General features: G+C 48.3%; 1 protein-coding gene across 1 annotated transcript; it reads right to left on the reverse strand.

Annotated features, from left to right (window-relative positions):
- Window positions 1-11,230: 11,230 nt before the first annotated feature.
- On the reverse strand, window positions 11,231-49,215 carry Hdc (histidine decarboxylase). Its single transcript, XM_077706930.1, has 13 exons — window positions 49,049-49,215; window positions 45,637-45,750; window positions 44,165-44,422; window positions 34,884-35,027; window positions 26,910-26,976; window positions 22,731-22,893; window positions 21,628-21,698; window positions 21,544-21,563; window positions 19,293-19,391; window positions 18,887-18,988; window positions 15,278-15,509; window positions 13,997-14,242; window positions 11,231-11,957 (listed from the first exon to the last, which is right to left on the reverse strand). The coding sequence occupies exons 1-13, from the start codon at window positions 49,211-49,213 to the stop codon at window positions 11,758-11,760; spliced, it is 1,881 nt and encodes a 626-aa protein (XP_077563056.1). The 5' UTR covers window positions 49,214-49,215; the 3' UTR covers window positions 11,231-11,757.
- Between the last annotated feature and the right edge of the window lie 15,344 nt (window positions 49,216-64,559).

A 64,559-nucleotide genomic window follows, 5' to 3' on the forward strand; every position in this document is an offset into this window, starting at 1 on the left:
GGTGGAATTGACTTGTGATAGAGTGCACGACTCCTTGATATTTGCAGCGAAGTCGTCTATGGCTAGGATCCAGCAGATTACCTCCGACAGCAGAGCGATGTAGACAAGAATCGCGCGCGAGCGTGGCGGCATCTTGTGGCGCCGACTGAAATCCCTGCGATCGTAAAATTGTGCGCCACACCTTCAGCGTATGGGAAAAAAATCCATAAAAATACAAGAAAGTCCTACGGCCTTGATATTTTGATACAAGAAGGCTTATAGTGCACATAAAAACGTATTCTTAGAAATACATTTCTGTTTAGAGGGGAAGCCGACTTTAAAGGGATCGGTGTAATCTTGATCTTTGTACGCTGGCTTTTCCATTGTGTGTTGCGCAGTGAAACATGGCCACCTACACATGGAGTTTGATTACAGAAAACGGCGCTGACTCTTATGTTATCAAAATATCCCGAAACAACTTCTAGTACAATTAGCCACTAAGACGACTTTAACGTTACACTGAGTTTTGCTTACTTGCCATAATTATTTCGCACCCAGTCTAAAATCACAACAGGAATACCGCATAGTCCATACTATGGTCAGATGAGATCCGCTTTTTCAGCTATCTCACTCTGGAATAGTCTTTCGGCAGTACTAAAATCTTCATCATCATTCTTTTTTTTCAAACACATGCTAAAAACGTTTTTGTTGAATCGATGAATGTATTGTTTATATTATCTGTATTGCTATGTTACTGTTCATTTCATCGCCTAAGTTTTCTGAGTTCAGCTAGATTGTAGGTGTAGTGCTAGTGTCTTGTTTATGTATTTTTTTTGCTGCCAATCTTTACCTTGTTTGACTTAGTATTGTGCTAGTAATGTGCAATACGAATTTTTTCTCTCAATTTTGTTTAACCGAGTTCTTTCCTTTTTCTTATTGAACTTTAGCGCTGCCTAAGCTGTGTTCATCCTTTTAGTTACTGTTTGTTCGGGTTTGCTGCTTTCTGTGTATTCTTTATTTTGTAAAAATTAATCAAGGGTCCCGTTGCAGTTTGTTGACTATGGGACCCTTGTCTATATACTAACTTGAATGTATTTTACGCCGTTAGAAATAATAAAGAATTCAAATTCAATTCAATTAAAAAAAGCTAACAAGAATTCCTGACGTACGACAAAAAACTTTGTTGTCACAACAGAAGTCCTGTTGTAACGACAAAGCCATATCTTGTTACGACACACATGTCTGTCGTAAAGACAATGTCAATTTTCCCAACGACGAACATTCCTGTAGTCACGACAGAACTGTCATTTACGCTACTCTTCACAATCAGTAACATTCAAACCATGCGCAAACTACTGATGCAACATCAGGATCATGACAAGACAGGAATTAGGCATGACGGAACATCAAAATCAGGACAGGAATACGACACACGACAGAACGTAAGAATCACAACACAACAAGAATACGACAAGACGACAGTACGACACGCGGAAATACGACAATCTACAGAAATTTTTCTTGTCGCAATTTTCGACTGGGATGATTTTGTAAACGCTAAAGAATTACTGTCTGCTGTCAATACATGGTCATGTACAGAGTGAGTATGGCTACAGAAAACGGCTGTAAGTGTTTTACCGGAACTATCCGGAAACAAATTATATGACAATTAGCCACTAAGATGACTCTAACATAACGCACCACAGCTTCGCTGGTCATCCTTTCTCATAGAATGGAAGGACACTGATTTTTTGTCTGAATTCGGACAAATCATTGTTATTTATTATTGTTACTTTGTTTGCGCTACATTTCATTACGAATATGAGGTTAACATGTTGTTGCCCAGTTCTGTATTTCCGGGTTTGGTTGAAAGCCCACACTGCACTTGCAGGCCTATTCCGGGAGGGTGAGGTGGGGTTTGCTTTTCCCGCCTTATCACGTACAACGCCTCTTGTCCTCCCCCTTTCTAGGTGGCGTTCATGCGTCCGTCTACAGGGACTCCGAAGTCGGCACAGATAATGGAAATGAAAAAAACCCTGGAGACTTATAGGACAGAGAAACTAGAAATTAGAAAGGAAGGTTTCTATGGCAATACGAGAGGCAGTGCATTGCTCTTCGAAGCACGAGCGGGGTTCCTTAGAACCCGGGCATACACGGGTATCTACAGGCAGCAGGATGAAACATGTGTATGCTGTAGTAATGATCGGGAAACTATAGACCATTATGTCAGGGGCTAGATAGAGATACGACCGCTGCGGGGAAGCGGGGAAACGAAGTTGGCGGGGGCTTTGGGATTCGGGGTGAGGGGGAGCCTCAACTTCAGGGCCATAGAGAGAGAGAGAGAGAGATAAACTTTATTTTGAAACCTGTGTCCAAAGGACTGCTAAGCTTCTTGGTTAGGTTACAGGGACTATAGTCCTGGCTACCTATAGTCCTGGCGTGTTTTTAACGTGGTTCAGAAGCGTGGTCCAATAGAGCCTCAATCCAGCCACCTCTTCGTCACCTCTATGGCCATGGGTCAGGGCCATAGAGGTGACGAAGAGGCGGCTGGAATGGTGGTGGAGGAAAATTAGGGAAGGGATGGGTACGCAGGCGGAGTAATCATACTGATGAGAATTTAGAACAGCAGGGGGAGAAAAAAGGGGGGGGGGGCGATGAGAATTCAAAACAGGGGTGAGGGGGAGATGGGGGGAGGCAAATCTATTAGGTTAGCTAGGAGTAGGGCAAGTAAGTGGCATAAAACAGGCAAGTCGGTTGCTGACAACCGACGCCCCGATTCAAAAGGAGAGCCTTTAATCATCATCATCATTATCGTCGTCGTCGTCATCGTCGTCGTCGTCGTCGTCGTCGTCGTCGTATTTGATTCGTTACGCTTACGGTTGCACGTACCTTTTGTGCCGGTTTCCGTAGCCATCCCTGATTAGGCGCGCCCTGTGATGGGTTTCTTCCCATTCTGACGTGATCAGACACCTACACGGGGTGTGAGCGCTGCTGCAACGAAGATTGAAGATTAGCACGCCCCCTTCTCGCTTATCCCGTGCTAGTAGTAGGGAGACCTGAAACGCCTAGCGGTATGATGAATCGCTAAGATGAGCAGTTCCATCACTGTCCACGGAAACGTCACACACGTTTCGCAGCTGCACTGCGCGGTGTCGGTCAGTATACATAAAAGTAACCTGCTCGCAGACTAACACTTGGGTGGCAACGAGTACTGAAAGTATTCGACGTTCACCGTGAGCTCACTCCCAATTGTCTTAAGTGTTTTTTACCCATGTGAGGGGCTAAACAAAAAATGAGATTGGGTAATTAGCAAGTGAAGAAAGAAGTGTACGTGACAGAAAATGCAGCCGGTTTTTACAAGCTTCTGCTGGTATCTTTTTATGCTGTCCTTCCCTTTACGTTGCTCGCAGAGGTGTGTTACGGTGCCTGCACGCAATAAATTGTGTAGTGGTCAGACAGCACAGTGTCTATTTTGCCTCATTACGCGCCCTGTCTTCTGTGCTGCCTGCTCAGCTTGAAGCATGCACAAATCACACCATCTGCTCCCTATCCGGAGGCTCGCTTCCTGCATTGCTTGGACGCCCAGTCCCAGTGGAAGGGCCGGCCAGAGCTCCCACGATGAGGTGCAATCCTAACACAAACTTGAGGAGAATTTACTGACGAGCTTTTAGGTGCCGCTCCGATATTAAAAGTTTGCAGCAGGAAATCTGTGTAACATATAGCGAATTGGACGAGTTGGTGTAAATTCACCTCGCAATGCAGCGCAAACACGTGCACACGTACTGAAGAAAGGAAAGACACAGAAGCGCTTTCTATCAATTGGTGTTATCAGACTCCCCACGTTATACACCGTGCGCCGTCAACAAGGAGCACAAAACCATGAAGAAGGAGCACGAAGTGTCATGACTATGTTCCATTCAGGAACCTAATCTCTCTCTCTCTCTCTAACAAGTTGATCTAAGCCTGGGTCACACGTTCACTCCCCCTCTTACTGATATTGTATGCCCCCACAATTTCGCGAATCGTACGGTCAATGTGTCCGTAAAATCTTATATACGGCCGTATTCTGAGTCTGTACTCCACTTCATGTGTGATGCCGCACTGGCCTTTCAATGCAAGGATAGCTTTCAAGGACTTCTTCAACTGGCGGTTGGAGTGGAGGAGGGTTTCAGAATACTGGGGTTTGGCTCGGAGAAAACGGGATAGCACCGGGAATGCCCACTTTGCTTTAGCGGGGATCTATGTTGCCTTAGCCTCGTGTTTACACACCGGCCCATCAGGCCTATACGAGACACCACATGACAATAAAATTTAGTATACTATGTTGGAACTTTATTCTGTGCAGCACAAAGAACTGAGCGCAGATGTTAGTGAAGACGACGACGAGGAAGCATGGTGGCGACTGGACGTGCTCTCTGTGTGATCTAATGCAAATATAGTTCTTTTCCATTACTGAAAGCGTTGTAGTCGCGACACAGTGCACGGTGCCGAAATCCCGCGGAATCAACTAAGGATGGTATGTACCTCAAAGGGCTTGCAACAAATGCCTGAAAAGAAGTGACACCCACTTCGTCAAGACGAAACTACGATCGGAGCCTAGCGAAGATCAACTATACCGAAAACTAAGAGCTCAACGCGAATTTGTTACGAGACTGATCTCTGCAGCGAAGCTGCCACTGTTGTGCCAGAGCGCCCAGCCCAAATTCGCTGCACCGGGCGACGCGCCGACAGCGGGGCCAATTCGCGCCTCGGCCAAACCGCCCGCGGAAGCCGTGCCCGAACCTGCAGGCGCCGCAAAGTCGCCTCTCCTTTTAGATGCGACTGCATCTCATTCACTCGCCTTGTCCCTCCATACGGCGTCGTTGTCCGTCCGTTGTCCCACTCTCCTCGCCGCGCGAGCTGCGCTCTCCGCCGCTCACCCCCTCTCCTTTCTGATAGCGAACACTCTCTCGCGAGGGGCATTGGATTGGATTGGATTGGATTGGATTTGCATTGTATTGGATTAAAGTGGATTGTGTTGGATTGTGTTGCGTCATAGCCGCGCCACGTTGCGTCATAGCCGCGGCAGGGGGTTCACGGCACATTTCACACGATGGGAGAATCAACCTAACGGAAACAACAACGGAACCCCCTATGCGTCGCATCTACACAGGGGTTCCCGCGAGGGGAGGTGGGAGTAATTTTTCCTTCTCAACGGCTGGGCCGAAGCATGCCTTTGACGAACGGCCCGCAACAGACACGCGCAGCTACATGCCTGGAGGCGGCGGCTCGGGCTGACGCAATCGCTTCACCTCCATTCGTCAGATTCCAACTTGGGCCAGCGAGAGTCCTGATTGGAGCGATTCAAATCGCTCGCGGCTGCAGCGGACTCCCGGGGGTACAAAACCCCCCCGGAAACACAGCGAGGGCGGCACTTTTCGGATGCCCCGAGTTGAGACGTGCTGTGACCTTTGTGCGAGCGATGTAACGCTCTTGTTACCCTTGTAAATATTGTATATAAATGTTGCTTCAACTTTTCGCGGGCTCGAAAACTTCATTGCTCTGCTCTGCGCGCGTCGATAGCGGACGGAGCATGGCAACATCGCTACACCCGTGACTGCGCTCGGATGGCCAGTCGCAACAGTGGTGATTGCGAGGACGGAGACAACGAACGAGGAGATTTTCAGCTTTACCGTTCTCCTTGACTACCACTCCAGTGAACTACAAAAGATCGACCACGACATCGAGCCTTTTCTAACTGGTATTGATGCAGAACAACAATTTATGGGCCCTTTTGAGTTCCGTGACATCATTGCAACATTGCAATCCATCTTACGGCAAGCGACGCAGTTCCCACGAAGTGATCTCTACACGATATGTCTCAGGCATGAACGAGTCCCATCTTGTCTTGACATCCCTACCGACCGACCAAACAAACATAACATGGCACGGTGGTGGTTCCCTGGACAACACGCATCTTTAAGCCTCAAGCAGCTGTGTGACTGCATCCACCGGTATCGAGGACTGTACCCACGACACGGAGATACATAAAAACACGCAGACTGCTACCGCTCAACCTGTACTGAGAGCACACGGCGTGCCTGCAGAGGATGCCTATCCTGACGTCGTGCTTGACATCGCTGCACCAATTTACAGTGAAATAGCCGTACCGAAACCGCAAGGCAACATGGAGGACTCCCACAACCGAGATTCTTCCAACTCCGACCTGGACATCATTTCTCTAAATAGAGAGTCTCGCCGGGAGAACTCCAAAGAGAAATTAATTCCCTGGCTTCCTCTCGAAATCAAGTGCTGCATGTGAGACTGCACAGAAGAACACGACCGGCCCAGTAACAATTGGTAAATGAGTGAAAACTAATCCAGAGGGGACAACGTCTTCGATAACGACATGTCCTGTAAGCACAATGTACCTGACATGAATGTGGTTGAATCGGTTGAAGCCTTAATAGAACGTGGGCGAAGGAAATAGGCGAGTACAAGAGGAGACACGAAAACAACAATCACGCCACTGCCGGATTTTTTGTTTAAGCTGTATCATCACCTGTACACAAATGTGGAACAATTAATTGGCACCACAAATGACGTGCTCGGAAGACATTAAGATCATCGCCACGAGCATGGCAACATCGACTTTTAAAAGGAAAAGCAGGGGCCACGAGAACTGCATGAATATTTCCCCCGCTCTTTGCAACACTTGGAAGTACTGGTGCAAGGACCCTCAGCGAGACAACCATTTGTCCACGACGATTAGAAAACAGCGTGTCCGGAAGCCCCGTCGCTGCTGGAAGTATAAGATCAAAGACAGATGCAACGACGATTCCTTGCGCGACCATTGCTATTTTTCGCAGCGGGGGGAGGTTGTGGGAACTGTATTCTGGGGATGACGAAGAATTGAGTGCAGATAAGTGTAGAAGAGGACGATGAATAATAATGGCGGCGATCGCACGCGTTCTGTATGCAATATAATGTAAATACAGTTCTTTTCCTTTACCGAAGGTATTGTAGTCGCGACGTACTACGTTGGTGGCCCACTGAAAGAACCCTTTCCTGCCGGCAGCAAACTTAACAGAGCGTTTTTGCATAGCCGCACAAATGTTGCTGATTTTTACAGGCGCTGAAAATGCCTCATTCAGTGCGTGTGCGTTTGCGCTGTTTTACGAAAGAAAAACTGAACACATTGAAAAAACGCCACTGTCGCGGACGCAGGGCCGCGTGTTTGGTACTCCATACTCCGTTCACCGTTCTATGGGGCAGCCGTCACGAAAACCCTGCGGCGGTGAACTGAGCTGCAGAAGGCAGTTTGCCGGAGGAAATTTAGACAGATGCGGTGGGGCGGTTGAGGGGAGGCACGTTAAATCGCGAGAATAACGGCGCAAAACCACGCACGGAGCTGCAGCCCTGCAGGTGCCTGAGTTGTGGAGTTACAAGTGGAGTTAGTAGAGTTAGTGAAGTAGTGGAGTTACTGAGTAGTGCTTGAGTAGTGGAGCTACAAATGGAGTTAGTAGAGTTAGTGGAGTAGGGGAGTTACTGAGTAGAGCCTGAGCAGTGGAGCTACAAATGGAGTTCGTGAAGTTATTAGAGTAGTGGAGTTACTGAATAGTGCCTGAGTAGTGGAGTTACAAGAAGGATGCTGTGGCTGCGAATTTCAAGATAATGTTCTTGACTAGCTTGCGCTAAGTAGACAATGAAACCACGGTCGAGAAAATTCTACTTTAAAATTTTGTCTGTCTGTCTGCCTGTCTGTCTGCCTGCAACGCTTGATAAATCACAGTTACACCGTATATCGGCATATCGAAACGCTACTAATAAAATGCGCTAGGGCCTTTATATTTCCATACACGTCCCAATATATGGCCCCCAGAAATGACTTCCTAGCCATGCACTTGTGTATAGCGGTGAAGCCTGTTTCAAAAGCGCTGGATGTGTAGGAGGGAACACATGGGGTCTTATGGAGGTATATAAGTAGCCCTAGGGCCTCCCCACTCGGGTATCAGACTGCTTATATTTCCAAAGAAATACGACTTTTTAACATTCTGTATAGTAGTGAAGCCGAGTTTCAAAGGCCTCCCTTTATAGGGCTTATAGGGATACATCGCGTCTAATCATGTCCTTGATATCAAATCGCTTATATTGCCCCTCAAAAATCTCTCCTCAGAAATACATTTGTGTGAAGTAGTGGAGGCAACATTAAAAGTAGGGCGTTTCATAGGGACACGGGGGTTCATACGGAGGTATTCATTGTAGGCCCTGGGCTGTTCATACTTTTTATCAGACAGTTTATATTCACCCTAAGAATGTCTCCCAAGGAAGGTAGTGCGTATAGTGGTGAAGCCCATTTTACAGGGTCTAGGTTTAAGAGCAGACCGGCTTGCGTATTTTAACCGACCATTCCCTTTGGTACTCTTCGCATTTTTTTTTCGGTGATCTGAGCAACAGTGTGCGGTGGGTTTTGCTGTGTTCATCTGGCTCGAAGTGGTATTGAGAAAGTGGCGCTCGCAAAATGTTGAGGGAAGCTTGCACTCACGCGCAAGACTTGAATGGCTATGCTGGAGCTGTTCTAGGTGAGAATTTCCGGACATGCAGTTAACTTTCAGTATCATTGTTTATTTGCATAGTTGCGATGCTAGTAATCGTCGTCATATGCATCGAAGAGGTCGTCGTCATCCTCATCCGCAGTTATCCTCAGCATCGACTCGAGGCAACTAGTGGCCGGATCTGCAAGTCGCCTCGAGAAGGAGTGGCACAGTCGTAGCTATGTCTATAATTATCCATAATGGCTTTAGCGCTGGAGTTTTTTTTTTTACTTTTTGCTAGGACCACTGCGAAAGTCTGGGAATAGGCCGTCGCCGCGAGGTACGCGCTCACTAGCGCTTGCCGTTATCTCGCTCTTCGGGGTTTTTGCCATTTTTTAAACGCCACTGCGCGTGCCGGGGACGCTCGGCGGTCACCGGCTCGGCATTTTCATGGTATTTTGCCTGCAATGGCAAACTGACGGCATGTAAGACAACTCCGCTGTTAAAAAAGGCAAAGAGCCCTTTCACTCTGTAAAGACGGAAGTTAACGAAGCTGAAGGGGTTTTTCTGCGGAGAATTGAAATTTCCACCACAGCTCGCACAAACGCTTTTGTTCACGTCGGCGCTACAAGCGGGCAAGTCGCTCTTCTTCCTTGAAGAATTACCAGCTGGTCGACGGGGTAGAACTTGAGGCAGCAATGTCGGCGTCTGCACGCTCTACGACAGCGGTTTTTTGTTGGTTTTGCGCCCGTTCGTGTTTCCACGCGGGTCGACGCTCCATCAATTCCCACTCTTCATCCGACCGAACAACGGGCATCCGTTTCACAGGGAGTTGGAAATTTACCTGTTAAGACATACATCACACGTTTTGACACATGTGCTAAGGCTTTTTATATTATAAACAGATGTAAATACACCGCTGGAAATTGTTGGTATACGTCCGCGGAGACGATGTGCTGGATCCTAGCAATATCATCACAGCGCTGAGCTGTATCCTTGCTGCTGTCATTAGTGTGACTGCAGAAAACGTCGAAAACAGCCAAGGTTTGAGTTGAGCCTGGTGATGGCGCGCGTTGGCCTCCTTCGGTGTTATAGTAAGTGCCAAGTTCTACGGGATGGGCTTGGAATAGTAACGGAGCATGCCGTGGGAAATATGAGGAAGGGTACGCAAGAAGGGCTGGAGGACAGAGCCAGGAGGATGAGGAGGAAGTAAGGAAGACAGACAAGATGTGGAGCGTGACGATGACGAGGCGTTGACGCTGAGGAAGAAGGTAGAGTTCGTGGTGACCGGCTTCTCGAATATAGGGATACGAGGAACGAGGTGTCAAATGGTGAAGATCGGATGGCTTTAGCGTCGATTCCGAGGAGCCCGCTCAATGGAAAATGAGGTTGAGATCCCCCGCCTGTTTTCAGATATTGGGGAGCAGATTGGGAAAAGAAAGGGGACAGGTCCACTGGTGCAGAGAAGTCGTGAATGACATCGCGTGACTCCTGGAGGTGTTCTGAAGTTAGTATTGGCTGCCCTATGGTTGACACTGGTTGTTCGCATGCTTGAGACTGTTGGCGTCCTGCTGTAGACGAGCGCCACAGAAGCGAAAACCATGGTGTTCGCTCGCCTAAAGAGCAGGTTACCATGACAGCTACCAGAACACATTTTAGAAGTTCTGTTTCTATTCAGTTGCCGAGAAGACTGGAGAGAAACCAGAAAAAGGTGGCGAGGTTTCGTAAGACTCACATTTTATTCGAACGTTAAACAGTAGCGGAAGGCAAGTACACACACGGATGGTTGTTTTCTGGTCTACACGACGATGGCGCTTCGTCAGGAAATAACTAAGGAAATAAAAGAGAGTCTAGAAAACAAGGAGAACGGCAGTCTTGTTCATGGCGAATTTCATGGAAGCCAGCATACTCAAACTATGCTGGAGGGATATGCTTCACTGCTGAAACGATACAGCTTGTTAACATAGTGTCAGTTTGGGCTTTTAACAAAAACAGTCGTGGATAACGTTAACTGGCCTTATATATTCGCCGTGGCAGTTCATAGTTAGGCCGCGCATGTATGCGGGGAAATAGGGCAAGGAATTGGATATCCCGGCTACATTCGGCAGTATATTACGTCACGTTTTGCTGATTTTCGGTTCCCGTATTACGTGTTGCTTGTTGGCGCACATACAGAGTTCACATGTTGGATATCCTCTGTCAATACGGAAAACCAAATGGTTCATTCACTGCCGGTAAAATGCTTAATTTTAAATATTTCTCTCGCGGTCACTGTTTTTGTAAGTGACAATCGTGTGTTCATTTAATTGTCAGTTTTCTTGCGTAAAGTGAATACTGCTAACACCTGCTTCTTTACTACCCGGCTATGAACTCACAGTGGCTCGCCGGGTGTTCGCCTGTAATCAAATTACAACAAAAACAGCCTTCGTGGTGGTACGTGTTTAAACCGCAGTTTAGATTTATTTGCGAACCTTGTCCAAAAAAACAACCCTACATTCTGTTCTTTTACATGTGCATTGCTTTAAAAGCGTTGTAACAGCCATTGCACTTTTCGAAGGGTAAAATAACACACATGAGATCACGAATTTGGTAGGCAGACAAGCAAAGAGGGGATGCGGAAACTTATGTAAGGGGAGCGACATGAGTAAGTGACAGGCGACGAAACTACAGATAGGTTGACAGACAGTAACTTTATTAAACTCGAGAGGGGGGGGGGGGGGGGGGGGGGCTGAATCAGCCACCTCGGTGTCCAGGCAGCCGCTGAAAGCCCTCGTGATGTGGGCCGCCAGTTCCCGTCGTTCTTGGGATACTCGCCGCAGCAACCAGTTACTCTCTGGTGTAATTGTGTGGTTGTGTATGGCTGCGCGGCAGTCCCGCAGTAGGTGGTTTGGGTACATGGGGTATACGGCTGTGGGGACAGAGTGGGACCTAGCTGTGCCAACTGTAGGCAGACGTGAGAATATGTACGGGGGCAGTTTACAAGGCGGAACACGAATGGTCGCACTCAATCTACGTCTGTGGAGCGTCAGCTCTGTGTGAACTACAGGGCGCTTAGAAATGCGACGACGAGTAGGAGTGAGGAGCTAACCACGGTGACATCCACGACTGAAATTATATGCAGCTACAATTTCGGAAGGCGTTGAAAGACAAGGGTTTTGAAAACACGCTGTCAGATGAAAGGGGTAGCTTCCCAGCAGTAGGTGACAACGTATGTCATGGGTGGTGTACAAGTGTTGGGGACAAGCTGAGTCGTTTCCGGAGGGCCTCACTGGCTGCGGCGGGAGTCGGTTCTGGCGAGCGGCTTGTTGCAGCTCATGCAGGCGGAAGTGCACGGGGCCGACGCCACTCCTCCCTGGATGGGTGGCGGCAACGCTTTTTGCGCTTGCGGGCAGGGCTCCTCGTCTCCTTCGGCGATGGAGTCTTGGCTCTCCTCGTCTTCGCTGCCGCCACCGGCTGCGTCCACGCCTGCAACATGCAGAAGTATTCGGCAGCCTGTCAGCATCACAGCCCTGTCAGTTGAACGTCATTGAACTTAATTGCATCGGAAGCGCGATGTCGCTTTCTGCCGCTTTGCCACAAAATTTCAATCTTTGCCCACTAACAAACGTTATTGGGATAAAAAAAATAACAGTTAACGTTTGTTAGTGGGCAAGTCACAGTTATAAATATTGTGTTGTGCAATAGTCGAATACGGCAAATAACAAATGCGCAGGAGAAGGGCTGTCATGTCTTCGCTCCGTGATTGTGGGCTTTATGAGCGGCCAAGATTTCTTTTTCCAAGATATATATATATATATATATATATATATATATATATATATATATATATATATATATATATATATATAGAGAGAGAGAGAGAGAGAGAGAGAGAGAGAGAGAGAGAGAGAGAAGAGAGACCTGTGCACTCGTACGCGCACTCTGCGTCGTTATCAATCCGTTCAAAAGAGTCGTTAACCCTGCAATTCTTTGTTTCCTCCGCCTCGTTACGTACCCTGTGATTATTTGGGAGTGGTCCGTTCGCCCGGAAAAGAGGAATTGTTTTTTTTTTCTCCTTGCACACAAGTTTATGCTTCTTCTCCCACAAAGCACCAGCCAATCAACCACGAAGGCCGGCGCGCGAGAACCAAAAGGAGCCCGGCCAGCGCCGGGGCTGCGCCCCGGCGACAGATGTCGTTTCGCTCCCGGGTTTGCAATGACTTTAGGCATTCAGCCGGTTTTTTTTTCTTTTTATATGTATTTTGTTAGCTTTTTCACCTGGCTTGGACATTTCGGTGTCCGCCCGATACAAAGGGTTTCTGGCCACAACGATCATCATCATCATCATCATCGTCGATCGTGGCACGCGACAACGGGTGCTGCTTGGGGCGCGCGCGCGATATGGCGACGCTCCCCTCGGTTTGTCCGTCAGTTGCTGCGACCTCCCTCCCCCTCGCTGCCCGAGTCGCGCACAGCTGAGGAAGAAGCTATGCCCACGGCAAGCGCCGCCCACCTCGCAGTCGCGCCAGTCTAAGTCCGAGTGCCGCGCTCCAGGATCTACTTATGGCTTCATCTACCGGTAACACGTTTGGTCTACTTGTCAAATCTCCACATTACATGCCCGGCTCAAATCCACTCTTTAGTGCGGAAACACTATTGGGCCACATCTTCCAGTCTGTCAGTAAAATCGTGGAGCCTGTATCGTGGAGACCAATTCACTAAGCCTCTTAAATGAAGCCTAAAGTATGATCCAGATTATTATTCGCTTGCGTGAAGTTTGATGCGCGTCAAAGGGGGGAAGGGGGGGGATGACGCGGGCATATGACGGCTCGCAGTTAGGCCTAACGTCACGCTCCGTGGCCTAACGTCGTCAATAAGACAACAGCTCCACTCACAATGCATATGACGTCTCCTGAAGGTTACTCGCGAAGTCTAAACATAGGACGTTAGGTCTAACGTCCCTCTTTGAGGCCTAACATCGTCCACCGGTACCCGCTGAAAAAAGTACTTAATGTACGTGAAGCTTCCGGTATCAGTTCCCCTCGTAAGGCCTAAAAGCATAACCATAGGCTTGAGCGGGCGCATACACGCCATTAGCTGCTGTAACTTGAGCAAAGGAGTGCATGCCCACAGAATAACACACAGCCGCAGTGTCTATTGGGCAACGCTTTATAAGCTTGCTTCAGGCTGGAGTATGCGCAGAGAAACCAATCTCTTTAGCGTTGTACAACGCATTTTGAGCTTGGTGCACGCAAAAACATGCACCAATAAATCCCTTCGAAACAAGTGAATCAGTCAGCGATTTTGAGAGGAAGCACCAGAAGGCTGGTCAGCAAGAGTTCTGTGCCCGTGCTCCGAATCCTGTGTGCGTACTCTGAAGCATTGCAGAGGGTTACACACCCACAGAGTAGCACATACCCGCTGCGGGGTATTAACGCTTTATGAGCAGCAGTGTGGGCTGATTTCGCGCGATGCTTCGTGGTTGGCGCATCCAATTGCAGCGTTAGACGCACAGGTTGTCTTACCCCTGGAGGAAGCGATGAGCTGGTTGACGAGGTCCATGCGCGAGTCGAGGCTGAGCTGCTTCTGGGAGAGCATGAAGCGGCGCACGCGCCTGCGCAGCTCGGGGCTCTCCTTGGCGGACAGCGAGAAGCGGCTCGAGTAGCGGCTCACCAGCTGCCGCAGAACGTCGTCGCCCTCGAACAGCGCCACGTAGCTGCCGTTCACCACCTTGGGCGTCATCGGGCTGTTCGACAGCAGCAGGCTCGACCCTGCGGCGGTGCACCGCGCTCAGTTACGGTGGCCGTCGCGGGTGCTTGCGAGGCGATGACTACAGGACCCAAGAAAGAGTACGGTGTTCTCACTGGTGTGTCGCCTAGTGTTCCCGTTGCATGTTATGCGTATATAGTTTAGCCGAGAGGCAACTTGCTCAACCTCCGTGAATCTTGTTCAACGTGATGGTATCGTGTCTAGCTCGAACGGTCTGTTTCAGGAGGTGGAGTGTGAATTAAAGAAAGGATCTCACACCTTTGTCCAAACAGATAGAAAGGACTCGCCAGTTACGTGAGAAGCCATTGTAGATAGGATGCTACACGTTGTGGCAGCTTTGAAATGGCGCCAGTAGTGGTTTGGCCGCGTAAAGAAACTGTGGCAAATCTTTCCCTAACGTCGTCTTGATGTAAAAACCCATGCTCAAGCGTGTATACTGGAGGAAAGGGAAGGGTCGACTATTTCGTCCCTAAAAACAACCAAGTGACAAATGCTTAGCCTACGATTGTGTTTTTGGTCCGGTCATTTGAAAAACTCCTGCTACGTATTTTTTTGCCTGAAAATTTGCTGTAATGCAGAAACAGAAATGTCTGCTGCATTTCGTGGCACACACGTAGCGTTTTGTTTGTGTAGATTTCGGTCCGATATGTAATGCTTGCTGCACAGACAGCTGGTTCAACAGAGTGAACTTTTGCACTTAGACTGCATTGCTGAAGTGTGCAGGTACCACCAGTTTCCTGAGGTTGAGGGACTCAATACTAAGTTCAACATGTTCCCACAACGTTTACACAACGCCGATCCTCGCTTCAGACATCGCGGTCGGAATTGTGTAAACCCTTATTTACAATGTCCCTTAGTGCGACGAAGTGTTTGCTTTAACTTCAGCGACTCCGCATCACGCTCTCGGGCACGAAACCGCTAATTTGTAATCTGTCAACGGTGGCACCTAATGAAGTTCCTTTATGTCTCTTCAATTAAAAGGGAAATGCTGAACAGTGTGAGCATCGTGTGGATGCTCCGCCCAGACGGCTTCTCACCGAACTCGGGATCCTGCTTCTTGAGGTCGGCCAGCGTGATGCGGTGTGGTGCCAGCTCATCGGCCGTGTTGCAGATGATGTCCCAGTCGTGTCGGATGTCGTCCTCGTTAGTGTGCGTCGACGTCACCACGTAGCGGATCACATACTTGCCCTTGAAAGCTGCCGGCACGCAGTGCACCTTGCCGCTCGTGTTAATCCGCTTCAACAGCTTCTCCGTAGCCGCATTGGGACCCTGCGCTCACGCAGTTGAAAACAGAGTTGCCGAAACTGTAATATTTCGCCAACGAGAGCTTTCTGGATATTATCTAGGTGGGACGTTCAGTGTTGCTCTTCCTGTTATTTTCTGGTCGATCTTCTGTTCTATCATGCGATTTAGCTGCTCAAGTGTCGGGAGTGCACGGACCTGTGGGCCCTGCACTCCCGACATTTGAGCAGCTAAATCTGATGATAGAACAGAAGATAGTGGGAGTGCCGACAATCACCATCATTAACCCCCCTACCAAATCCAACCCCGGAGCAGTGGGAGGACCAGCTGACCAGTTCAGGCCCTCAAGACCAGCAACGACTTGTGGACAGGCCCCGCTGGGCAGCCAAGGACCAAGGCTTTCTGGACTACGGAGGCCTCCCACAACGGAACTGATTCAGTTGAATAAATGTTTATCCCTCCTCCTCGTCAACGAGAGGAGTGGAGTCCCACATTTTGAAGACAGTCGCTAGTATCGCCAGAATGCCTACAGTTTCGCGGCAGCCGCTGTTGAGGCTGCAATCATCACCTCATTCCTGCGACCACATTGCGATGAAGTAGGCCTATGGACGAACTGTAGACGTGACGTCACGCAGATGTGGAGGCCCCAGCGTCAGCAGCGATGGATGGTCGGAGCACAGACAAATCAACTGTGGCGATCGCATTCTGACAGATATTCCCCTAGTTTTAACAGCAGAGCCGTTTAAGCTTTTAGTTCCGCCGTATGGCGTTACCAGAAAAAAATACCAGGAAGGAATACCGATCGCACGTGATTGTGCGCCTCGTGGGGAGCTCCCGGCGTCGACCAGCTCGAACTTCGAGAACATTCTGCCCAGAGTTCGGGGCGTGATCTCTCGTCGGCTCTTCTACTCGTAGTTCACGTGCGTTCGCGCCTGAAGTAAGGAGCACAGACGCCGAGTTCGTGAAGCCGGTTGCCGCCGGTTCTAGCGCGTGCTGGTCCACTTTAAGAGAGATGTGAAAGGCTGCGGACAAAATGATCCAGGCCTGCCATTCATGGAGAGCTTTCAGCGGCAAGTTCGGAAATCCATGTGAGGTGCAACAGCCGGGACTCCGACGAAGGGAGAGGGGCCTCCAGCTCTGCTGTTTCTCCAGCCGCGCACCAGCAGTGCAAGCTGCGCCAATTTTCTTTATTGCCAATTTCTCACAAAAAGCAGAGTTTCCTTCGTCGCCGAACACGTGACTGAGGCGATGAGGCGCGCCGTAGCGGAGGGCTCCGGATTAATTTTGACCACCTGGGGATCTTTAACGTGCGCCGAAATCTCGTACACACGGGCGTTTTTGCTTTTCGCCTCCATCAGGAAGGCGGCCGCCGCTGCCGGGAATCGAACTCGCGACCTCGTGCTCAGCAGCACAACGCCTTAGCCACTGAGCCACCGCGGCGTGTTGTCACAGATCGTAGTTGTATAAGGAAAATAAAAATCTGTTTTCATGCTTAATGCGTATTCTGCAGTAATAAGCAACTGCTTCTGGCGTAAAGGGTGTATTCCTATACTCACAGCGCTATAAGTTTCCTTTCCCCTGTCACTGCAATGTTTGCGGCGAATAAACCAGGCGAGTTTGTGCGAACAGCGGCGTTGGTGGCGATGATAAGTTTGTAAAGAGCATTCGCAGAGAGAAACAAGTGAGGCCTAACTGATGTTGTCGTCCCCGTGGGCGTTAAAGGGGCCATGAAGACAAAATATGAGTGTGTTTCAGCCAATATATTTGGTGTTTTTGAGTGCCCTCAGCTCTTGTCCGGCATCAAACAATGCTTTATTAAGTGAGAAATTAAACATTTTAAGTCAAAATTTTAATTCAAGAGCGACCACTGGCCGGCGTATTCAGAACGTCACCGGAGCATGTGGCTTCACTCGTGAGCATTGCAGACGATTTGGCGTGACCATGCAGCAGATAATACAGTGCCTTAGAAATCATGTGACGCGCGATGCATTATCGTTACCTCTCTTAAACCTTGCGATAGAAGATGTGCGCTTAAAATTCAGAAATTTTACTTTCTTTTCAGTAAAAAAAAAATTGTAGCTGAGCTTAAGGGGTTAGGATTTCGACTGCTGAACCCGTGGGGGTGGGGACAGGGTACGATTCCCAGTACGGCCAACGTGTTTTTTAGCACTTTAGGGGCTCGCCTTGTTGTCGTAGCTCGCTCGATAGTAGAGCCTAGATAGTAGATAGTAGAGCCTAGTAGAGCCACACGGCGTTCCGTCGTAGCGGCTATCGTTGCGGCGTAACCCAGAGGCTTCGAAAGCCAAGCGGTTTATACAATCATAAACATTCGACACTGGTGAACCACTCGTACGTGTCATACACCTCCCCGTTGTTTAGCCTCAAAGGAAACTGTAGGTACATTCGAGGCGAAATATACATAATTAACCGGCAGCGCCCGCGTTCATATAGTTAGGAACGCGTGTTGGGTTGGTTTTTACGATTAAGCGAAAAAAAAAAAGTGACAGTGCAACGCCAGCACGCGCGGGAGGAAAAACAAGCACAAAAAGAAAAGAACTCCCGCTGCCGAAGTTTCAGGCAGGGGGCGCGCGAGCACTGCGAGGAGGGAAATTTGAATTCATTGGGTGCGGATAACGGCGCTACAGTCCACTATGGCGAATCTATGCCTTGCACTTCCGACAGCTTTCACATTGAGTGGAACGGCTTTCATTTTTTTTATTGTCCGCGCTAATTTATCCGCAGACGCACGCTTGCACCACGCGCCAATGGTTTTGCACTGCGAAGAAACATTTTATGCAGGAAGCTGGGAGCCGTTACATCGGTTATGGTGGTGAGAGAGCTGTAGATATACTTGCGGCTGCTGCCAGTTCAGCAAGGTTGATCAGCCACAGGGTAAACAAGGTCTCGGATAGGTTTGGCACGGCTAAACAAAACATTGGCGTTCATATCCACTATCCGATTTTCTACAACAGCGGAACTGGTAAATTCCCGTGCCATTTCCGCTGCTGCTTCGTTCTTTTAAAAAGCACGGCGTTCTGCCGCAGGATCACCTGCCGATGGACCGGGTCTGTCCATGGTTGAAGCTAAGGTTATAGCTGCCAGCACACAGCTCATATACAATGGCTTGAAAGCAAAGATCAGAGAGGAGTTAGTCGCCACAAAGCGCGCAAACAGCATACAGACGTGCCTTGGCGTTGCCTGTCAACGGAGACACTGCCTGATCTTTCTTGAAAGCTAGGATTTTTCGCTCCTCATTGTCTAGCAAACGAGACGAGCTCTTGATGCCTCTGCACTTTCCCTGAGGCATTCATTTACTCAGGAGCCCTCAGAATCATGGCTTTTGCAGGAATAGTACATCTAGTACTCTAGCATTAAAAAAATCAAAACGCAGGAAGCGATCTCACCTTGAGCCGGAAGACGACGACGCCGAGGTGTCGTTTCGCGGGAATTTCAAAACGTTTGTCCGCAAGAACGAGGCGTTCAAATATCTCGGCCATGTGAATGCCCTGTAAAACGGGAAACAGCGCACGTCTTTGTATCTTGCATCGAGTTATTTTACTTTCCTGGTTAAATAATATTTCACTTAGTGGTAAAGGTTTTTTGCTGCAACTGCTTTGATTTTTGATGTCCAATGATAACGAGGTCAAGTTTAATTGCGATTAAAAGACTAAAGCCTGGAAATATCATACAGACTATATGTAGCCGTGAAAAACATACGCGTACTTGTGTGCATGGCCAGATATACTGCTAGTTGAATAGAGATAACACATTCGCGCGAGCAGACTTTGAGAAGCGATTCGGTGGACTCACCCGTCGGATGTGATCCTGCAGTCCTTCCACGCCATAGCTCCTCAGGACGAACCAAACCTTGAGACTGCGAAACCGCCGGCTCAAGCCGATTTGCCAGTGCTGTTGGAATCGTTCAACAGACTCACTGTCATGTCGTTGCATCCTGGCATAAGGAGCTCTCATTTCTTTATGCAAGTGTTGATGTTGGTATTGTGCGCGCTATGAAATGAGGGGAAGTTTTTATTTGGTTTGATGTTAAGTATATATTATGCATCTTCACAGCGCACAAATAACGGGACAAAGGGTAGGATAAAACTTGACAAGCGCTGACCTGGACAAGGGCTTGCTTGTCAAGTGCTCCCTCCCGTTTGTCCCGTTATTTGTGCGCTGTGAAGATGAATTTGTACCAACTAGCCCGGTTCTCTACGCTAATTAAGTTTATTATGTTTGATTACTTCCGTTTTATATTGTGGCAGTTGTTTTGTGTTCACTGTAGCTTGCTTTTTATGTTTTCTCTTGTTATTTGACATCAATTATCAGCATTGTTGAAGTGAGCAACGTCGCTATTGGGTGAGTGAACTTGATGTTATAATGTTCATGTCGACCTCACCTGTTACAATAACGTTTCGTACTTTCCTCTTTATTTGTACGTACGTTTAATCCCATTCCTGTCTTGTCCTTCTCAGTTCGAACAAAAAAATGGATATCTCTGTTCCCTTTTGCATTTTATGTTACTCGAACACTTTTTTTCGTAATTTGGACAGACTATGGACTATAACTAGAGCTGAAAATACTACAATGAAAGAACAGAAAATAAGTGGAAAAGTAGAACACTGGCGGGAAACGAATCAGATGACCACAAAATAATTACTTATTTGATTAGAATATTTACTACACGCTAATAAAAATTAAAAATTTCAACAACTCGTCAGCAAGGATTGCTTAGACATGTTAAACATTCTATAGTTTTTAAAATGTGCATGCGAATAGGGCTATGGCCGTTCGCGTTGTTCATGTACATACATTTTTTCTTTTTGTTGGTTTGGCATTCTCTACTTTCCGCGAAGGATTTTTTATTTCTTCTTAAACTTTTCTTTTCATAGTTTTCTCTTAGATCCTTGTGCTATCATTATATTGCGTCTCATTTTTATGTTTTATTTTAACATGAAAGTGTTTTATTCCCGGATACACGAAGATTTCACTGACATCATATCCGTCACTGAAATGACGCCACGACATCGAAGCAAGCAGCCTGTAAAAGGTGCACCCCTGAACACAGGGTCTTCTTGCGGGGAAGCAACCTTTAGTACTAAAGAGTACGTTATACTTCGGGTTGTTCGTTTCCGGGTTTTATATCTTAACACGAAATTTTTCATCCCGGCATACACCAAGATTTCACTGGCATCATATCCGTCACTGAAATGATGCCATGACATCGAAGCAAGCGGCCTGTAAAGGGTGCACCTCTGCACACAGGGTCTTTTTGCGGGGCAGCAACCTTTAGTACTAAGAGTCTTAAGGTTGTTCGTTTCCGGGTTTTATATCTTAACACGAAATTTTTTATGCCGGCGTACACCAAGATTTCACTGACATCATATCCGTCACGGAAATGACACCAGTGTACCTTTGGCGAAGCGACCCGCCAGCAATACGTCGCTCGCCAAGCACACCCACAAGACAGCCGCCGACCCGCAAATCATCCTCAGCTGCAGATTTCGCTGCAAATTTCACTTTCTTGTTTTACTGATTCCTATGATAGAGGAATCAACCACAGTTTTTTGTTTTGCTTCCTACTGTTTTTTTCTCCCAAAGCCTCTCATACCCACTCCAAAGCAGTGTACTTAATTGCATTGAGCTCAGGTTCAAAGTTAATAGTTTTTCTTCTGATTTCGAGAAAGACTGCAACTCCATTCGTGCTATAGTTTGCCGCAACGGTTACAATACGGTATAAATGCCAGTCTTAAACTATATCGCATTGCAGCGGATGCTGCTATGGTTATAGAAAAAAAAAATCGTGATGAAGCACTGTATATGTAGGGCAATGCAACGATTTCTAAAGAAAATCACGACGGAGCACTGTAAGGTAACTCGCGAGCTTCTCAGGTAAATCAGCGGCCAACGCTACCATCCAACAACTGGAATCAACGCAGTAGACAACGTCGCGTGCCTCGCCAGAGCATCCCGGAAGTTTGGATAGGCTACATTTAAGTTAGGCAACACGCTCCTGTTACCGTAACACGCTGCTACAAACAAGCTAGTGTCATTCACTTACCATGAAGTCCACTGCGAGACCTAAGACAAAAAAGGCGGGAAATTCAGGAAACTTTCGCGCAAGTTAGCGCCGTTGATCACCAACCTGAGTTTTCGTGCTGAAGGTACAGGGGTTCCACGTTGAAAGTGTGATGCAAAGCGGTGCTGTTTTTTACCCTGAAAAAAAAGGAAGAATAATGCCCGCGACAGATGCTTCTATTATAAGCGAACTAGTACTGTTTTGTTTTCAGTGTTCTCTTTCTCTGCAAGCACAACCGTCCCCAGAAAATGAGCTCTGTGACCTTTGATTCAACCGTTATTTACTTAGTCACTCACCAAGTTGTGTTCGCGTTGAATTGTCTGCAGGAAACCACCACATGGTGAAAGGCAAATAAATTATTGTCAAGATTGCGTACATGCCGTTTACCTAGCATTAGGAGCTATGCGATTCCTACCTAGTTTTTAACGTGGTAGCATTCTCTAGGGTTGGAGACCTATTAAACGCCCATCGCCACAAGTGGCTACCGCTGGCCTCTGATTTAACAATCATCAATCATTTGGTTCGCCTCATCTCCATCTTAGAATCACCGACATGTGGGCAAGTTGGTATGGAGACATGGTGACGTAAAGCGCAGAAAAACACGGGACAAAGAGAAGAACTACACATGACAAGCGCTTACTAACAACTGAGTTTTAATAGAACCAAAACCGGAAAATCTTGAAACAGCTCACCCTTGTGGCGCACCATACACACAAAAAACCAACGTGATTAAAAGAAAACAATTGCGAAAGAATCAGCAATCGCACATGTGCCGCAACAGTTGGCCAAAGTTCCGCGTGAATGTTCGCAGATCGATAGCAGCGTGACCGAACATTGTGAAGCCAAGAGATTTACCGCCTATTCACTGAAAGGTATCCTCACGATAGGCGAATGCCTTATCTCCATCTTGTACAACACTTCTGGTACTCCTCCATGCCTATGTGTGGTGTTGCTTCTAATGCGAAGCGTGGATATATAAATACGAGATAAAACTTTGGACAAGAGTTCACTCTCAGTTCGGTGCCAGTGTTTCGACTAGAGTACCCTGGCAGGGTCTGACGAAGCCAGGTCCTCTCATCGAAGCGATGGCATCGGGCTGAGGCTACTGTCCCCTTGTCCAAAGTGCAGTTGGCTTCCATGCTTTTTCGCGCCCTAGATATGCTTCTCACCAGAAGCCGCTGCCGTCGAAGTGCACCATCATCCACTTGGAGATGTTGCAGACGAAGGAGTCGGCGTACTCGACGCCTCGCAGCCAGTGCCGCAGTTCGGGGCACACGAACGACGAGCCCGCGTACGCCGCGTCCACGTGAAGCCACAGCGAGTACCGCTCGCCTGCACGCACGGATGCGCCACAGCGCAGCACCTCGGCTAGTAATGCTTACGCCAGAATTGATGAATATATACCGGATAAATTGAAACATTATTATTGCCTTACCAAATAGAAGGGTCATGTCGGCAAAAATGTAACGACGTCGTTCCGTTAGCACAAGTGGAAGAGAGGGCGAGGGGTGATGGGAGAGGAGAAAAGTGGAGCGAAACTGACAAGGAGGCTGATGTAGTGAAGACCCGCGGAGAGGGAAAAACCTAAGGTCTATGTCCATCTAGTGTCACTAAGTAAAGGCTTTTCCCTCTGCGCGTGATACACTGCGTCAGCCATCTCTCTGTCAGTCACTACGAGGGCTATAAGAGGAACGCGGCAACAGTTGCAGTGACTTCGCCCGAAAAACGCGATTCCAGGTTTATCGGGCCGGTTTGGACACGTGGAGTCGCTGCTTGTAGGCGTAGATGTGTAGTGTACGATGGAGTGAGAAGCAAATGCAGGGCCAGGAAGGCGGCAAAGGAGGGTGGAACGGGAACGAGGGTGACAAACTGTCGCGGAAGGAAAAAAAGAAGGGACGGAGGTTAATTGGGTGTAGAGCCCAGTTTGCTACTCTGCACTGGGGGAGTGGGGTTCAGGGGATAAACGAGAGGGCGGGAGAAGAGGAAGGGATAGGAGTGGGAAAGCGCGCACTTTAGTCCCGGTTCGGGCACTGTAGTCTTTCATGCAAGTTTGTTTCGCTCAAGAAACGTAAAGGGGCTTTCGTCGCCTTCTGCGAGGTCGATGGTAAAGACCGATGACTTAGAATAGTTTCCACTGTAAATGGCCGATTGTCCAACGGGCTGAGCGCGGTGGCAAGCATGCTCCTCTCCGACGAGTATTCGGGGCAGCGACACAGCACATCCACAGCACACAGCGACACAGCACACAGCACATAGTCTATTCCGTCTCACAAGCGTCCCAGTGGGCGCTGCTGGTTATCCCGATGAGGAAGGAGTAGGTTTTGGTGAACGCCACCCTCAACCAGTCTACAAAGTGAAGTCGACTGGGGTCGCGACAGCCCATACGGAAGACGGCGCTGAAGAAGAGGCTCTTGAATTTACAGACGGGGATTCGAAAAGTCCGGAGTGTTCTATTGCTGCAAGATAATCTTGCGTGCAAAGGAGGAAAGCGTCCGCGCGGCATCGGTCCTTGAAAGTGAAAACAGGATGGTGCGGTCGCTCTCGTGGCCTGTACGGGTAGCTTCATCCGCCAATACGTTATCGATGACTCCGTAGTGACCTGGAAGCTAGTGGAATATTACGTCATTGCCAGCTGTGATGGCTTGATAGAATTTTTCTCTTACCTCCATCACCAGTTGGTGGAGGGGACCGTAGCGCAGGGCTGCGCCTAAGCTCTGTAAGGCAGCCTTCGCAACAGAGAAGATAGCCAAGTTTTGAGGAGTAACTCCGATAACGTGATCAAGATCCTCACGAATGGCTGCAAGTTCTGTAGCTGTCAAGCTCGCGGTATGGGCAACACGGAATCGAGTTGTGGCAAAATCTGTTGGCACAACCACCGCACCTGTTGAACTGGATGACGTTACGGAGCCATCCGTGTATACATGTTTCCGGTCGTTGTACCGTTCATGCAGTGACAGAATCGTCAGCTGTTGAAGGGCGAATGGTGACGAGTCAGCTTTTTTTCGATTCCCGGAACACTGAGACGAATCTCAGGTTGTGCCAGGCAGCACAGCGGAGAGGGCGGTGTTACCGAATGGGGGTACCTCGACGGGATTTTAGCCCTATGCGTTGTGGCAATGGTTGACAACGTAGATCATGGTCGATTCTGAGGGAGCTGCGCCAGATGGTGAGATGGCAGCCTCGTGAGGAGCCTGATGTAAAGGCGTAGTGTTTCAGTAGCCGCGTACGTTGCTATTGGGTGTTCCTGAGCGATGCAAATGGTGTCCACTGTTGATGCACAACGTGGCAAACAAAGACACATACGCAGAGCCTGTGTTTGGATGCTCTGTATTACCCAAAGGTTAGTGGCGCAAGTATTGGAAATTGCGGGCAAGCTGTAACGCAAGGCTCATAAAAAAGTGCGGAGTGCAGTTGCCGCATTCCTCTTGCCGACGTTCGCCACGTCTTTCCAGCAAGAAATCTGAATATGTGGGCAATGCTGGTAAGGTTGTCATTAAGGAAATACACATGTGCGCTCCAGGAAATGTCCCTGTCGATGATGACGCCAAGGAATTTGTGATGCCTGCAGTAGGGAGCCAACCTCTCGTTGATCTTGATGGACTATCGAAACATGGGCTTGCGGGTTAATGCAACCAGCGCGCACTTGTCACTTGAGATGCTCAGACCTTGCTTTTGCATGTAAAATCCCGTGACATTGGCCGTCTTTTGAAGTCGTGCCCGTAGCTGTGGCGAAGCCCAGAGGCAAATCTCATCGGCATAAATGGAGACGCAGACATTTTTGGGAGGAGAGCGTGCACGAATCTGGCGATCGCTAGGTTGAAAAGCGTTAGAGTTAGCGCCGCACCTTGAGGACCACCATGTTGAATATATTGCTGTAATTTTGGGGCGTCCTCCGTCATGACATAAAACGATCTTCCGGAGAAGAAGCTTTCTATCCATCGGTAAACTTCCCCACCAAGTTCGAAGTGCTCCAGGACGTCTAGAATAGTCTCATGCACGACGTTGTCATAGGCGCCATTAACATCTAGAGGGCTGCTGACATGCGTTTGCGACTGTTTTCTGTGTAACCGTTACCAAATCCAGCACGCGGTCTATGGAGGAACGCCCGCTTCGAAAACCGGCCATAACTTCAGGGTATATATTGTTGTTTTCGAGATACCACTGCAGCTGCGTGAGTATCATTCTTTCCATGATTTTGAAAAGGCAGATTGACAGGGCAATTGGACGGTATGATGGAAGGTCAATTGGAGATTTGCCAGGCTTGAGGAAGGGGACCAGACGGCTTATTTTATACTCCTGTGGAATGATGCCATCTATCCACATTTTGTTAAAAATGTACAAAAGCGTTTGACGTGCTTGAGGTCCAAAGTGGCATTGTGTGTAGTTGAGACCCCATCGGGACCCGGGGATGAGCTACGTCTGCAGGACGCCAAAACCGCCTCTAACTCTTCCATGTAAAAGAGCACGTCCATGCGTTGATCGCGGGACGTATATAGGGACTTCACGCATCCTTGCAGATCGATTGCCATCAGGTCTAGAGGCAACGCTCGAGCAGAAATATTCTGCGACTTCCAACTTCGGACGGTTTCCATGTAGTGCCAAAGCCTTGAATGGGTAGCGCTGTTGCACAGATGTCGCCAGGACTGCTGAACAATGAGAGGAGCGACAGGTTGCTAACACCGACGCTGAGTGAGAGGACTTGACCAGTGGGACAGATGAAGAATAACAAGGATCCACCAGTATATCTTTACTAATTTTTATTTCTTTACTTCGTATGCTTTGGCTGTAGTAGATAAAGTTGGTGCTTTTAGTGAGAGAGTCTAACAAAATCGTCAATAAAAAGGCCTGCCTGCGTCATTGCTGGTGCTCCGGCTTTATGTGATGGAACCAGCGCGCTAAGACACCAGCGCGCTAAGACACGGGGAATGGTATTTTTTTACTGCTAGCGAACGTAGGCACAAAGTTATCCTAACTCATCAACGGCCGCAGTGGCAAGTCCCTCGAAGGAGACGGCAACCTACGGTTACTCTTCTTTATGAAGGCTCTCCGGCCATCGCACGCTTTGATTTTCTAAAGAACACATTGTAATCAGTACATGTTTACAGAAATCCAGCGAAGTTCGAAGAATGCCTGTATATTTTAATACGCAACTGATGCCAGAAACCTACGTAATTTTCGACAAAACCCTTGATACTACTTTATCTCACATTCTACCAGCGGGAAGAAAAAGAAGCACCGTTTAATTTTTACTCACTGCGGTGTCACTGTGTCCTCACAAATACCGACAAAACTCTCTATCCTATGGAAGAAGACAATACCAAGCTGCATAAGGAGGCAAATATACTCACATATCTCTCCAATTTCTTGCAGGTTGTCGAAAGCGACAGCGCCTGTCGTTCCAAGTGTAGCGCACACCTGGTCAAACAAGGACAAGAAGGAGACTGTTTTTTACTTCTTATAAAGAACTTGCTGCTGTAAGAAAATGTGCAGGTTGCAATAGTTGCAATGCCCCTATGGGGTGTATTTATTTATTTATTTATATATAAGAATACCCCAAGGCCCATAGGGCGTTACAAAGGAGTTGGGTAACACCATTTCATAGCACACAAACAGAAAAAATGCAAGGAAAAAAAAGAAAAGGACAAAAGAATGTCAGAAGCACAAAGAACAAAAACAACATAAATCAACTAAAAAAAGCAAGGACATGGAAGCGAACAAGCAAACAAAAGACAAGAATAAATGACGGACAGTGTTTATGGTTACGAAAATTGCTGAGCAGTTGCAGTCTTGAACAACAAAGGGTGTGTTATGGTTACAACAGAAAAGGGAGGGTGGTTCCAATCGGCACACGTTCTCGGTAAGAAGGCACGAAAGCCTTTCCTTTTTGCCGCAGGAAAACAATTTCGTGCGGCAAAAAGGAACAGAGACATTATTCTGGTGATCAATGCGTGTTGAGTGGTATAATGGTTGTGAAGTGAGGTCTCGCCTCATTAAATAAAAAAGACCTCCAAGCGTAATTTTTGGTACTAAGGTTTTATGCTACTTAACTAGCACGTTATTACAAGGTAGCGAACGGCCGCAGTGGCAAAGCCTATCGAAGGGGAAAGCAACCTACGGTTGCTCTTTTTTTATTATGGCCCTCCAGGGGACGCCAAATGTTACTTCTGAAAAGTTATAGTTATTAGTTGTTACAAACTGAGTGCGATTAGTCAGAAAACATTCAATCCATTTAAGTATGTTTGGGTCAATGTTTAAGGCACTGATTTTTACGAGGAGTAATTGGTGAGGTACTGTGTAGAAAGCTGTTCTAAGTCAAGAAAAATGCAATGTACAATCGCGGGCTATCTAAAGCTGATGCTATGTCTTTGGTAAAATAGAAAAGCTGAATTTTTTAAAGGTCGTCTTTAAATATTCTTTAAAGGTCCTCAGCAATATCATGGATAAACGTATTCGTTCTTTCCTTCATGCCTGGAAGCACTTCGTTATCGCCAATACAGAACGGCACTGTTTCGAATTTTTTAAAAGGACCCTGCAACACTTTTTAAAGCTAAAGCTTTCTTTGTGGTGCCGGTACCGTACTGTCAAAAAGTAATGCATTTTCCAATAGACCGGTTGGTAGACCGAAAATATCTCTGAACACACGGCGCGCGCATGCAACCGGGATTCTATTGTGTCAAAATGGTTACTTGAAAATCGCGAGAGAAAGGAATGGTTCGAGATAAAATCATGAAGATGGAGTACAATGGTATGCCTTCACCTCACAAACCACGTATTGGTACACATTTACGTCTTTCGTAGAGGCGTTTACTTAGTGCGCGAAAAATTGTCGCATGGGCTCGTTCTTCGTTCCCGATTTGGGTCTTTGAAGGTTTGACGATCGATTCGACGCACTCTCAGCGAAGGTTTTGACGCACTTTAGACGCCGTTTTGATGTCACAAAGCTTACGCGCTTCTCTCAACGTTCGTTAGGAAGGGATGGCAAAGTTTTTCAACTTTTTTCGAAATCTTAAATGCTCATAAACGTAGTCAACCAACACATCCAGTACTTAGAATATGGAGTCTCGAAGTACCTTAACCAAAAATTACTACTCCATGCCCCTCAGATAGCTTAGAAAATTGCTCAAAATATTTTTCTCTCCTTCCTGGTATTGGCGTTCTTCGACCGCTGGAATTACGTCATTACAGCGGTGTAGCGGCTATTGGCCGGCTTTCATTCAGTTGAAGCAGTGAACACATTCGATAGCCACTTTAAAGAGAAAGCCCCAAAAGGAAAGAAGAAACGGAAGGTGTGTCTAATGAGACGAACAAATCACGCCGTATCGCTCTGTGCTGGCGGTAACTATAGCTTCCGCAGTGGTTCCTGACGCGAAGGAAAGAGTTACAGAGTTTATCTGAAGTGTTGCAGAGTTTATGTGGCCATGGGCCCTATTCTCGACTGCACAAATTGCTGGCAACTTCGCCATGTTTTTTTGCGCAAGCACGACGTAAGCAATCAGTGACGTGCTGCACTTATAGCTATGACAACATGCAGTGTAATTTGACGATTCACTCATAAAGATCGCAATCAAGGTATCAAATATTGCGCAAGAAAGACATAAAAACATTTGGCATGTACTATAAAAATTAAGACGGTAGCTGAGGCTGACAAAAAAAAACACATTTCTGCAGGTCAAAATTGGCGTCAACACCGCAAGGCGATCGAGTAACGTTGATCCAAAAGTGAGCGAAAGGCGGATGTCGAGCTAAAGAACATTACACAATTTTTTTACCGTATCTATTTATTTATTTCAATCGCTTTTAGTAACATAGTTGGGCTCTCTGCTTCAATGCAAGTTTTGTTGCGTTATCACCTTCCCACGCCACCACGCTATCGTCTGCTGCTATGTTACGAGTTTATGGCGTGATCACAGAAAAAGACGGCGGCGACCATCGCTTGTGTGACACATAAGAGTAACAAAGCGCACCCCTGATAACCGCGGAGCGCGCCGATGTCGCCGATTCATTCATTCGTCAAGCTCGACTTCAATCAGCGCTGTAATAAACAAAAGAGTCACTTTTCTTTGTTATTTTTCTCTTGAGTTCGATCATGGGACCCAGCAGCTGACTTGGAGGTGTATGGACAAATGCCATGCGTTGGGTTCTCTTTGTCGTGGAGAGGCTCGTACTGCCCTCTTATGTTGCGGTTACGCCAAACAAATAATTTTTATTTTATTGCCAAACATAAAAGAAAACTACGGCGCGTGATTTGTATCCTCCGTGATTGCTGACTTGGCAACAGTCGAAACTATTATTTCTTTATAGACAACATGCTTCAAACCGCGCGTTATGCGAAACTGCGCCTGCTGCAAATTGCCGGACATTTCGCGCCGCCGAAAGCCGGGGCAAGTTTTTGCCCTATTTTGCTTGTATTTTGCGACAAAAACAGCCGCCATTTTCAAGCTGTTACGTAACATTACGCCACTTTTACGCAGGCTGAAGTTGCAAATGTGTGACGTAACGTTCGCGCCAACTGTTTAAATTACGTCACGCCTTCTCAGCCAATCACAGAGATGGTGTGTATTACAAGCAGTATTGTTGTTGAATAGCAAAGACAGGCTTACGTTGTCATGTTCGGTGCATTTGGTCTAGTTTTTCATTGCCGGCCAAGAATTATGCGCTTTCAGTAAAGAGAAATAAGGCAAACTTTAGAACTGGTGCCCGTAAACGTCATGAAACGTCAAAATGACGACAGCACACACAACCGCTTCGTAAACCAGAAGCACGTGACCAAAACTGAAAGCCAATCAGAAAAGACTTCCGGCAAATTGCCAGAATTGCCGGCAATTCGTGCAGTCGAGAATAGGGCCCCATGGAATGCGTTTATTGCTTTGACTGAAAAGAAGCCGACCAAAAGCCGCTATGACTTGTGTTACGTCACTGAACTGCGCTAACCGAGACGGAGAGAAAATTTTTGGAGGGAGTTTCGAATTTATCTGAGCGCAGAGCAATGATATCAACTTTGCCTACTTCGTGGCCGCCAAAACCTAATACTGGACGCACTTATTGGCTATGTTCTTAATAAAGAATTTCAGATTTTAAAAAATATAAAAACCACAGCTGTTTCATATGACCGTAGCTAATCCATTGCCTGAAATTTTCGTTAGCGTAGACAAAAATAATCAGCGACCCTCTGAGCGGTAGGTTGGCATCAATTTTTTGTGACGTTTCCTTGAACTATCATGACCAGCAGGGTGCCTATATTAGAGCTTTTCCACAAAACTTGGTGCAGTTCACGTTGGCGCATCTGCATTCAACCAACTTATCGGGTGGCGTAAAGCAGATGCAAATGAAACGAACAGTTTTGCCGTGCTGAATCTTCTGTGAGGTTTCTCGCTATATTAATTTGCTGGCGCTAGTCCCCACGGGCTTATGTTCTGAAGAATAATGCACCCACACCATGGCCTGTGCAACAGGCATAAACAGGTCGTGTTCGGAGAAGAACTTGTTGCTGGGCGAGTTGGTGACCGAGATTCCGTTCCCTAGTGGGTACAAGGCCGGCATTTCCTGTGCGCACCCGGCACCATCTTTTGCTTCGCTTATAGTACTCCTTCTATTCTTTTATGCAACTGCCAGAGGAGCTCCGCTGTTCCGTCTCAGCAGCCTAGGGGTAGAACCGTGGGTTTTGGAACGAACGCCCCGGTTTCGAGTCCCAGTGACACCATTTTTTTTTGTTGAGACCTGTGATTTTTTTTTGTGGAGTAACAGTGTTCTCTTAGCTCAATTCTGCGCATTCTTTTCTTAAGTAAAGATGGTTTTGTATCGTTTCAGGTCAGTTCGAGAGAGAGGTGCGGCGAGGCATATCAGCACGTTTCATTAATGTTTTGCACCGAACCGGAAGTACCGGGCTTCTACGCACCTCGGAACGGAATATCGCAGCTGGTGAATGCTTGACTACGTAGTTTTAGTGCTAAAATAGACCAACACAAGAAAGGCAGCAAAACGAGCACTTCATGTCACCTTGCATGCATTCGTCTACTTCATCTCTAAAATCATGTCGTCAGGTCATGCTCCCTTATACAAATGAACATCGTCGAAACGCAGCTCACAACCTCTGCATGCGTGTCTGACTTACATGCTCCTGCTAATTTTGAATCATCTTTAAAAGCGGTGTCTACTTCATCTCTAAAACCATGTCGTCAGGTCATGCTCCTTTATACAAATAAACATCGTCGAAACGCAGCTCACAACCTCTGCGTGCGTGTCTGACTTACATGCTCCTGCTAATTTTGAATCATGTTTAAAAGCGATAGCCAATGTTTCTGTAAGCCGTTCGCTTTTTCATTTAGAGCCTCGATCAACTAAGGGCAGAGCAGATCACCTTCACGCCACTTCTCGGTGGTTTCGCAGACGTATTTTTTCTGCGATGAGAAGCTGCAAGATACATTTTTCTTACGACGTCACGAGTTGGGCACTGTGATATAGACTTCTTCATACTTCAAACATCAGAAACATCTTTCCATGTTGTGAATTGTGGTGCGCATGCCCAGTTAAATTGTCCTGTCGACTGCGCCAATCCAACCGGAACTAGCACAGCGCAACGATAAAATGATCGCTTTTAGGTCGAAGAAGTTGGAAGGTCTGTAAGTTCCCAGTACAGTGACCTACGTTTCTCACAGAAATGTACTTGGCATGGCAGCTGCTCCAAGTTGATTACATTGAGATTACAGTTAGTTTTTATCAGTTATTACAGCGGAGCTGCTATAGGCTGATGGCCCCGTTTTGTTTTTTAACGCGGAAGGGTTTTTTTTTTTTTCGGAATACACGAAGATTTCGCTGACGTCATATCCATCACGGAAGTGACGCCAGCACAAGTGCAACGAAGCAAGCGTCGTGTAAAGGATGCACCCTGCACACAATGTCTCCTTGTGGGGAAGGAACCTTTAGTACAAGAGTACGTTACAGTTACGGTTGTTCGCTTTCGGGTTTTATATTTTAACACGAAAGTGTTTTATGCCGGGATAAACCAAGGTTTCACTGACGTCATATACGTCACGGAAATAACGCCAGTACCGCTTTGCCGAAGCGACCCGCCAGGAGGACGTCGCTTGCCACGGACACCCACAAGACAGCCGCCGGCCCGCAAATCATGCTCAGCTGCAGATTTCGCTGCACATTTCACTTTCGTGTTTTACCGATTCCTAGAAAAGAGAAATCCACCGGTTTTTTTTTGTGTTTTTGTTGTTGTAGATGCGTCCGTAGATGCGACCAGCCGCTCGTTCTCTCGGCTCCGAAGCCGGTGTTCTCAGCAGGTGCCGTGGCTGACCGCACGTGTTCCCTCGCGCTGTAAGCACGCCCTCTCCCTACAGGGCACCTGTTCGTCTCCGGCGATTCGTACTTTGATAGAAGATGGTGTATAATGTCCCTGGAACAATGTCTTCCCTGCAGTGCATTTTTACTTTGAAGTGAAGCCGACGTTAGAGAGGTTGGGGAAAGCTGGCTTTTCCACATTATGGGTTGCACAGTGAAGCCTACTCATAAAGAAAGATGAAATAGTCCATGCGGGGGAAGCAGACCACCGACGACGATTGGGCTGTGAACGCCAGGTGCAAGCGAGATGTCTGTCGGGACACCAAATAACACAAAACGTCGGCGAGGGAACCGAAAACGTCGGTGGGGCTACGCTTCCTTGGCGTGACCGCGTGGTTTTAGCTGGACTTCGTGGCAAGCAGTCCGGCGTCGCTAGTGCGGTTTGTGATCGTTAAAGGGGCCATGACGGCAAAGTACAAGTTTGTTTTATTCAAAAGATTTGGTGTTTCATAGCGCCCATAGCGGTTGTCCGGCAGGAAACGATGTTGTATCCACTGGAAAATTACGCAATTTAAGTAAAAATTATATCCTCCGTCTAAACCGTGTGTTTCATGACGTCGAAAATTACGTATCCAGGGTAGGTATATCAAAAAGATGTTAGTTCGTTGACGGAGGCTGCCGCCCACGGGAAAACATTATTTTTCTTAGCCTGGTTACCGTCTGCCTTCAAAGATGTCGTAACTATACCGGCTCAGGGAAAACCGTCCGGACACGGTTTTAGATGTGAAGCATCTCATGCTCGGGGCTGTATCCCTCCCTCCCTTGTCGTTGTTGTCCGGCGTCAGCACACCCACTGCGCATGCCTGGCCAGGCACCGCTGATGATGATTGTGGCAGGATGCCCCTAGGGATTGGCCAACCAAAGAATCCATCACGAGATAGCTTCGCGTTCAACCACCGTCGTCATTTTCCCGTAGGGGAACCCTGAGTAATATGCGAGGCATTCCTCCTCTCCTCACCGACACTCCTCTCCTCTCCGGCATTCCTCCTCTCCTCTCCGAAGCTCCTCTCCTCTCCGGGATTGCGCAACGAATGGCAACACCTGCGGCTCCGCGCGCGATAATGCGAAGCAGCTCAGGGTTAGAGACGCGACGGTAACCGCTGCATACTCCGCTGGGGGCGCCACTGTAGCTCCGCGGTATAAATGACGCGCGCGCGCGCTCCGCTCCCCTTATTCTCCTCCCGCAACGCCGCCATGAAACTGAAAACTAATGGGAACTTGAGTCGACCCCATGGTTACTTCGCATACTACTCAGGGTTCCCCTACGGGAAGATGGTGAAGTTTCTTTTTTTTTTCTGAGCCGGTCTTGTACTTGATTTATAGTTGGTTGATAGTAACCGTGTCATGAAATACTGGGTATGACTCGACAGGAAGGGTTGCGTGAGTGGCAGTGTTGGTTATGCCAATTGGCCAGTGTCCTGTCAGACAAATCTAATGCGCTACGCGATGCAGCATAGTACGCACCGTACGCACTAGTGCTTGTATGTTTACGCGTTCGTTCGTAAATCTCATTCCTCAGCCCAACATTTTTACTGCTATAAAAAAGGAATATGCACGACATTTATTCGCCAATTAAGTAATGTTTAACGATGTTTAATTTGCATTTGATTTTGTCGGCCACGGCCAATCTCAACAAACTGCCCGTAATACGCCATGGGTTCAGTGCCCGGAAAAGTCGCTAGCGAGTCGCATGACCATTCGCTGTCTTTCTCATCACATAGCTTATTTTCGTGACGTTTGCGTTAAAATCGCTGTCAGTGTTAATCTAACAAGGCAACCTTTCGAATGAACCAAACCTGAATCTTGTCTTCAAGGCCCCGTTAATGGTTTTCCGGGTACATCCTTCCAGTTATTCCAGTTACCACGGTAACTTTCAAACAGCTCCGCTGATCATACACTTTCACAGGGTGGAATGACACTGAAGTTTTTCGTTATAGCAGACGGAGAATGATAGAGAAGTGTGCTGTGTCTCTCACGTAGAATGGGATGAGTCCCTTGGCCCGGTCCCTGTCCATGGCCTCCTTGAGTGCGCTCCCGCGCATGCTCAGCTCGTCGTCCGACTCCACGTAGTGCATCTTCACCATGCCCACCAGGCCGGCCTTTTCCACCGAGGAGTGCGCCTGCGTAAAGCATTGATGGCGTTAAGCCTAACCAACAAGCGTTGGTACCAACGTTAGTGGATCTAGAAACGTTGGCTGGCACTGCAGTGGCGGCAGCCATATGATCGGTAACGGTCCCTGCGGGGCTATAGAACAATATTTAAATCATACACAAAGGAACAACAGGGTAAAACTTGATATCAGGAGCACGATTTCGAGGAAGCTGAACTTTACGAATGGTAAAAAGTTAAAGCTGAGGCAAAGTCTTTCGGACTTCGCATTCTTTAAAGGGACAGGCAGCCGATTTTTGTGGAGTGCATGTCCTCTGCAGCTCATATGAAATCCAGCGTTTTATATATTGGGAAAATCGGAATGAATTTTTAAATAAACACGCGGGAATAATTTTAATTTTGCACTAAAATTTTGAAGGCTGGAAGGTGGCGCCACTTAGTGTCTAAACGTGCCACTGCGTTAAGGTACGCGTGGCCCCCGCGATCGGCCACCGGCGGCGCGCCGTTGCTCCGGCCGTTCCAATCGCCCGGAGAGAGCGTAATTCCGAAGAGGCCGTTTCGCCGTTTTCCGCCGCACCGCGGCGCGCATAGCGTAAGGTCGTTTTCCCTGTCGCGGGTGGGTGCACAGGACGAAAACTCGGCCTTCGCAGCCTGTGTGCGACGTTTAATAAAAAAGTTACCGCACACCAATGCAGGTGAAAGGTAGAAGTAGTTACTGGTGCCATTAGGGTAGTTACCGGTGCTTTCAATTTTTGACGTAGACTATGCCCGGGGTGATGCATAAGTGAATTCATTGCACAGCAGTATTCTTTTTTGTAGTCACGCATGGTTCCAAAACACAACACGTTTTCCGGTTTTATTTCTGAAAATCTCGTACATGTTGTTTGGAACGCACGGAACGCATATTCCGTGCGTTCCAAGCAAGAACCAAATTATGGGAATTCAACCGACCGAAATCCAACCATTAGTAAACACGAAAATACCCCCTATGTCGTTTCCTTTTTTCTCCTTTAAACGTGCGGTCTTTGACAGATAAAGTAGATGACATGGCAACACTACTTGAAACGTTTGGCGTAACTTTTACCGCGATACTATTAACAGAGACGTCGTACACTTCAGCATCTGAAGTGTATACTGTCCAAATGACTGTCGGTATTTTTTCCGCAATAGGCAGGGTAAACGTGCTGGTGCCGTTTATTGGCATGCATGCTTGCATATACAAACGTACAGAGAGACTTCCAGTCTACCATAAATGGACGTGGTCTAAGTAATGTAATAAAATCTTTACCCGAGTTACGATTGGTATAGTTCTCCACTTAATTGATGTGTTTAATCACTAATATTCCGAACAACTTACTTACATACCGATGTTGTGCATACAGATATTAGTGATCAGCTTAACTGCTAACCGAAAAAAATATTGCCCTTAATATGTCATGACAACAAATTAGCAAATCTAAAAATTCAGAAACAGCATTTCGAAACAGCATTTCGATTCCGCCGGCAGCAAATCGCGGAGGCCACGGCGCGCAATCGCGGAGGCCATAGAGTTTCATACTAATATATATATTAGTATGAAACTCTATGGCGGAGGCCACGAGGTACGTGCACAAAAAATTCCCCCGCATTTCCCCGAGGGGGAGAATGTGAAAGTGCGAATGCACGGTTGTCGGCCCGCTTGCGGCGCTTGCGCTCGGCCCCCGCAGCCCACCGCCTCGCCGCCTTCTCTTCCATCTCTTCCATCGGGTTTGTAGTACCACGTGTACACCACGCAGTTATCAAGCCGCTATAACGCCGCTGAGTCGCCAACGCACGCCGCTGACGACGTAGTTTGAATGCGTTAAAGATATAAGGCGCGTCTAACACTGATATCACCGTCGCGTCCGTAGCTTGGTCGGTAGAGCGTCGCGCTGCGGCCGCAAAGTTCTCGGATCGAAACCTGGCGCCGGATGCTGTTTCTTTATAGAGGAGCACTGCGGACGCCGCCGCCGCCGCCGGCGGTGGATGGTTTGGGGTCGCTTATAAAGTGCACTTAATAGCGTCGAACTTGCCGTGCCGGCTTGCCGACGGCCGCCAGCGGCGTGGTGCCTCGCCGTTGGTAAGGCTACACCAACTCCCGTCGTGGTGGTCACGTGGTACACTCGTTCTGCGGGAGCGCTCTCGAGCGAGAGCTCTCCCCCGCTTTTCTGAGTAGTTCTCAGACGAACGGCATTTTTGGCGATACGGCGCGCGCTCGCCGAAGCGGCGGTGGGGAGGCGGGAACAGGTTGGCACGCACGGGACCAGCGCGTCATCCCACTCTATATCACTCATTCACCTTTGCGCTCTGCGGCACGGCAGAAATGGGTCTTGGATCCATTTGCTGTGCGACAAAAAAAAACAAAAAAAAAACGCGGCGTTCTCGGCAAAAACCGCGTAAACGAATAGGAAAGGTTGCACATTATTGTTGTTTTAGCCGGGGAAAAGTTTTTAAACACGTCTTTTTAATCTCACGTGCAGTTAAAAGTATGTTGCCGCACGGCCCGCTGTCATGGTTACCAGAATTCCCTTTGTCGGGACTCGTATACGCCTCGAGCTTCGCGATCGCTGCGCCGCCTGCCGCCGTTTGTCCGCGGCGTTGACGGGATTTGCGCTGCGTGGCTGATAGGGGCTCGTGCAGTGTTTTGGTTCTGTTTCGCTTCTTTTTGCCTTTCTGTGCCCTAAAAAAACTTGTTATGGTGACGTCTTTAGGCAAAGAGTACGTTTAGGTCACTTAAAAAGCAGCTGCGTCTTCGTAGAGTACGCGATCGCCTGCAAGAGCTACCCGCGGACGCGGTTCTGCGCGCTTCATCGCCGCTCTTCCGGGCGTCGGCGACGGTAGCAACATATCACCCCTGTCACCTTCAAAACATCAGGCACAAATGAATTCTACTGCCGCCTCGTTTAGACCTGATACTGGCACAATGAGCGGTTGGCTTCATTTTGCAGCGTGGACAACGAATGCGCGCTTCGTTTCGAATATATACGTCGCAGAAAAAAATGTTTCGCGGATGTGATTACCCAATCCTGGGCAATAACTTATGCCTTTTATAAGAATATAAACCGAGCGAAAAGGTTAAGTATATTCCAAGCCTGTGCATCGTTAAATATGGGCCCACACACGCATAGCAATAACCAAGGCAAGTTAATAAAATCACGGGAAAATAAATGCTGTGCAAGTGCGGAAGAAACATAATAGCTTAACGGAAATAAAAAAAAAAAACAGTGCGTCTTCTGACATGCTAAAGACGTTCGTCGAAACTTCAGCCAGGTAGGGCTCACCAGACCAACTATACGCGAAATGCACTGTTATTTCACGAGACATCGGTGGGGGGGACGGGAGGGGGACGCTGTGTACAAATGCGGAGCGTAATAAAGCAATGAATGTTTTAGTAATCACACACACAAATCTCGCGTTCACTTTCCTTCTGTTTTTCGACTGCAACGAACAGCTGATCGTGTGCGGACTCATTTTTGGAAGTATACAGGGCAGTTCAACAAGCGATGAAAGGTGTCGTTGGAAGAGTGTGGTATGTGATAAGGCCCTCTGATTTCAGTTTCTGCTTTATTCTGCACACTCCCTGTTCCATATGACGATATTTCGAAGAAGCATTTAGTCGCGGATGCGGATTATATTCCAAGCCCGTCTCCGCGCTGCTCGCAGAGGTTATATGTAGCAGATGAATGTTTGCGGGCGCTCACCTCACGACAAGACGACTCTGTCGTGTGCTGATCCCTGAGTATAATTATGCATTGTCCATTGTGCTTTTGTTGAATATTCCCGAAATTAACACAGACCGGCTTGTAAATGGTGGTGATCAATATCTGAGGTGTATACGTAACTGGCGTGCTGTCAGGTATGAGTGCTCCGCTGATTATGTAAGCGCACAAAACCGATTTAAATCGTAGTGTATAGCCGTACAATAACATCTGAGGAACCAGTGGTTACGGAGAAACTGCTAGTAAATTCAGGTCAGTGTAACTGCAATCGGCTCCATCATACGCCGGTTCCGCGACGCTGGCCTGTGACACAAACCTGGCGCTTATACAGACCGAATATACCACACTAAGATCGCGTCAGAAACATTTACACTCTCGTAAACACACCCCATTTGCGAACAGAGTGACTGCTTCACATCAACATGGATTTCAAACGCCCACAAACGGTAAATCTCGGTCGTGAACGTGCCGCAAAAGCAGCGGCGGCACTGGGGAGCGGGACGCGGACTCCCGCGGCTGCTTTCGAAACGGGCCGCTAGGGGGATTTCGGTCGCGCTCGAGGCGTATAGGCCTCCTGCGCTGCCCAGGGGGCGCTGCGCAAGCGGCTTCTGGGCAGTACTTCCGGGTAGTACAAAGCTGCGCGGGTCCCATAGGATCCCGTGTTGACAGAAGCAAAATGAGCTCGACGCTCCCGATTATTTTGCGACATGGTCACCAGTTCATCCCCGACGCGTCCGATCTATTTCAGCGATCAACTTGGCATTAGGGGAAAAAGCTTTGCAGCACTTAACACGTTTACAGCGCCGACGAAAGTGCCGGGACCGTGACGGCGTCTGCTACTCGCAGGTTCACCGATCGATGGTCGTACGAAGTGAAATTTTAAGTAAAATTTCTAGTTTAAACTAAAACTCTAGGTGACAAAGACTTGTCAAAAACAGCCAAGAAGAATGACGCAATCGGTGATGATCGCGCTTTTAAAAGCCAGCGAGTCCGGCGGACCGCAGGCTCGCCTGTTGCGGTGCGCCGCTCTTTTGATTGATTGATTGATGATTGATTGTAGGGTTTAACACGCCGACGCAACGCAGGCGATGAGGCGCGCCGTAGTGGAGGGCTCCGGATTAATTTTGACCACCTGGGGATCTTTAACGTGCGCCGAAATCTCGTACACACGGGCGTTTTTGCTTTTCGCCTCCATCAGAAAAGCGGCCGCCGCGGCCGGGAATCGAACCCGCGACCTTGTGCTCAGCAGCGCACCACTGAGCCACCGCGGTGGGTGCGCCGCTCTTTTGCGTACCTGCACACTATGCGTGCACTTTCATTAAACAGTGCTCGTTTGCGTCGCCGTTACGAATACATGGTGCAGCGTTAGCTTGCCGTTTTGTTGCGTGTCTCAGTGACAAATTGCCGCGACCGTCAGAAGCGTGAAATCTGTTTTGCGATTCCGAAATTAGTGGCCGTAAAACAAAGCGGTCGGGCGAACTAAGAGGCCGCTCGCTTTCCTTGTTTGCTCTCGCTTTAATTAATTACGCTCTTTCAGCATACATTCCCAGTTCGCACTTAATAGCCTAGAATGAGGGTCAGCAACGGCCGAGTTCCATGCAGCCGACACGGCGGAGGGCTGGACGGCAAATCGGAAGGGGGGGGGAGGGGGGAAAGGAGGAGGGGGGCTTTGAATGTAAAGAGAAAAAATTCAGCGAATTTCTAATATTTGACAATAATCTGGCGAAGTGTGAAGATGGGGGTGCAATTCAACTGGAGGACGCAAATTCTCTGTTCTTGCCTCGCTGTCTAACTCCATTTGAAGTCAAAACTGGCGTGTCGGCGTTCAGATTCGACGACCCCTGCACTAGAAAACCAACACAGTCAGTGATGATCGTATGTAAATATTCGGGGCCCCGCGCCGTGTATGCGGCTGTGTTATGTTATGCTGTGTTTTGTGGTGTTATAGAAGTATACAGCTCTGCAGGCAGCGGGCGTGTGATTTGGTGCATGTTTTGCGTCCTTTAATAGCGCTTAATTTGTTTATTTGGCGCTATTGCCCCACCTACTCGCTAGTATACATGTACCCTCCCGTTCGTAAATCGTGCGGCGTAAAACGTTATGCAAGAATCATTTAGTTTGCGAAAATACGAAACAAAATTTCCACTCGTTTCAAAGGCGGTGCCAGGCCAGCAGTGTCAGCTGAGTCGGCTGCGCAATTCTTGCGTTCGCTTGCATGCTCCCGCTGAAGCAACCTTTTGCAGTTACCTCAGGATATAGGATGAGCAGCGCTCCGTGTTTATGCTACTCGTGAACTTTCCTTTGTCGACCGCACGCAAGAAGAAAAAACTGTAACTGTCGTGAAACAGTTAAACCACCCGACCTGGCGATCCTGTCTCACGCTGCGACCACCGCGACAACTCGCTCAAAAGAAAGCCGATAAATCGGCTTCTTTTAGCGGTTATTATTTTGTTTAGCCACTGCAACTACTTTAAGGGCTATTTCATACAGTATACAGTCATCTAAACACGCCACAAAGCGCCACAACCAACTTTCACTCTGACTTGTAATTGAAAACACACGGAGGGCGGCGAGGGTCGTCTGCTTTTGTGCTACCCAGAGGCGTCGGCCGCTAGGGGCGCTGCATGTCGCCAAAACTCCAGCGCAGGAGGCCTAGGGCTGGTAGATCTAAAAATTTCGATTTCAACAGTTCTAGGGCGCTATCAGCAAAACCGTTTAACGTTAAGGTGTTTTAGGTGATGCCCTTTCATTTGGGATAGAGAAAAAAATACTCGACAAAAATCAGTTGTCTGTCCTTTAAATGCCTACCTTTTATTTTATTCGAAAATGTTTTGTTTTATCATTGTTGGTAATAAAAAGTGCGCACCTGTTTCCCGTGTTCGAGTGATATAAAGGAGGTAGTTTTACCTACTCGTAATTAGGGTATGCACTAAATTATCTTTACCAGTAGGTTAAGAATTGTTTCTTCATTGGTTTCAAAATTGTTAGTAGAAATGGGAACCCTCTTTAACCGTCGGTGGCCATGGCCCGCGCTCACAAGCATCGGAGCGTCGTCTCTTACACGCAGCTGCTGTTCGAATGCGCACGTGCACTCCTCTGAAAGCAATAAAATCTCATGCGGCATTCCTAGCAAACACCTTAGCGGAATTTTACTTGAAGGAGGATAGAATATAGCACTAATGAAAGAAACAAACAAACAAAACAGGCGCACCAGGCTTGCAAGGGCGAGGGTGACCGCTGACGTGCTGCGCGTGACCGCAAGGAAGAATTTTCTTTCGTTATCTATTATCACCGCTTTCCGGAATGTGTAATCACACAGAGATAACTGAAACCGATTGTCAGGGAGAAATGTTTTCAGCAAATTACCGCGCTCCCCGCTTCTTATTCCCGATTCTCTAGTTATCAGCTACTCGCAGGTACTGGCGAGAACGCTATAGTCGAACATATGTATTCCCGCCTGCAATGATATTTGAAGCGAAGCTTTATAGGGCTTACTGGCGCCGCTGTTTCGCCAAAACGCACTGCAGGAAAGCTAACTTACACAATGGGTTTCCACAAAGGCACATCAAGCGCCCCGAGAAAAAAAGAAAAAAAAAACTCCCACCTCCCCTCGCGGGAACCCCTGTGTAGATGCGACGCATAGGCGGAGCGGCGAAGGGACCGCGTTTTATAGCGCGCATAACGTTGAGGGGACTGCGTAAGCCGGTCCAAGTCGATGACGACGTTGGCGTACTTGTAAAGCGGCGTGGACTCTAGGTGTTTGAGCCAAGCGTGGATGTTGCTTCGCCGGAGAACGGCACACCGGTTATATGCGCAGTGCGCCCGAAGGAGAGGAAACCGCGGAAGAGAGAGTACTGCACATGCGCCGGCCCCAGCGCGTCTGCCGCAGCTATGACGCAACACAATCCAACACAATCCACTTTAATCCAATCCAATCCAAGCCAAGCCAAGCCAAGCCAAGCCAAGCCAAGCCAATCGAATCCAATCCAATGCCCCTCGCGAGAGTGTTCGCTATCGGAGAGGAGAGGGGGCGAGCGGCGGAGAGCGCAGCTGGCGCGGCGAGGAGAATGGGGGAGGGTGGACAACGCCGCCGACGACGACGACGCCGGAGGGACAAGGCGAGTGAATCAGATGCTCTGCATCTAAAAAACGCTTCCCGTGGTCGGAATCGAACCTAGGCCCCACGCGCTAAGAAGCCGACGTCTATCCGATTGCGCCATTTCGATTTCCCTTTGTACTGGTAACATTATTGAAAAAAATATAAATACAGATCCACGGCAAGTGATTGCAGAGGTTTCACAGAACAAAAGAACATTGTTTTACGCATACAGAAATATACTCGCATGTTTTGCCGGGGGAGTGCAGACCAGTCGAGGGGTAATACTAGCAAAGCCGCAGATAGTTGGCGCAATTTATGCAAGAAAGATTGCCAAATGGGTGACGGTGTCATTGGAAATATTCGAGGAATAGGCTAGGGGTAAAGGGATGGAGGGGGAGGGAGGCTTTGGAAGAAAGTCGGTGGGCAGATGTGACCTAAAATGCTCGAGCGTTCGAGGTAAGTCCCATCTGCTGTGCTGCTTTAACTTTAACTCTATGAGAGCTCGCGGACCCCGTGCGCGTGCGTTACGAAGCTGAGTCTGAATCAGGCCCGTCAAGGGCTCCCACATGCTTCTGCGTAAAATGCCTCCACGCCGGCCGAGAGCGTTCAGCACAGTCAACACCATCGACTCTCGCCCTCGATAGCGATGTGCAGAGCTAGGACATGGATGCAGTCACGGAATAGGGGGCATTCCGAAGCCGCATCCAAGAACCACAAATTCATCCAGGTGAGCTGCCAGTGCACATCAAAGGAGCACTGCAGCTCTTCCCAGAAATATAACGCCGTGTTGCATTCCAAAATGGCATGTTCGGGCATCTCCCGCCTTCCACACCGCAGGAAGAAACCCCGCTCCTCCTGTCTTGCCTTAGTAGGAAGAACCCCTATGTGCAAATGGGGGGAAAAATCCTTCGAACCAGTCGGAATATCCGCACACGCCGTAGAACGTCACTTTTCACGCGACATTGCGGCATTCCGACACGGTCGAATCAGTTTGAATTTTGCACTTTGACTTTGAATCAGGTTTCATAAATAAATATTCGTGTTTTAACCATGTTTTTCTTAAGTTTAAGAAAGTGACTGATTTTTTACTTTATGTTCATTTTTCCGTCCCAGAGACCTTCTGTGGAGGCATTATAACTCCGTAGTTCAAAGGTTTCGGTCAGAAACAGGTGTGGTCAGCACTGCGCCAGCGCAGCATCACGGAGTAAAAAAAAAACCCTACCTGCGGACTTGAAGTTCTGTTTCTCGCGCTGGCCGCCATGTGGCGAGCGCCAACTTGGATTCGCTAATTCCTACAGCGTATGCACTGACCTGGTCCGAGCAGTAAGCGACCAGTCGGGCGTTGATGTCGCAGTCGTCGGTGTTGGGGAACTCGTGTCGCATGCTGCGCAGCATCTCGGAGCGCGCGGCCAGCAGCGAAACAAGCGTGGCTTCACTCGTGGTCGTCTGGATGACGCCGCCGCCGCGGCTGTGCTGGCTCGAGTGCAGGAAGTGGTCGGGCAGCCCCAGCGCCCGCGCCAGCCAGTCCATCACTATTGTCTCCAGCTCGGTGCTGGCCGGGCACGCGGCCTGGACGCACATCCCGAGATGTAGAAAATGTAACTCCCTCATGGTAATAACTATCGAAAGTGGTCAATTTCCTATGTGTAATTTTATTTCTTATAACATCAGCGCTGTTTAAGCTTTTAGTTCCGCCCTGGAGCGTTACCAAAAAACTAAGCTCAACCGAGCGCAGGGCAGCGTGCGTCTCGTGAGGAGCGCCCGGCGTCGGTCAGGCTTGCGTGTGGGTTTTCGCCACGTAAAGCGTTCGCAAAGAATACAAAGAAAAAATACCGAGTGCCCATGAGCGTGCGTCTCGTGAGGAGCGCCTGCGTCCGCCAGCTCGACCTGCGAGAACACTTTGCCCAGCATTCGTGGCGTGATGTATCGCGTGCTGTTGTCCTCGCTTTTGTTCTTGGAGAAGATGGCTCAGTGGAAAAGCGTCCCTTTCGAAGCATTCTATTACAGTGTCGACCAAACCGCCCCATGCCCACAGGTGTTTTCCTGGGCTTTGCCAGCCACCCTTTCACAGAGTACTTTGGAACAGAATACAGTGCTGCAAATGCCAGCGAGATGCAAACACCATAGTTGTGCCAACTGCGGCGCATCACATGCAGCAAATTTTTGCGGGATGCCCCCGCAAAAAACTTGCCCCACACACACACACACACGCGCACACACACACACACACACACACACACACACACACACACACACACACACACACACACACACACACGCGCGCGCACACACACACACACACATGCACACACACACACACACACACGCGCACACACACACACATGCACACACACAATAACTGAAACAGTCAAGGAACTTTGGTTACGAAGCTATGCATAAACATGCACCATGTATCTTTTTTTTTAATTTTGTGTCTGCAATGTATGTTTGCTTCATGTTAGTTGTGTATAAACTCTCCATTGGGTGTTTTTTTTTGCATTCAGTTGCTCATCAGAGTTTTGTTTATGTATACGCTCTGACGATCATTGTACGCTACTCTTGTGTTTTTCTTTTATGCCTACTCCTTTATGGGCCTGACCAAGGCTCACGGTATCAATAAATAAATAAATAAATAAATAAATAAATAAATAAATAAATAAATAAATAAATAAATAAATAATAACGCAGACACACACACGTGTGTGTGTGTGTGTGTGTGTGCGTGTGTGCGTGTGTGCGGATCAATGGACGGAGGGTCCGAAAAGGATAACAAAATGTCTCACCCAGGTGAAGCCGAGGCAGCCGATGCCGTCGGAGAGCATGTCTCCCAGGAGCGATGCGGGCGAGCTGAGGGCCGGGAAGTAGCCGTGCATGCGCGGGCTCTGCCAGTGGGTCACCTGCAGGGAAAGCGCAACTTCGTGCAAACAAACTCGAAGGTATGCATGAAGCAATTCTTAAAGACTATACATGTGATTCCCGTTTAAAGGGGCACTGACATAAAATTTTGAAGGCGAGATAACTTCGGAGATAGATTGGTGGGAACACATATACATCATCTGCAAAATATCAGCGGCGAATACAGCCTAGAGCATATTTAAAATCAATTTTAAAGTGTGCGAAACGCAACCGAGTAGCTAGCAGAGGACCACGCGCAATCGACATCCCGAGGATATTGTGTAAATAAACAATGTCCAAACACGTCACGAATTTGTGTTTGCCGTTTCCGCACTGCCGGCGTTTTTCGCCGGCTCGCCCGGCTCGCCGCTCCAATCGGAGGGTCGGAGGGCGGAGCTTCTGCTCTCGAGAACGAACGACCCGATCGTTGGCGGCGGAAGCGCCGTGATTTCGTCAGCTAATCGGGCAGCTGGCCGACCAAAGTTCTACAGCGATTCCTGGCACTCTGTTTCTATTACTGTTTATTACCATTGGATGCGAAAACGCGCCGGAGGCACGAAAAGCCCACTGAGCTAGCCGCACGGTCGCTGTGCAGGCGGCGGCCACGGCCGCGAAGTGGCCCAGGCCGGCGCAGGTAGCTCGAGTGATAGCTTGTTACCGCTGCACGAAATTGTCCCCAAGTCCCGACCATGGTGGCTTACATGAGAAAGGAGTTAATGATGCGATGGCGGGTTGCATTAAAAATTGTCATCTGGACCGCTTACGAGAGCGGCACTCGAATATCCGCCGCAGTGCTAAGCCGAACACATCTGTGGGCGGACCTGTAGGCAGACCGGCCGGCTGCTCCCAGCGCGCGTCTTGCCACCCACCGTCTCGAGCGTCGCGCGTCGTTCTTTAGCCGCGGTAGCATTTGCACTCGCAGCGCCTGCGTCACATCCACGGTCGCTTTTTAATTAAGCGCCTCACGAGATCAGTACGTGGGGGCATTCGCAGAAACTGCCGTCGATGCGGATTCGACAGTGCTACGACGGCTCTGCTCTCTGATATCCCTCCGACGGTCACGTGGTCAGCTTTGTTCACACCAAAATCCACAAAATCCATCGCTTCGCGGCACTCGCTGAAATCGAAACTGCTACTGGCCGCATTGAAAATGCCTCTAATTAAACAACCGTCGCACGCTGAGGCAAATGAGGTTTCTACAGGTTATAAGTAGGTCACTAGCTACTTATCGCAACAAAAAAAACAAGATGCAAAATTTTTGCGTCAGTGCCCCTTTAAGGCCGGAAAGTCACAGTCGTGCAGCTATGATGATGATGATGATTAAAGGCCTTCCCTTTGTATGTGGACGCCGGTTGTCAGCAACTGACTTGCCTGTGTTATTCCACTTGTATGCCCTACCGTTAACTAGCAATGGGTTCACCCCCGCTATCTCCCCCTCCCCCCCTGGTTTTAAACTCCCATCGCTCCCCCCCCCCTTCCTTCCCTTGCACACTTGTCCCCCCCCCCCCCCCCCTCCCCGCTGTTCTAAATTCGCATCCGCATCATTACTCCACCTGCGTACCCATCCATTCCCTACCCCCATTCCAGCCGCCTCTTCGTCACCTCTATGGCTGCGAAGTTAAGGCTTTTCCTCTCCCTGAATCCCAAAGTCCCCGCCAACGTCGTTTCCCCTTCGCCCCACGGTGGTCGTATCTCTGTGCATTCCCTGACAATATGCTGTACGGTTCCCCGATCTCTGCCGCAGCATACACATGTTTCATCCAGTTGCCTGAATGCTGCCTTAGAGCCCCTGTACGCCTGGTTTCTCACACACCCCGCCCGTGCTTCAAGAGCAATGCACTGCCTGTCGTATTGCCATAGAAAGGTTCCGTCTTGATTTCTAGTTTCTCTGTGCTATAAGTGTCCAGGGTTGTTTTCGTTTCCATTCTCTGTGCCAAATTCATCGTCTCTGCTGCCTTTTCCTGCTTTTTAACTGGTGTGTATACCCCAGTTTTCCTTGCCGACTTTCCATACCGCTTGGTCAGCTGTCTGGTCCTCCGTCTCCACCGCGTGCCCATGCTCCTCATATACAGGTACTTAAACACTCTCGCGGCTCATTTTTCGTCCTCCGTGTCACGAATTCGCTCCTCAAACTTTATCTTGCTTTGCGCTTCCCTCGCCTCGAAGGACGACCAGCCCATATCTCCCTGTACCGCTTCGTTCGTAGTTTTGCTGTGGGCCCCTAAGGCCAGTCTGCCTACCGCCGTCTGATTTACCGCCAGGCCCACTTGGTTCTCTGGTTCCATGCCCGGAACCAAATTTCCGAAAATCAATCCTGGTACCATGACCCCTTTCCAAACTCCCCTTGCCACCTCGTATTTGTTGTATCCACCTAGTGCCGCTCTATGCTTCGTTATAGCCGCGTTTCTTCTTCCTTTCGTCTTAGGGTGATCCTTATGCGCATGCGTGTGGTCTCCGCCGTCGTTAAGCCATACTCCTAAATATTTATACTCCTATACTCCTAAATATTTATATCCGTGGTATTTCTACTTGTTGCACGAATACCGATATGTGCTCCATGTCATGTCCTTAGCCACCATCTCGCGGGTGTTTAAATGCTGTCATGAGCTATATATATCACTGTCGGAATACTTATCAAAGGTCGGTAAACCACGGTGCATATCGGCATCATGCGCATGAGAAAAAGTAGCATAACCTGCTTTCTTATGACTCCCGTCAAGTTTAAGTGAGGAGTGGGTTGAAGCCACACTGCCCTAGGCCATGCGGGAAAGAGACGTCACGAGACGCCCTTATTTCCAAGCCAAAATTCTTCCAGCATTTATTAGCATAGCCATATTGATATGAGAAAGGGGCTAAGTTCTGTTAGTATTTTTACCGACATATTCCTTTGAGTTAGGCAGCTGTTACTGTTTGTCATTTTCTATTTATTCTATTCGGTTATCAGATAACTGTTTAGTTTGAACAAAGTTGATTCACGGGTAAAAGTCTAATTGATTTTGTCGCCACTCACTCACTCACTCACTCACTCACTCACTCACTCACTCACTCACTCACTCACTCACTCACTCACTCACTCACTCACTCACTCACTCACTCACTCACTCACTCACTCACTCACTCACTCACTCACTCACTCACTCACTCACTCACTCACTCACTAAGAGTTCTTTTTGTCGTTCCTGTACTCTTCCTTAATTTCTCATAGACCGACTCATTTGCACAGGCATGCAGTTCCTGGCCCGACCTCTGAGAGAATCCTGCAGGGTGCGAAAGACGGGTGCGACGTCAACGCCTCCTTACTCCGGGCATGATGACTCTCTCGATGTCCTTGAAGATGTCCTCGTAGGGCTCCCCCTTCTCGGGCGCGTGGTCCGGCAGCAAGTCGCGCATGTAGCCCGGCTTCACGTTGGGGAAGACGCGTCTCTCGCGGATGTTGATCAGGTAGTCCGCGATGTAGTCCACCATCTCCTTGCCTGCGAACGCGCACACGCTTACACATCGTCTTTCCAACGTCTTGTTTTCGCTTCTAAAGAGCGATCGAATCTGTTCCGCTCGTTACGGTGTTCAGAACACAGCGTGTACAATGTACTGTGTACAGCACACTATGTACAACACATATCCACGCACGCACATGCACGCACGTAGAACAGACGAAAAATTGATTTCTAAGCGAAAGCGAAAAATCGTCAAAATTACAAAACGAAAGACAAATCAGAGAGCTTGTAACACTAATTCGAGCGTGAATGTTTGGATAAAAATTATCAGTGGCTTAGCTCGGCTATGCCAGGATGTACGAAGCATGAGCTAAGGTTTATCTGGTTATTCTTAGGTTTCCTGGTTGTCTAGGATTCAGTCACACCGTCTAGTCACACTAGTCACACCGTAGAACACTAGTCACACCGTAGAAGAACCGTGAATTGGATGTCGAAGCTGCTGTAGGTGATCATTGAATCCACATGGCCTGGCCGCGGATAGTTCGCACGGCCGAGGGAGAAGCCGCGCTTCAAAAGGCTCAGCGTGGAAAGCATCTGCTAGAGACGATAAGTCACGTTTGCACAGTGGCGTACGAAAACGCTGACCACAACGACGAGCTCACTGAAATGTCATTGAAATGTCATGCCGCCGACAACAATCACGACAGCACAACGATACTAAAACTCAACTTTGTGTCCGTAAATGATCACCTATAACAGCTTCGCCATTCAAGTCTTGCGCGTGACTGCAAAGTTTGCTCTTCTCTTGTTTTGGAAAACACCTTCAAAAACGGCAACGCATATTTTCAGAAATCCGTATGGGCTGAAACAATACGAGTTCGAATGGGAAGGGCGTTTTGAGAGCGGGTTAAAACAGAAAGGACGTTTTAAGAACGGGTTGAAACAGGAAGCGCCCAAACGGGATGGTCGTTTCGGGAATGGCGCACATGGGACGGGTCAAACGAAACGGGTGTTTCGGGAATGGGTTCAAATGGTATGGGTTCAAATGGGAGGGGTTGTTTCGGACTACACCCTGGAACATAGCCACTGATCGAGACATGGCAAGGCTCGCACGGTTTCAGCGTTTCAACCAAAGGTCCTTTCAGAAGCGCTTCCTGGACAATGAATTCAGACACGGGTTTTGTACGTGTCCAAGTTTTCAAAATCTCGTAACAGCCGCAACAGGGTGACATCATCGTTAATAATCACTTCATTACTACAATGTGGAAGCATCATCGCCTAATAATCCGATTGTACCGCGATGTCTTAGCTGGCATCGCTGCATCGTAATCTTATCATCGTCGCGGGGTCGTAGAATCACCACAGCGTCACAGTATCGCAATGCATGCTGTTAACAAGACGTAACAGGCAGGTTGCAGTGGCACCAAGGACCACAGATGCTCCCACCGCAAGTTAGAGGCAATATGTCTCAGACTTCCTAAAAATATGCACCATCATGAAGGAAGGAGAAAAACCTACGACACTCCCCAAACATTATTCCAAGTACTCCACAGCGCTTTACACCGTTGTACGAACAAAACCCCGTACACCATCGACACCGGTGAGCCGTGGCCGGAGTGGTCCCCTCAAGAGATCAATGTGTCTACAGTCTCCTCCCCAAAATTGATTTGATCCAGGAAGTAAAAGAAGCAGCCATTGTCTTTGCCATAGGCCACACCACCGCCCTGATATTATAAGGTCGTCACAACCTCCCAAGCGGCACGCAGAAGCTATACATGTGCGCTGCGCCTCCTGAGCAAAACTCCATCCTCTCGCATGGTCACAGTTGTGTGGAGCCATACCCATTCTGCACTGCGGACGACGACACTTCCCCTGCCCTGACGTGCACTTTTATCCACTGGGCCACGAAGGAGGAGCACTATCCCGCCAAGACTGAAACCTACCAGGAAATCACGCAATACAGTCGAACACGGATATATCGAACTCCAAGGGGATCGCGAAATAGTTCGATATATGAAAAATTCGATATAAAAAATATGGGCTCTGAGACCTCACCTATGGCGGACGATCACTTGCCGATCGTCGCATTCAAGAATGACAACTAATTCCGCACTCAGGACGCAACAGGACACTTTATTTCCGTGAAAAAAAATCGCCGGCTTCTTCGTCCTGGAAATGAAATTAAAGACGCTGGTCTCGATCTTCTCGAGGCTGCACAACTAGAAAATTCCAGCAGTACGCTGCGCCTTCGCGCACCACGCACAACACGCACGCAAAAGAAGAACAGCGCGCACGTACCACAAGAACTTTGAAGGTAACAATTCCAAGCGCTCGCGATGGTCATCTCCGAGAGAAACAGTGATCTCCGAAAGGTGCGGGACAACTCGCCAAACAGCAGCAACAGCAGCAAGATGCAAAAGAAGGAGGAGGCCGCCAGCGCCTTCGTTCTCTCTTCCCTTTCCCGAGACGACATCGGGGGAAGACAGACCCAGAGAGAGAGAAAACAAAACTCTTTTTCGGCAAGCCGGGGAACGTACGCAGCCGAAAAAAAAAAAAAAAAAGGACGTGCGCATTCGGGGCATCCCTACCTCGCACTGTCATATTTTCCCAGCGTTCGGGCTTGTGTGCCTAGAGAGATTTAGCATACCGGGCTCCGTCCGCTAACGCTACGGCGGCCAGTAGCGGGGCCCGACTGGGCAAGCGCAAATTCGTTCCGGTAGGGGGGATTAGTTTTGCGAGCCAGCCTTCGCCATGCCCGCGCATTCCTCTAAATCCTCCTCAACCTCAATCGGGGGTGCAGCGACCGCCGAAGAGCACCTTCCAGCTCGCGCGGCGTTCGATATAAACAATGTCGGGAAAAATGCGGTTCGATATAGAAGTACGAATTCCTATACTTTTACACAGAATTTTCAAGGGGATAATTTATGAGTTCGATATAGACAATAATTCGATATACCCGTGTTCGATATATCCGTGTTCGACTGTATTTCAACCTAGCCAGAAAAAATCCTGGTCTACCCTAACCCATTCGTTGAAACGACAGAAAACCGCATTACAAAGACTACTAATTTACACGGTTCCTGATCGCGTACCATTAAATGTACTCTGACCTACACAATCCTATCCAAACTTAAAGTACAGCGGGGAATTAGACACACTGTATCCCATCGTATGGGATAGTAGTCAGAATACCGACCCAACCTCCAGACCCAACCCTCCCCTCGAGAGAGAGAGAGAGAGAGAGAGAGAGAGAGAGAGAGAGAGAGAGAGAGCGAGAGAGAGAGAGAGAGAAAACTTTATTTGAAGCTTCCCATGTCCGGGCTACCAAAAAAGGGGTTCTGGTGGACCGGAAATGCGTTCCCACAGGGCCCCGCGCGTGGGCAATGCGCCGGGCGAGGTGAGGCCAGAGGAGCAGGCGAAGATCCGGTGGAGGTGTGGCCCAGCTTTCCCATGAGTATAGAACGTGGGGGGGTGGGGTGATCGCCTGGCGCGAGGACAAGTCCAGTAAGTATGTTGGACGTCGGTATAGGCACCGCACACTTGACAACGGGGCGTACCATCTCGGATAATTATATAGAGAAGAATTAGGTCACAAGGGAGGGAGAGAGCCTGCGCCTGGCGGATGTAAGTGCCCTCGCGGTTTGTAAAATCAGAAGTTGGGGTAAAAAGGTTGCGCCGGGAACTGCGAAGGTCCTTGAGCTGTTGCCTCGGATCCTTGCTATGAGCGGCGCGTTCAATTCTTTAGGGCTGTAGTCCTGGGGCCACGGTTGAGGCCCGGGTCGCTCGGGTTTCGATTCGAGTGAGCGAGGGCGTGAGCCCTTTCATTCCCAACAGTCCCCTGCTGTCCGGGGACCCATTCTAGAAAGACATGCACGTGACTGTGGGCTGCCATGTGGCATGTCAGCTCGTGATGAATGTGCGCAGGTAAGGAGTTAGTTGCGAATTCTCGGAGAGCTCCTTGACTGTCCGTGCGGGTGGTAATTTGGTCAGTTTTTCTCATTAAAGGCTTTTCTCGCTCCTCATGGCGTCGCCGCAGCATCAGCGTAGCTAACCTGTGTTTTCACATTGTTCGTTTTGAGCATGCATCTGCCTATTCCATTTTATACTCTTGTATCCACAAAGCATAAGGAACACTTGTATGACGTTCGTTGTAGCAAAAGCGTACATATTACATGTCAGGACGAGGAAATTGTTTCGTAGAGCTACCCATTGTACTGACATGCAGTGTAATTTTTTACAATAGAATATCCGTCGATCTCGAAGCAATCACTTCATAAAAAATTAAGAGGGACACTAAAGACTTCCTGCGTGCGGCAATGCAAAATCATTACATTTTATTTGTAGCTATATGACTGGTAGGTCGGTCGCGATTATGTCACTTCCTGTTGCGACAACGCCTTCTTCACCAGACAATTTCTTCGTCTTATGTCTGGCATGTAACCGCTGGAAGTGGAAAACTGAGTTCTCCAAAAATGCACACAGAATGCAGAAAAAAATTACACCATCTTCCCGTGGGGAACCATGAGGAGGATGCGAAGCATCATAGGGGTTCTGTGTATGTTCCATTGTGTTGCCGTTATGTTGTTTCCTTTATCGGAGCACGAATGGGAATGTAGTGTGAACCCCCATGTAGAGTCAGAGAAATGTAGAGACAGCGAAGAGACCCACACCGGCGTTACCTGATCGAACACCTCCTAGTTCTCGTCTTTCTTTATTGCGGGCTCACGCTCCTACCCCGCTGCCCGCCCTCTCCGTCCTCTTCTCTGGTTGAGCTGCAAGGCGCATGGCGCTTCCCGCCACAGCTTTCCCACGGGAAATTCAACCTCCTCCTCTAAAGTTTTCAGTTCGTCGTTTCCGATGACGTTCAGCTTCGCGTGCCTTCGTTGTATCAGTAGCTTCTTGACGTAGTTTGAATGAGTCAAGGACATAAGGCGCGTTCGTAGCACTTGCTCCTGTCCCGGTTTTGTAGCGCAGTGGGAAGAGCGCCACGTACCTCCCGTTGCTGTCAGAAAGTCGTGGGATCGAAACCGGGCGCCGCTAACTATTTCTTTTTCTTATAGTGTAGGGGGAGAGGTGCGGACGCCGGACGACGGAGGGTCGACTAAGAGATGCTTTACATCTAAAAGGTTTTTTATAAAAGAGTTTTTACAATAACCCTAGTACAAAGTAAAAAGTAGCCTGACAGGCTGTCCCACACAGATAAAGCACAGCCGCATGTCAAAGTACGACGCACAGATAAAACAGGCGGAAGTGTGGACGACGTCCTAACCACGTGCGGCCAAACACTGCACCTTGTTTCAACCGGTGAGCCAAAATTGCTTGCTCTGCTTCTGCGAGGCCTACGAGTCGGGGGTACTAGATGAAGGTGTGTGTGTGTGTGTGTGTGTGTGTGTGTGTGTGTGTGTGTGTGTGTGTGTGTGTGTGTGTGTGTGTGTGTGTGTGTGTGTGTGTGTGTGTGTGGGTGTGTGTGTGTGCGTGTGCGTGTGCGTGTGCGTGCGTCTGTGTGTGTGAGTGTGTGTGTGAGACAGAGAATGTGTGCGAGTGCATGTGTGTGTGAGAGAGAGAGGGACAGTGTGTGTGTGTGTTTGCGTTTGTGCGTGCGCGTGATATATATAGTGTGTAAATGAGAGAGCGAGAGAGAGTGAGAGAGAGAAGCTGTATTCCCTCGGATGCTGAAAACCTTCAGTACCCCAGAAGCAACAGCGCGGTTTTTTTTGCGATAGATTGCCCTCCGGCATAAAGTTTTCAAAAGTACAGCACTGCACCCGTTTCGCGCAAGCATGCGAGAATAGAATGGTGCTGTGGCGCCATATCTAGCGCTTAAGATCAGGTGGTCTCCCAGGATGGAGCCCCGGGCGGCGGAGTTAACACGGACAAGACACGGGTATAAGTGTCCATAATCGCGTGAATTCATGCATCCAGGCTGCTAAAACGCGTGATGAGACGTAAATCACGAATCGCTGTCACTGAGTCAGTGGAAAGGTCAAGCTGCACCACACTAGTCCCTATGGATGCAAGCGCCTGGATACCATCCCGACGGCAGTAAGTCCTGCCGACAGGCTAAGTATAGGACGGGAGGTCTCGTAGGCACAGCACTGGTTTAAGACAGGGTAAGAGGGAGACGTCAAGACCGTGGTCACGATGTCCCAGTGACTACGAAAGCCCGGACAACTCATGGTTGCATCGCAAGCGCCCAGTCAGGGACGTGGACTGCGTCCGGGGATTGATGAGGGCTAGAGGTTCGGACATGTAGCCTTGCCAGAGGCTTGTTGTCCGTGACCATAAGGTACAGCCAGACCGGCCTAGCGGAGCTGAAAAGGCTGGCATCGTGTCAGGTGGTTTGCCATGCATATACGCGGCGAGAACTGCTGCCTCTGGAACTCGTCCACGTTTCAGCAGGCGTGTGGAACCCCGTTGATGAATGATTTCATCCAGCGTGTTTAGCTGATCCTCTGGTTGTAGCTGTGGAATAGGCGTTAGGTGAGGGAGGCCAGCAATGGTGCGCGTGGTGGCCGTGCTGATTGTGTCAAGCCGATCCCAGTCTGTTTGCGTCGTGTGCTGAAACTGCGCCTGGTACACGAACCTTAGATGTAGTATGGAGCGCACTAAGAAACGGACAGTTGTCCAGCAGGCCCCGCCAGATTTCTGAGAGATGTAGTGAACATGGTGGAGCATGTGTCCGGCTTTCTGTCGAGGAGATCGGATTCACTGAGCTGCTATCACTGATGCCAATGTCTCTGATCCAAGAACCCGAAGGTGGCCAACAATGAGAATAGCGTTTCTATTCAGCCGCACTGCGATCGGAGATGCTGCATGCGAGCGGCGATCCGAAGTGTTGGCGACAGGAAGTACAGCAGTCTTCTCTTGTGAGATGGTGAGGCCCGTATACCCACACCATTTTGTTTTTTTGGAAATCGGTTTGCGCCTGCCCGAGGCACTCGCCTTGTCGTGGCAGGTCTCGAAAGACTGTCAATACTGCAATGTCATCCGCGTACATAAGGAAATGCAGGTCTCGGATAGTGGCAAGGTGCCAAGCTAGCGGCAACAAGACGACGTTAAAAGTAGCGGAGACAGAACATACCATTGTGGCACACCGTGGAGCCGGAACTTCCACCGTTGATGCGTATGAAAAAAGGACGGTTTTGAAGGAAGTAACGAGAAGCGTGCTTGAAAAGTAGGAAGCAGCATTTTGTATAATCTCAAGCTAAGCGGGAAATTCGACTAACATCGCAGAAAAAACAATGCCAACAATGCAATGGGAAGTTTTAAGCAGGCGCTTACCTCGCTTTCGGTATTCTTCGTGGTCCATGATAACCTGAAAAATCGGGAAAAACATAGACGCCATAAGAATTGTTGCTTTGGTGAAAAAATATGGTTGGTAACTTAAATAAATACCGTTTTAGTGAGCTGACATTTTCGTTCCGATTTGTTTCGTTGATGAACTTGGACTCCCGTATTTACAAGATGGTAGGTCGACCCATTTCTTCAGATTTGAAGATCTAGCGTTGGGCGGTCAACGTACAATCGAAGCTAAAACTTCTACCGCCAGCGATGACAAGCCAAACGAGAAATCGGGGACGCAACGGCGTAGTTACAGCTGTGCGCTTGCTTTCGAGCTCTACCTATTGCGTACAGTAGTTATTCCGAACGCTCGTTCGGTAAAGCTTTTCTGCTATTACTGGGCTCACACTGAACGACGACGTGCTGTGGGACTGTAGCAGCTGTGATGGTAGCAGCTGCCCTGGTCGAGCTGTATGTCAAGTGGCCAATAAATTTTGGTTGTGGAAAGCGCTCGTGTGTTGTCTTTTTTATTTTTTCAACGTTCGATGTGGGGAGTAAACCTACATTAGAGTCGACCTACAGTCATGTAAATACGGTATTTGTCAGTGCCGTACATCCACAAGGCTGCGCTGTAGTTTACCGTTATTTTCTTTTTTTACCAGGCCTCTTAGCAGATCTTTAGGAGCATTGCCGGATGCATACGCAGTACAACATTCTGGTAGCAAAGTACAGCCATACGCGACACACCGTTTCAAATTGTGAAGCTTCAAGCATATGTCTAAAATATAAGCAGTGATGGTTCCATACTTCTTATAGCATGCGGATATAGATTTGGGGCGTGTGACTGACTAAATGAATAAAGTATGTTGTTGGGCTAGTTGGTTTTTCACTTAAAACGCCAAGCACTCACAACCAGTTTATTTATGTTAAGCCTGGTTGTGTCCTTTGCCGGACGAAGGCCTCTCCCAAAGATCTCCATCCACGCTTATCGAGTGCCTGAAGGCCGATAGTGTGATTGTAGGATCACTGGAAGGATTTTTAAGCAAGTGTACTCAACCAGAGTTGCCAAATACGGTTTTCCCAAATCTCAATCCAGGGTTGCCGGAACCAGTTTATAAAGAAAGACTGTGGCAACTTTGCATGGAAAAGACGACAAAGAATGCAATTGGGGGCACGCGCAGCGCGTGCACGGAGAACGAGCTATAGCATCAATTACTGATTCTTCGCTAGATCTATTATATCATTCGGTAACCGTTTCCCTAATTCCTACAGGGTGATTGTATAGGGCTATAACGTGGGAGTTTTAGCCCAAAAATGCCACCCCTTTTCTTGTCCAATCCCCCACATGGGTATGTGCCATCAGAAGAGGAACAGCAACAGCAGCAGAAGGGACTGTGGTAGTGCGTGCCTGGGCTTCAGAGGAATTGGACGTGTGGGGACGGGCTTTCATCTCAGTAAAGGTGTAGTTTTCTTGGGACACAGTGCCTTTCTTGGGAACCGCGGCCGGGCGCTAGGACCCCGGTACCACAATATACCCTTACACATACACACATACGTAGCCATCTTCATCACATTAAAGACTGGTTTAAATATTCAAATTCATTTCCATACAAAGATATGGACGAATACAAGGATCCATATCTTCGTCTGGAAATAAATTTGAATATATTGTTACGTGGCGGCAGGACACAGATGAGACGAACGATGGGATGGAGTGAAGCGATCTATTTACACTATGTACAGAGAGGCCATGACAGAGATCGCGCAAGGTGCGCGCTAGGAACTTCGTCGTCGTCGTCATCGTTCTTGCTTCAAAACACCGTGAGGCATTGTACACCTGGGCTCCGTAACAATAGCAAATAATCCATGACTTCGTGCAGCGCCAACAAAACGACAAGGACAAAGGGGGCGACGGGTACAAGCGCTAACTTCCAAGTGAGTTTATTGAAAAAAATGCGTGAATTTAAAAACACTTATCAAAAGAACCAAAGAACAGAAAAAAAACAGAAAAAACAGGTCATGACAAAATTTGCACACAAATATAATTCGCACAAACACTGTGACGTCGAGAAAAAGGCAGCACGAGGCATTAACTAAGGTGACACCCCCCCCCCCCCCCCTCATATAGCCAATCTCCTTATCGGATAAGGCCACGGATAGCGCGGACACGCAACGATCCCCCCGGCGTGCTATTTCGGCAGCCTCGATTATTTCTCTTGTCTTTTGGTTGGCGTGACGAGCGATGACGGCACAACTGTCGAAGAAATGGGTACAACCGCAATCGCGGCAATGAATGCCCAAGTGGCCCTTGACAACCTTATTAACATTGTAATCATGCTCGCGCAGTCAGTCGGTCAGGCACCGACCTGTTTGGCCGACATATACTTTACGGCCCTTCAGGGGAATGGCGTACACAACGTTTCTCATGCATGGAACGAACAGCTTTTTCTGGTTCTTGTCACACAGTGGCTGCCGGGGAGCTGATAGATAGATAGATAGATAGACGGGGAGCTGATAGATAGATAGTTGTCACACGGTGGCTGCCGGGGAGCCGGGGAGCCGGGGAGATAGATAGATAGATAGATAGATAGATAGATAGATAGATAGATAGATAGATAGATAGATAGATAGATAGAGAGAGAGAGAGAGAGAGAGAGAGAGAGAGAGAGAGAGAGAGAGAGAGAGAGAGAGAGAGAGAGAGAGAGAGAGAGAGAGAGAGAGATAGATAGATAGATAGATAGATAGATAGATAGATAGAGAGAAAGAGAGAGAGAGAGAGAGAGAGAGAGAGAGATAGATAGAGAGAGAGAGAGAGACAAAGATAGATAGATAGATAGATAGATAGATAGATAGATAGATAGATAGATAGATAGATAGATAGATAGATAGAAAGAGAGAGAGAGAGAGAGAGAGAGAGAGAGAGAGAGAGAGAGAGAGATTGATTGATTGATTGATTGATTGATTGATTGAACCTGTTGACTGAAAGATACGGTTGAGTTCAACTCAAACATACCAGCAGACCTGCATTGTTTCACGCCGTATAATAAAACGGCTGATCGGATCAGCCGTTCCATCGCAAAGCGTTAACCAATACAGCTCTGCTGGCATGTTTAGGGTTTCGATACGCGGGCAGGCTTCAGAGTACGCGCACACATTTCTTCTAGTCGACCGTCCTAGTGCATGCGCACTAATAATTCACAAACGTAGGTGTAGCCTCAAACAACACGAATCGACAGCGGCCTCCGGACGTTTTATTTTGTGTCCCCCCAACCAATTACACGTCCACACGGGCAAGTGGGAAAAACTGAAAAATCGTCAAACCAAATCCCCTCCGTGTAACGATAACGATGGTTGAAAAGAGAAGCTTCCTTGCATGCGGAAATGGCGACGTGCCAAAGTCAGTGCCGCTGCAATCAAATTCAAAGCTTCAACGATCAAAGTCCAAACTAAGGCAACACCAAACGAATCCTTTACGAGAAAACTGAGCGCCCCCTCACCCCGCCAATTGCCGTCGTTCAAAATGAAGCGTTCAAATTCGCTTTAACCGTTTTGGCCCTGGTGGCGGTGACGCCATCACATAAAATTGCCTCAAGCGTATGGAGAACCAAACCAAAACTGCTTGTTTCTTCGGGAATTGTTTTGAATGGGTTCATAACAAGCCGAAGGCTAAGGATTTTGTATCTGTGAAAGCTTCAGAACAAACAAACTTCAATTTCAATTTGAATGATGTCTATTGCCATAGATATCACTTTTTTTTTCATTTTAGTTGGGGCTGCACGCTACAAAGAAGAAGCAGCAGCTCCGGTGAAGCCTAAATTACGACGTTGAGGCTGAAAAAAATGGCGGTCCGAGTTTTATTCCCAATCTTGTAAATCTATAAATACATGCACTACGAAGCTCATCTTTAGTTTGTATGTTCATATAGTCATAACGCTTAGGAAAATATTCAAAATTGGTGTGTCTACTCAAAATAAATTTTTTTAATCGCCAGATGTTGTAATTAATTGCGTCATTTTTAAATATGTTCCTACTTGCACTACCAGCTCTATTTCTTGATTGGGGGGGCTTATGGGACCGTAAAATTTCAGAAAACATACGGAAAACATCGGTTTACATAAGTTTTAAAAATTCAAAGCTGGAAGGGTTAAAATCCAAACTGCCTAGATTGTGGCGGAATTGCGTGGTCGGATAGACGTTGCCTTCATAACGCGAGGTACCCAGGTTCGATACCGACAATGTGAAGCGGTTTTTTTTGTGTCATCATCATCATAATCATAATCATCAACATCACCACCACCACCATGTGCCGTCCAATTATGTGCAATCGGCTTGCCTGCAGTGTTTTTTGGTAACGCCACCGCCATCAGTGAGGCCTAAGAAAGAGGCACCTGGAACACTGGTGGTCTCACGGTGCTCTACGTCAGACATAATGTGGAAACTGCGTTTTCTTTCTTTTTTCTTTTTTGGCTCCGCCGTGTGAGACGCGGCGACCCGCTGCAAAGGGTACAGCCACTTTTGCCATCGCCATCGCCATCAAAGCTTCGCTTTAAAAACTCGCATGCCATATAACGGTAACTTCCCCATAGATTTGCGTACTCACCTGACAAAAGCTGCACGATCGTGAAAAATCAGAGGACAGCTTCTCACACAATCGCTCGCTGAACGGCGTACACAGATCAAAGCTGGAAGAAACCGGGAAGCTTGCGTTCCATACGCCGTGTTTCACGCGATATTCCTGCAGGCGCTCGTGCTGCCCGAGTCCAACTGAACGAGCTCACAAGAGTGCTCGGTGGTCTTGCGAGCAAACACCCCCGCCGATGGGCTGCCCCTCTCATCCTCGTGTACCCTCCAGGGTGACGGTCTGGTCTCTGGGGTTCCCCAGCTCGGCTAATGGCATGCCAGTAATTCAAGCAGCGTGGCTCTGTGCGCCCTGTCTCTGCCCAGTTCCCCCTCGTCAGACAGCGGGGACGTAACACCTGCACTCCGGATTACGCTGAACAGTGGGAATACAATGCCTTATCAGTGCAATGAATACTGTGACTTGCGTGGAGGTTTTTATTTCTCGTTCTTTCTCTTTTTACGTGCTTTATTTCGAAACGGAGCCCCCGACGTCGCTCACACTTTGTGCCCTAATGGGATGGTTGATAGCGCTGCTCGTTCTGATGTCCGTGGTTGGCCCGAAATAAGACGTGTGACCGGACCAATCACGTCTTGGCTAGACGAGAGCAGGAGCGGTAGAAAACAGGGTGCAAAAAAAAAGATGGAGTAGTGTGTGTGTAGGCGGAAAGGTTGCGGTAGAGGTGAGAGGGTGCAAAGGGGACCGAGGAGGCGTTAAATAAAGCTTGTCGGGAAGCGCTGGACAGCTCCACGTTTCGCTTCGATGGCGTCTTTTCGATAAAGCATGCAATAAGTTGTGCTAACGTTTTCCTATAAAATAGAGCAAATAAATGGCGGGTACCTTTACCTTTTGAGTATTCCTCTGTGTTGTAAAACAAGCCTGGCTCAGTTAAGCACCTCTGTAAGCGGGTATGTTTTACGCAATTAAATGGTGCGATGGGCCCTGTTGTTTGCCGAAAGTGGGCTAAATGCAGCAGGCCTCCGGCCTCCACCCGTTCAAGAGAAAATAAAGAAATTCTTTCGGTGTTTCTTCTCGGCCGGGCGCATGGAAAGCCAGCTCCATCGGTGTATGATGATGTTTGGGTTTCAGAAAGTCATTTTTGGTGTCGTTTCTAATGCATACTTTGTAGCCCTTTGAGCAGCTGCTTACGTTATATGCTGTTTCAAAATTATCTTTGAGCATCGTGGTAAATACGTCACTGTTTGCCTTTAAAGGGGCACTGACACAAAAATTTTGCATTTGTTTTTTGTTGTTGTTGTTGTTGTTGCGATAAGTATTTAATGACCTATGTATCACGTGTGGAAGCGTCATTTGCTTCAGCGAGCGACGGTTGTTTAATTAGAGACGTTTATAATGCGGCTAAGTCGCAGTTTCGGTTTCAGCGGGTGCCACGAAAGGTTGGATTTCGTATTAAAAAAGCTCTCCACCTGACTGTCGGACGGATTATCACAGAGCAGGGCTGCCGTAGCACTGTTGATTCCGCGTCGGCGGCAGTCATTGCTAATGCCCCTACGTACTGATCTCGTCAGCCGCTTATAATTGAAAAGTGACCGTGGGCCTGATGCAAGCGCTGGGAGTGCAAATTGCTGGCGCTGTAGAGGACGACGCGCGACGCTCGAGGAAGTGGGTGGCGAGATGCGCGCTGAGAACAGCTAGCCGGTCTGCCTACAAGTCTGGCCACATTAGGCTTAAAACAGTGTGGCAAATATTCGATTGTCGCTCCTGTAAGCGGTGCAGATGACGATTTTTAGTGCAATTTGTCATCACATCATTACCTCTTTTCTGGTATGTGCAGCTTTGTTTTAGCCTTGAGTCCCATATAGGGCAGCGGTAACAAGCTATCGCTCGCGCTACTTGCGCCTGCCTGCGCCATTTCGCGGCCGTGCCGGTCGTGTACGCGGCTGCCTCGGTGCGCTTGTCGTGTGCCCGGCGCGTTTTCGTGTCCAGTGTAATAAAAAGCAAGAAAATTCTGCATAAATTCAGAGAATTATCTCCTAATGCGTAGCATTCTTATGCCGCTTGTCTTGAGTGTGAGTTTTTTACAGCACAAGTTTTTGGTTTTTGTAAATCCTGTCCGGCCAATTATATCCATTTACGCTGTTATAAGGATTAGAAGAGGAAGAGAGAGAGAGAGAGAAGAAACATTTATTAGAGCAGACGGTGGTGGTTGAGCCGTCACTCGGTGGGGTGGGTTCACCTCAGTCCAGGTACCCTTGGGCCTTGGCTGCAGCCCTGGCACGGGTAACATTTGTAAATTCTGCATTATTGTGGAAATTTCATGCTTTATACGTTTCGCAATTTCCGGTAATTATTACTTTTTTATTTTCTAGGTTTTCGAAAGTTCGTCCGACCAATTATCTCCATTTACGTTATTATAACGATTAAATTTGGAACTTTCCCGAAATCTTAATTATTGTGGAAGTGCCGGGCGTTACACAGTTCACGAGTTTCCTTAATTAGTTTATTTTTCTCATCTTTTTAGTTTTTCACAATTTCGTTCGACCAATTTTCCCCATTTACCCTATTATAACGATTATAGGTGAAACTTTCGCGTAATCTGCAATATTGCGGAAATACAGGGCGTTACACGTTTGTCATTTTCCATAACTTTTTTATTTTTTCATTTTTTAATCTTTTCAAAATTTTGTGCGATAATTTACGGTACTATATGCGATTACTGGTGGAACCTCCGTGAAATGGAAATTTTTGTGGAAATGCAGGGCGTTACATGGCTGTGGCTGGGGGGTACCTCGGCAAAGAATCTTACGCATTAAAAAAAGGTGATTGATCCCTCTTTCATAGAAATCGGCAAAACGCTTCCGTTGCGGCCAGAGTGATCGTGGGCTGGAATCCTAGCGCCGCTGCGTCATCAATGGAACTTCTTCTGGCGATGTCCTTTCCGTGACAGATATGATGTAGGTGAGGTATTGGTCTTGCATGCTGTACCCCGGCATAAAACACTTCCGGGTTAAAATGGAGTGCCTGGAATCGGTGTAGAAATTAGGTCGCTGCCAGCTGCCGATGAGCCAACGAAATCCCGGCGCCTACGCCGCCAACGAACGGATCGTCTCTAGCTCGAGAGCAAAAGCGCCGACTCCCGATCGGAGAGGCGTGACGGCGAGGAACGCTGGCAGTGCGGAAGCAGCCAACAACACAAACTGGTGACGTGTTTGGATGTTGTTTATTTACTGCACATCCACGTAAATGTCGATGTGGCGAGGACCTCCGCTGGCTACTCGGTTGCGTTACGCACTTTTTAAAATTGATTTTAAATATGTTCTAGGCTGTATTTGCCGCTGCTATTTTGCAGATGATGTTTGTGTGTTCACATTAATCTATCTCCCAAGTTATCTCGCCTACAAAATATTGTGTCAGCTCTCCTTTGAGCTCTTTTTTATTGTCTTCATCATCGGATACATTTCGTCAGTTCCTGGAAGAATCAGTTAACTACTTGATGATGGGACAATGTAAAGTAATA

Source organism: Haemaphysalis longicornis, unplaced genomic scaffold (genome assembly GCF_048455015.1).
Source record: "Haemaphysalis longicornis isolate Haplotype H1 unplaced genomic scaffold, Haemaphysalis longicornis Haplotype H1 scaffold_4, whole genome shotgun sequence".
In the NCBI taxonomy this organism is placed as follows: domain Eukaryota; kingdom Metazoa; phylum Arthropoda; class Arachnida; order Ixodida; family Ixodidae; genus Haemaphysalis; species Haemaphysalis longicornis.

Coding starts and splice junctions, on each gene's coding strand:
- Hdc (XM_077706930.1), bottom strand. CDS start 49,213: ATGGTGGACTACATCGCGGACTACCTGATCAACATCCGCGAGAGACGC. Junction 45,751..49,048: donor AGAGAGTCATCATGCCCGGA/GTAAGGAGGCGT, acceptor CTTTCCCTGCAG/GTGACCCACTGGCAGAGCCC. Junction 15,510..18,886: donor TCGTCGTCTTCCGGCTCAAG/GTGAGATCGCTT, acceptor GCGTGAGCGCAG/GGTCCCAATGCGGCTACGGA.